The sequence below is a fragment of the Phocoena phocoena genome, chromosome 1, assembly GCF_963924675.1.
Source record: "Phocoena phocoena chromosome 1, mPhoPho1.1, whole genome shotgun sequence".
NCBI classification, from domain to species: Eukaryota; Metazoa; Chordata; class Mammalia; order Artiodactyla; family Phocoenidae; genus Phocoena; species Phocoena phocoena.
Genome location: NC_089219.1, coordinates 152258611 through 152311815, shown reverse-complemented (window position 1 = coordinate 152311815; position 53205 = coordinate 152258611). Strand labels below are relative to the sequence as shown.

The 53205-nt window shown below is 40.4% G+C and overlaps 2 protein-coding genes across 3 annotated transcripts; both read right to left on the bottom strand.

The window, feature by feature from the left end:
* Positions 1-8094: 8094 nt before the first annotated feature.
* Positions 8095-8925, bottom strand: TMEM81 (transmembrane protein 81). Its single transcript, XM_065897333.1, has one exon. The coding sequence runs from the start codon at positions 8923-8925 to the stop codon at positions 8095-8097; it is 831 nt and encodes a 276-aa protein (XP_065753405.1).
* A 2635-nt stretch (positions 8926-11560) lies between these two features.
* On the bottom strand, positions 11561-46038 carry RBBP5 (RB binding protein 5, histone lysine methyltransferase complex subunit). 2 transcript variants are annotated; one of them, XM_065880671.1, is made up of 14 exons: positions 45999-46038; positions 34453-34478; positions 33442-33614; positions 25889-26029; positions 24943-25105; positions 23642-23751; positions 22457-22576; positions 22215-22368; positions 22046-22117; positions 21291-21408; positions 19864-19933; positions 18884-19113; positions 17953-18144; positions 11561-12520 (listed from the first exon to the last, which is right to left on the bottom strand). In XM_065880671.1, the coding sequence occupies exons 1-14, from the start codon at positions 46015-46017 to the stop codon at positions 12492-12494; spliced, it is 1617 nt and encodes a 538-aa protein (XP_065736743.1). In that variant the 5' UTR covers positions 46018-46038; the 3' UTR covers positions 11561-12491. The 2 variants fall into 2 exon arrangements, with proteins under 2 accessions (XP_065736743.1, XP_065736751.1); XM_065880679.1 differs by lacking the exons at positions 25889-26029; positions 33442-33614; positions 34453-34478; positions 45999-46038 and having other exon boundaries at positions 12492-12517; positions 24943-25083.
* Between the last annotated feature and the right edge of the window lie 7167 nt (positions 46039-53205).

Here is a 53205-nt window from a genome sequence, read left to right as displayed (position 1 = left end):
GGCACCAGACAGTAACTTCCATGATGATACTGAACCCTATGCCTGGGCCCTCTAGGGTACCTGGAAGGAAGGCAGGCCTACAGGAAGAAGGGGGTTTAAACAGGCATCTGTGCATCAGCGGAGATAGCACTCTGGGACCGCAAATGGACTCTGCTCCAGAGAGCGGAGTCCTAAGCCCGGGAACACCGGACAGGAACGGGACAAAGCTTAAACAGCAGCATCTCTCAGTCTAAGGAGAGGGCCAAACCTGGGGACCGGGGACTCTCCTACTTTCTCCTCTTAAAGGACAGCACGGCTGGACCCTGACATTGTCCTGGATAATTCCCTGGAGGCCCCTGCCACCTACCTTGATGGCTGAGAACCAGTGCTCTGGTGTCTGAGGCCGGGAGCCTGAGCCCCTGCAGCTCTGGGGGGCAACGCTCCCGACTGCTGGGTGGGAGCTAAGAGGGGTTGAGAAGCTGAGACTCCTGGTGGAAAGGGGCACCAGACTTGACCCGAGGCACAGTCACAATCAAGGTGACATTGCCCTCTTAGCCAATACTGCCAACCCAACCCTGTCACCCCAGAGCGACAGAAGCCACTACAGGTGGCTGGGTGACTAAAGGGCTTGTCTTGGGCAGGTCCCCCACCGCACCAAGCCCCAGCCTGCACGGTCCCTTGCGGGTTTGAGTAGGAGGCAGGAGTGCCTCCACCGTCCTCCTCCAGCAGAATGCAGCTGTAATTCTGTGTGTCTGGAGTCAGGAGTCTTCTGAGAAGGGCAAAGGATAAATGCGGCCCTACCTGCTCGCAGGAACGCCCTGGGCCACATGGAGACCCGTCCCGCAGGCTGCCTCGGATGCTCTTTTGCATTCCCCCAGAAGATGAAGGGGTAAATAAATGGGACATCTTAGCTTGCGCTCTGGGTGTATTACCAGTCACAGCACGTCAGAGCTGGAAGAGGCTTTAGATCTCACTGGGCCCAAGCCACCACTCTACAGATGAGGTAACAGAGTTGGAAGGGGCAGGGCCTTCCTCAGGTCACACAGCCTGTCAATGATGGGGCTGGGATAGCACTCTTCTCCAACCTTCCTGTCCCAGGCTCTTTGTCTACCCAGAGGAAGGGGGCAGTGCTGAATGGCTATGACCTGGTTAAGAAGGTGGTTAAGAAGGGCACTGGGCTATGAAAATTCTGCTTCAAGAGGTGCAGGTGGGTGACGGTGGGGTGCTCGGCATGGCTGGGTCCCAACCCAAGGCGCATGCAGACCACAGGAGACCCCAGTCTTTCTTTGCCTTCTGAGCCTAGCTTCTGCTGGGACCTCAATATGCAGTGCTGGCTTGAAGCCCCCTGCTCCCCTTGCCCTTGCTCCAAGAAAAGAGGCCAAAGCAAGGGCAGGGATTCCCCAAATCCAGGCAGCAGTGGCAGCACAACCAGGAAACTCCAAAGCCTGTGTTGCGACAGGTGGCCCTTCACATATAGGAGCAGCGGGACATCTTGTAGGGCACAGGCCCCCTGAGCCTGGTTTCTGTAGTTTACAGTTAGAGCTCTATTTTGTTATGGTTTTTAAAATTTTCAAGTCCTGCTCTATTTTCCTGGGCAGGTTTATGTTGGTGTTTACCCACTACAATTTTTTTAAAATGTAAGCTCACATGCCTTCTCCCTGCCACCACTGAACCTACCAGCCTGCCCCTGGCCCAGGACTGCCTCCTTGGAGCCCTCCATTCGAAACCTCCTCACCTGCTCCCATCCTTCACCCCCATGCGAAGTGCTGGGGGCTCAGCTGAGTGACCATTCTTCCACTGCAGGGACCCAAACTTGGCCTAGCATCCATCCTGGTCCCCCATGGCTGTGATTTAGCCTGTACCCAGCTCTATCAGAAAGGGGATGCTGAAAGTAGAAAACCTTCTTCCAGGGTTCAGCCGATTCTTTCCTCACTGCCTCGGCTGTGGCAGGAGCAGCAAAGGGACAGGTGTCTAGATGCTGGGCCGAGAGGGCTGACCTGGACTGGCACAGGGACTCACCTATGCAGCTGGCGGTGCAGCCCCTAAGCTTGCTTGAGGCAAGAGAGAACAACAAAGAGTCTTAGTTCTGTGGAGGCAGACAGACCCTCTGGGAAACCCAGGAAGGGTTTTTCTAACTAGGAGAACTCAGCCTCAGGAAAACGTAAGCCCCGTGCAGGAAGAACTCGTCTGGAGGACACAGAGCTGGACTAAAATGGATGTTCCTGCAGGCCAAGACTCAGGCAGAGTGCTGATTAAGACTGAATAAGACAGCAGGTGGCTTGAGGACACGCAGGCACGTGAAGGGGAACAGCCTGTTGGTGACGTGGCTGCCGAGGAGCTGGTGTGGAGGCAGAAGAAGAGATCAGACAGCTTCTCGGAGTCCCTTCCTGCCCAAGAGGACTGACTGTCGCCTTCACTGCCCGCATGCGCTGAGGCTCGCTCCTGCTGTGGTAACGACTCGATCCTGGATCTCTCCCCTCTGACACGCCAAGCCCCAGACAGGCAACCAAGGGGAAACAGCCACAAACCAGTACTTCACCCTACAGCTCAGTGGCCAGCAAGTGCCTGAGGACTAGGGACAGGCAGCGCTTCAGGGCTCGGGAGAGTCTCCGTTCTGCGTATGTTGGGGCTCAGCCTATAGCGCCCTTTGCCCCAGCCCTGGCTGCTCAGCCCTGGTTGCTCCAACAGCCCAGATGTATACCTCACCCTTGGGGGGAGGGCAGCTCTCTTCAGGTGGAGTCTCAGGGCCCAGCGCGATTGGGTTACCTACTTTCATCCAGGGAATCAAATGATACAGGTGGTCCCAGGGAACAGGAGGGCCATGGGGTGGGGCGGCTCTTTTTGATAAAATGACAGGAGAGCCGTCAGAAAAAACATCTGCAAGGAGACCCTGGACTAATTGAGGGGCTTCTTCCTTTTGTAGGGACCTCTGAGAAATTCTGACAGCTGTTTGTCTGGGGGTCTAGGGTAGGTGAAGACTGGAGGGGACGCTGCAAGTGTCCGTCAGGGCTGGGATTCTTGGAATCAAAAGGTGCTCAGCACAGGAAGAGTCTTGGAGCTCCTGCCCGCTGGGGGCCCTGCAGCATGCAGGGGGGAGTGACTGCAGTCACAGTCATTTACGGGGCAAGGCTCACCCCAGGCATTCTTTTCCCAGCATACACTGCTGCCTCTTGGCAGTCGCAGGAGCCAGGCTAGTCTACTCTGGGCAAGAGCCCGAGCTGGCTCTAGAATGTTTCACTCCCTTCATCTCTTCTCCAGCTAGAGGTCTGTGTGCTTCCTGATCTCAGAATACAACAGCCTACTGGGCTCCTCTGTATCGGAGGGATAAGCAGTATCCTCAAACCTGGGTTTGAGGCATAGGTGTAGCTATTTCCCTGGCTCAGACCTAACCTGGGCTTCATCCTGGAGATGAGCAAGGTTGCCAGACAGGCTCCTGGAGTGGCATGAGGGATTAGATGGGCACTTTTAAGGAACTTCAAAGAGCTCCATGGAAAGAGGTGCTTGGTAGCTGTATATATGGTCATAGGCTTTGGGAAGGCAGGACAACAAAGGGAAACTGGAGAGGAAAAAAAAATGGGTCTGATAGCTTTCCCCAGAGCCCTAGGAAGCCTCATGCCCTCAGATGGGGTGCACCCTGCTTTGGCCCCCAGACTCCAACTGACCCACCCCCTCCAGGGCCTGCATAGCTTAGAAAAGCTCACAGGTGGGCAAGGGTTGGGGCTCCACTGGACCACTGACTTAACTCAGTTTTTGTTAAAATGGACCCGCTCCCACTGACCTATTGTCTGTCTCTCTTACACTTCTTATAATGGTAGTTATTTATTGACTCTGGTAGCAGGCAGTTCTTAAATAAAGACGGTTTCTCAACCTGCTGAGGCAGCTGGCACCAGCTGTGGGTGTTCTTATCCTCAGACTAAAGAGTATCTCCTTGTCCTGTTCTCTAACCCTAGGCTTTTACCCAACACCTTCAGCCTTCACACAGTCACCTCTAAGGAAGTCACAACACACGGTCCATATTGCTTCATTCAGTCCTGGGAGGGGAGAAAAATTAGGCCAAGCAAATTTAAGGCAGGCCTCAGCAGAGCAGGCATTCTCCTAGGCTGGCTGGCTTTACCTAACAGGATGGGCAGTAAACAGTGCTCATCTGATGGTACTGCTCCAAGCTTCCCTGATTTTTAAGACATCTGAGGTACAGGTTTCTCCTGCTCCTCAAAAGTAGAGTGTTCCTATGAAATCTTTCTTAAGCTGAAATGGTGTAAAGCAAAGAAGCAGTTACCTTTTTTTTTGAAACAGTGAAAACCCTTCAGATTTCTTTTCAGTTAGTGAAAACAGGTACTAACGTAGGTTTCTCGTAAAACCAAAGTGGTGGAAAGTGAACTTTCAAAAAGCGGGGGATACCTGTATTGACTCAACAGTACCAAAGGGAAGTCTTCTCCCCGCGGAGACACAGTGACCCCCACCTGGTGAGAAGGTGCCTCTAGCCTCTGTTCACAACAACCAAAAGAATTTGAATTTCTAGTCACATTTTCCAGCTGCAACACTACCATGCACTCAACATTTATCACACCTTCTATTACACCTGAGATGCGTGATACACTTACGCAGCTGTGTAAGTGTTCAATTCTTTTGGTGCAAAGCAGGTAGGGCTCCGTGCTGACTGAACCTGACAGCTTTCTTCAGGGAAGAGGGAAAGCAAGGCGAGCAGAGGCCCCACTACTCGGTGCTGAGCTGTGTGCCCAGGGCCTGTTCAAGAAGCCCAGGCTGACAACGAGCCCCTGACGGGGCCACATAGACAGTGGTAGTTACCACACAGCCTCATCGGGAGCGCTGGCCACTCTGGAGCCCAAATCTTAGTCCAGGCAGCATCTCCTTGATCCTCCAGAGGCAGACCACATGCACAGAATTCAAAGAACTAAATTGGGTTTTGGTCTGCACGAACACATCTGAGGGGGTTTTGTTCTCTTCCCTGTTCAATCCCCTCACATCCTCAGAGTCAAAATTCAAGAGCCCAATGCACAGAGGGCTGTAAACCTCGAGCTGTACAGTATTCCATCCCCTGTTGGACTACCGTCTTACAACAGTATGCTGGAGAAGTTATTTAGCTCTTCTTGGGTCTCAGTCTTTCCATTTGTAAAACGGGAAACACTGTACCCCCTCAACCCTCCTCCCTCCTCGGCAATGTAATATTAATGGTTTACAGTCCTCTCAAAGCAGAGTAGGCTCTCTCCTGACTGCTTCAGCAAAGTGTCCAAGTCTGAAGTAATGAGCTTCATTAGTGACATTTCCCAACTCATGCATGTCTGGTCCTTCACAGTTTACAGAGACGTTTTACTCACAGGATCTCACTTGATCCTCACAATCGTGTTTCAAAGACAAGGCTCAGTTAGCTTTTGCTCCATTACACAGTCAATAGCAGGAACACGACAGGTCTTCTGAGTAACATCCTATCTGAGGTAGAGAGAATGGGTGAAAGGGTGTGTGGAAATTTTAAGATCTTTTCAAAATAAGAGCAATAGTTAAAGACTCCCTATGCATGAGTCTAAGCCAGTGGTTCTCAACCTTCGCTCTATATGAGAATTACCTACAAAACTTCCGAAAAACAAAGATGCTTCTGAACTCATGATTTACATATACCTAGGACACTCAAACAGCCTAGAAGCAGGGACTCCCCAGTGGCAATGAGCACACCTAGCACCCAGACCATGGTTTCTAAATACTACTCCCCCCACTAAAAGGAACAAGAGCCCCTTGGAGAAACACAGTCCCTCGGAGAATCTCCCTTGGAGATTCAGGTTTGGAGAAAGGAAAAGTCCAAATGTGCGTCTGAGGCATCTTGCTGTAGCAAGGACATGCTCAAAGTCAAGTGGGGCCACACCAAAAGGACGAAGGAGTTGGCTTGAAGGGACTTCTGGCCAAAACTGGGAACAATCTGAACAGCAAAAATATGACAACAGTGATGGATTATATATAATTCACTGAATAAAAAAGAGAATTCATTGAAACGTCAGAAGAATAAAAAGAATAGCATTTCTGTACAGAAAAACGCAGGGTAATAAATACAAAAATGAATTTAAAGAATCCATCATTTTGCAATCCCCAGCACGTAATAATAAGGCAAAGACCATGGATGGATTCTAAAACGCTTGTGAACGTTTTTTAGAAACCAGATAATCACAAAGCATCACCCCACAGATTACAAAAGGAAAACATATACAGGTACACCACTGGAGGGATCTGGCAGTCACCACCTTAACCAAACGATCAAGCTTATCATCAACCATGGGTCACCCTGACATTGTGCCTCCCGAGGTCATGCAATAAGTACATATTATTTTCGTTGGGCTCTTGTCAAAAATGTTTAAGATTCATTCCTCAGGAATCTAATCATGAGGAAATAATTGTGGGACACTATGCAGGACAAATGGCCTCTTCAATATGAATGTCATGAAAAAAAAGAAAAGTGGGGGATCTGTTGTAAAATAAGACTTAAGAGAAATAATAATCAAATGTAATACGTGAACCTTCATTTGATCCTAGATCAAACATTAAGTTAAAAGTTCTAAGATTTTAGAAATTGGGAGAAACGAAGTATCAACTATTCGTAAGATTAGGAAACTGTTAGTGTGATGAAGTCACTGTAGTTATACAGGTGAACGTCCTTATTACGAGATGCATACATAATTTAGGGGTAAAAGGTCACAATGTCTGTGACTAGCTTTCAAGTGCTTCACAAAAAATCAGTATGTATTTAGAGAGGAAGAGAACTGGAGCAAAACGTTTGCAATCAGTGAATCCAGTTAAAGGGTCTGTGGATGTCATCAAACCTTTCTTTCAACTTTTCTATAGGTTGGACTTTTTTTTAAAATATAAAATAGAAGAAATAACAGAGATCCACTGGTCATAATTTAAATTGAATTAGCGTCCTCAGGTTAGGGCTCAGGAATCTTTTCAAAAGCTCATTCGGGTGATTCAGACACATGGCCAGAGAAGATAACCACTGGTCCAAGTCTTGTTTCTGCTACTTCCTCTGTGCTGAGAAAAAAGTGAGGGGAAGAAATGCTAATTCTCTCATATAGAATTAGCTCAGCTGGCGGCCCAAGAGCAATTTCCCTGATAGTTCCACAAGCCAAGCCAATTACCTCAGACACAGTCTGAATGGCCTCTGAAGGTCTTAAGATTGGATTTCCGGTTGAGGAAGGAAGGTACTAGTCCTCCGTTATGGGGCCTTGGCTGCTGTAAGAAACCTCCAGCAGCACAAGCTTCAGGGCACTGAAAGAGCTAGAAGGACAGGAACAGGGAGCAAGCCTAGGAACTGTTCAGGGGCAATCTACCAGCTGAAGAATCCAGTGTTTCACCGGGAATTCAACTTAGCACTGAGCACAAAGGTTTCACCTGGGAGTGTATAAGGGGTGCAAATAATTTATTAACATTTAGTGACTGTCTCTTACACACCTGAGTCAGAAGTCATTACTAACACCCTTGGCTCTGCCACAAATGGGCATATGCCCCCAACAAAGCGATATGTTCGATGTCTATTCTAAAAACGCTGGTGTAAGTTTAAGCCCAAACCAGACTGATTATGGGACAATTTAAACAACTGCAAGAAATTTTAAACTAAAGGGCAGAAAAGGTTAGGTTTCCAAACAGCTACTGGGAATCGTCTTTATTGAAGAGGAAAAAGACACTTTCACTAGAAAAGCTATTATATCCTTCTCCATGATTATACTGCTCAGAAGGGAGATCAAGGTACGGGGGCATACAAGTTGTAAAGGGTAGAAAATGAATGCAAACTCGGAAGACAGAACTCTTCCCAGGAGCAGGGAGATGCCTGCAGTCAGTAGGGAGGCATACAAGTTGTAAAGGGTAGCAAATGAATGCAAACTCGGAAGACAGAACTCTTCCCAGGAGCAGGGAGATGCCTGCAGTCAGGTTTCCTGGGTACCTAGTGGGCAGGGAAGATCTGGAAGAGACCCATCTGGGACACAGAATTAGGGAATATTGCCCACAGCTACCATGATGTTGCCCCGCATCACAACCCCCACTCACTCCTTTGGTAGTGGAAGCCCCCCTCTTAGTTAATCCACAATCAGGCAGGCAGAACACTCCCCTGAAAAGCTAGTTTGGCTTCCTGAGCAGCCAGCCCTTCGGCAGCAAGGTTTGTAAGGTCTCAAGGATGGCACTGCTGTGGATCACCCTCAGTCCACCGCACAGGGCGATGCTCACCAACACGCCACCAGTCACACCACTGGCAATTCCTATCCCCACAGCTATGGTCACCTTCTTTTTCCACGGTGGGCGCTGAGGCCTGGAATAGTTGTCCAGATTCACTTCCAGGCCCTCATCTATTAACTTCTGATCCTCAGTAAGGGACTGATGGAAATTCAGGTTCACCAAGTTAGGAGGAAGGACCCTCAGCCCGAAATAGAGCCTCTTGACAAGTCTCAAGTTTTTTAACAGCTGCACATCACACCGGTAGGTCCCAGAGTCATACTCCTGAGCGGACTGAAACTTTATAAAGTGGAAACTGGCTCGGAAGGGTTTGAAGACTTCATCATCAGTTGAGATGATACCCCGAGCAAGTCTCCAGGTGAATCGGAAAGCTTCCTGTCCAACCTCCAGGATGTCTGAACTCAGACAGCTCAGCTTAAATTCCTGCCCTATGAGAACGGTGAAATGGAGCATTCCACAGATCCAGTTGGTCAGACATTCCAAGCGCTGAGACTTACACTTCCTTCTCACTCCATCAGGGCCCACCTCACAGACGGTCTCCTCCTTATAGCCAAGGCCACAGGTGACAGTACAGGTTGTGGCATTGACAATAACTTTCCCCACAGCTTCTTGCAGTTTCTCAGGAATGGCCAGTGTTTTAGGTAAAGTCACCACCAAAGGTAGATAGAAGGCCAACACCAGGTTCCCAAGGATGAAACTAGTGGCCAAAGTCTTCATGTCTTAGTAGGCATTTCACCACCCTCAGCCAACACCCGACGTGTTCCAGCTAAATCCTCCACAACATAATTTAATTCCTTTGACATGAGAGAGCCTTCAAAGTCGAAAGATATGATGCATGCATTGTCAATAAAACAATACAACTTAATAAAAGTCCAGTCCTTATTAACAGGTGAGGCCACACGGCAGAAAAAGTGTCACAAGGTTGTTGCTTTACTATCACTACTTGTTAACAACCACCTTACCAGTCTTCATTCTTTTCCCATCCTTTCAATGCATTTAAATCCACCTCTTGGGAAACAAAGATGAAAAGACTTCAGAAGCTGAAGTGAATTTCCAAATTACCTCAATGCATAGTAAAGCTGTACCATTCCTCACCCTGTCCCCTCCCCTCCAAGTTGTAGGCTCTGAATTCAAAGGTTTCAAAATACCAGCTAAATCTGCCCAAATAAGAAATCAAATACCAAGTCTAAAAAAAAAAAGAGAGGATTAACTTGAATTAAGTTATTATTAACTTTAAATGCTCCTAAACCTTCTATAAAAAGGATTAAGAACTCTGGACTGAGAGGCAAGTGATTTACCCTTCCTGAATTTGTTTCCTCCTTTGTAAATTAAGACCTCCTTGCCTATTTCAGGAAGGTCACTTTGAGCATCAAAAGTGATAAACTGTACATGAAAACACTTTGTAAAGTGTGTAAGGAATTTTAAAAAGAAATGAAAATTCACGAAGGCAAGGGCCAAACGGGCTTTTAGAATCAATGCTTAGCAGCAAGACAGGCGATGTTAAATGCAGCTCCTCTCCCACTTCTAGGCACTCTTCCTTCCCAAGGGTACCGAAGATATATTCTGGGGGAGAGGATACATAATTCTTCCTGACTCTCAGTCCAGTCCCCCCAACCCCACAGAACGAGAAAGGAGCTCATCATTCACTTGGGTCAAAGTTGCTATGCAACAGCTATGATGTCAAAAAAGATTCTCAGTCACATAACAGGATTAATAAGTAGACACTCAGATTTGGAGATGATTAAAATCAAAGACTTAAATAGACTTTATGAAACATCTTATTCTTCAGGAGACAATAAGTATTCGATGGATTTCAAGGCTATTTAATCTAGGGAGAAAAAGTGCTAATGAAGAGGAATTTATCTGTACTTACACTTTAAGAAAGGTCCTTGGAAGGCAGGAACTTCCTGGCAAGGGTTTCTGTAAGCTCCACAATGTCTCCTAGCACTGAGGCCTCTACAGAGTAGTTATACACTTACCGAGCTAAGGAATTGGAAGAGAGGGCATTCCTACATGATCCTTTTTTCACTAACTTTTTGCTTGAATTGTTTATTTATATTCTTGTCCAAAGGCAGGTATCTGGACTACCTGGCCACTCCTTAGCCTTTCCAGCTGTTATTTCTACACGGAGAAGATCTAATATCAACAAAGTAAGCTGCATTTTCTGTTGTACAGAGTGAAGTGGCCAGTGACTTTCAGAAGTGATCAGTGTCTACAAACACACACCTACACCTGTTCTTTAATAAACATCAGATTTTATTTACAAAGCATTAAAGCTTCAGCAAGAAGTACCCAAGGCTAAGTCTCATCTCGTACAAAACTACAGAACATTAGAAAACAAAACACTGGGGGGTGGGCAGGTGACAAAAGGGAAAAAGAATATGCATATATTGTACAAATCGAGAAAATCAAACTGAAATAGACAGAAGGTTTTAGGAGCTGAAAAAAATTCCAAAAGCATAAATAATTATTAGGAGCTGCTGCCAGAGACACTCTGACGTGGCTGAAGTTGACTTTCTCAGCAGCCGGTTTAGGAGGTGGACAGAGCTGGAACATCCCAATGCTCAGGCAGAGGACACCCAGCTACTCTGCATGTGGAAATAAGGCAGAAACCTCTTGTATCACACAGTTTGCATACTACTGCACTGTACAGTACAAAGAGAAACAAAACGGAAATAATGTCTGCAAAACAAAAACATGTCTCGTGACCCACCTACCAATCTCAACCACTGGTCTAATATGAAACAGGAAATGAAATTCACAAAATGAGCATCTGAGGAAAAAGCAGTGGCATCTAAAAATATAGACATTTTGCCACTGACTCAGGGAGAGCTCTTGCTTCAACTACTGAACGTTTTGGTTCTAAAGGTGGAATGGAAGAGGCTCTTGTTGATGTGTTCTACTTTGATTTCTATGCTAAAATCCAAAAGGCAATCACCTCGTTTGGCTACCTATCGGAGCAACCACCAACTGACAGAGATTTCCCAACAAGCACAGTGTTTAACTCTCCTTTGAAAATACTGTGAAAATGATGATCCAGATTAAGCACTTCCAGTCAGCTCAAAGCTCTGCTCAAGAGAGACTGGAGAGGCCCCTCCACACCTGGTTTCTTCACTCTGGATTTTCAGAGAATTTCAAACACCTAGTGTACACATCCATCCAACCTGCTACTTTTTATACAAAGAACAGCAAAAGCAAAAATTAAAATTTTTTTTTAAAAAGCTAAGCAACCTTTCACAGAAAGGAAGTGACTGGAAACATGTAGGAAGGAAAAGGGGTGTGGATACAAGGAGGGGAAACGCGATGACTGACGGGAAGGACAGGTGTCCACGAGCAATGATAAAAAAAAAAGGTTCTTAGATTTTTTTATTTGAACTGTGTTGTCATTGCTTTGATTTTGGACGGTTTTATTTTAGTCCTTGCATAGATTCCCCCACCCCCAGTAAAAAAGAAGTCTGCTGAGAGACACCTCGGTTTGTTTCTGGCTCTGGAAGCCAGTACAGGTAAAGCAATATAAACTACTGATGATTCTTTGCTGGAGACAAATGAACTAGCTATCTTCAAAAACCATGATTAATGAGAATGAACCAATACTGGAGGGAAACATGCAATGAAAAGGATACAAAGAGAAACCTGACCCTCTTATAGCTCAACTTCTGGAGCAAAATGTTACAGTATGTGAACAAAGAGGGGGCCTTTCTTATCTTTCTTTGCTTTTGGAAAATTTGAAATCTTTCCAGCACTTTCTTTTCTGCCCATCTTTGTAATACAATATGGAAATATAGGAGGTATCTGGTGAGTGGGTAAGTTTAAAAATGGAAGAAAGAATGTGCAACAGAAGTTTTTCTAGGATACAGGCAGCAAAGTTTCAGATAAGAACAAGTCACTCAAGGACGTGCACTGTGGAGGGAAGGCAAGTAGGAGATAGGAAATGACAGGCCGAAATGATGCTGGGTACAGTAAAGACAGACAAGCAAAACAGGAATCTCTTCTCCAGCAACATAACAAGCATTGACGTTTAAATGAGTCAAAACTCCTGTTTGATGTCTTCATAAATCCTCATTCCTGAGAGCCTATTTGGACTTATGCTTGAAAGGGAAGGGGACATATATTCTTCTTCCTTAATTCAATTCTTCATTCAAACATAAAATTCACTCCTTCCACCTCCTGGGTGGAAGACAGAGGCCTTTGTTTTAAATTAAAGTCAATCTCAAATGACTGACCACAGTGTCCAGAGGCCACACGATGGCAAAGTAGGGAAGAACAAAGAACTTCAAGGGCCTTCATAACAGTTCTGAGATCGCTCCCCCTGCTAAAGAGATGAGACATAAAAAGATTTCTTTTAGCATCAACTTAGACCAGTTACTTTCAAGAACACAAATACAGATGCTGGATGATGCATTACAAGCACACATGGGCTAAGAACTTCCCCCCTTTAAGTTAAAACCAACCCCAACTCCCAATTACTCTTTACTGAAGCAACAAATAATCCAAACCCCACCCCCGCTCCCTCAGTACTTTTCTCAGCACTGCCCCAAAGGGAGAAAAAAAGGCAAAATGATCAGACTTCTACACATTTTCCAAGCTTCTAACCATTCTCCAGGGCGTTAACATACAATGCTACACATTCCAAAGAGTGCAGTAAGTAGAGGGAAGGAAATTCTAGGGTACTACTGCCTCTTTCAATCTTTCATATACTAATTCGCCACTAAATGATTAACGGTGAGCAACAAACCCTTTTCCAAACACCCTTGTTCCTTAAATGATACTCTCAGCTCCTCAGAATCCCAAATATGGGGAAATTTTAATGAAAACTACTGTCGGCATTTCTATGCGCCAACAACTGATCAATAAATAAAATCCTAAATAGTAAAATCAAATGAACACTTCCCTGATTACTCCATAGAAGCTGTTCAATCTCTGAGGGACATCCTTAAATGGGTTGCTGTGAAATATTAACTAGGAAGTGTAAAAAGAGATCAAGGTGAAGAAAGTCCTCCCAGTGTCATCTGGAATGGGGAAGAACATTCCACTTGAAGGTAAAATGGTTAAAAATAATTGCCCAAGTTGTAAAAAAAAAAAAAAGTACCCATTTATAAACCTTGCTTTTAACCTGATTTTAAATAAGTTCAAGCACAGATGAAAACTGGCAATAAAAATAAATTCCAATTTGCCTGAGAAGAGACTGAAATTATGAGATACAAACTCTCCTGGATGCTACATGTTAAAAATCAAATTTAAACTTTATATAGTTCAGTAAGATAAAAAGTATATTTAAGCATCTGTTTTTCAGATCTTTCAACATAAAATGTAATAATTAACTTCTTGAATTGATTTTTTTTTAAATCGTGAGATAAAAGAATCTACTCCACAGGACTCAGTAACAGGCCTTTAACACTTTAAGGCTAGTTTCTCTGATTGTTTCTACAGGTACTCTGACCAATCTAGTTTAACAGTTTAAAAAAAGACAACATTGACATTTTAAGCCTAACTCATGAGAGGAAAAAGTGGCTTGCATTAATAATGGGCACTCAAGATGACTAATGAGCTACATTATTATACTGATTATCTGAGGTCAGTTAATGTTTTTTCTTTATCGCTCTCTTTCCTGTGAACAGACCAAAAACAAAGCTTGTTGAGGCATCAGGCAACAAACCAATACCAGAGCAAGCAAGTCTGTGAGCAAGATAAGATACACGGCAACAGCAACAAAGCAGGAGATCTCCAGGCTACTTAAAAATCTGCCCCAAGTATTATTTAACCGCAACATGATAGAAATCTCCAGTAATATAAAACTAAGAAAAATTCAGCTCATGGTAAACAGCTGTTATTGGTACCTCCCCAAAGCAGCCAAGCCAGGGTGGCTTGAGAAAACACTTAATTTTCAAACATTACCTTAGTCAGCTAATAAGACCACACAGAATGAGAATACCCAACTAGCCATCTAAAAATATAATTTCAGCAGGAATTCATAAATTAGTCTTTGAGAGACTGATCAGTTTTCAAAAAAGGGGGGGGTGGGGGGAAGCCCCTACCAATCATTTAAAACAATCAGATTCAGCAAGTGAACAGAACATAGTTCAGAGGCCCAGGGTGGAGGGCCAGCACCAGGAGGGCAGTGGTGCAGCCAAAGGCAGGGAAATCAGCGCAGGGCCTGTCGGCCCCCAGAAGTGGCACCTCTGCTCAGTTTGGCCTCAACAGACCATTCCCTTCATGCCCACCATCCCACAAGGCCTTTAGACCACATATGTGACAGGCCACAACTTTGTCACACTTGCTACCGAGGGTGTTTACTGCCAAGGAGCCCTACTTCTAGGGCAATCTTTGAGCGGTCACAGGGCAACCGGGACACTGGTGGCTCTGCTCACATCTCAAGTTTCGATCCTGAGGACTGTCCTCTGCAGAGTATCTAATAAGGTAACCAGAGGGAATCTGATAGATGGTGCTATGTCGATCTGGACTTTCTGAAAAGTCCCCAGCTCAGGGTTACCCTTAAGCTTCACTGATGGGTCCTCCCTCATCACAGAAAGTGTGTCTTCGTGGATATGAGTAAACTGGTACTGTTCAATACTGATGAGCTGTTTCATAGGGAAGAATTTTCGACAGCCTCAGATTCCAGATGGCTAGATTACTCCTATTGGCGGTCTATGTGTCTTCCAACTGTCGCCTGAAATGCATGATCTCCTGTTGCAACATGCAACAGACTACAGCAGCTTTGTCAGGCCTATCAGGGCTTACTGAACAGTTTCTTCAGTAACTGATGAATTGCAGATATTAACAAACAGTTGGCATTTATCTAAATTGAGCAGTAGCCTACACCTACAATCTGCCTTCAAATGATTGGGCTCTAATGCAAAAGCAGGGCATTTGCGGGGAGGTCCGCAAAGCACTGAATCTATAAATACACCCATCAGACTGAACTAATCTTTGAAGATGGTTCAGCCTCAGCCACTGAGGATCAGGATTCATTTCTTAATATCTGGTGGAAAATCCACAGTGACAGCATGCTGCTTTTTATTGAAACTCTCCAAGGTGTGGAAGAACATGAGACATAAAGGGTTTTGATTACCTCAGAGGCCTGGGGGAGCTATGTGAAAATGAACAGCATGTGTCAGCCAGCCTCTGCCTGCTCTGGGCCCTCCAAGCTGAAAATCGTACTGGATGAAGCGCCACCCTGGCCCAAAGAAACCCACACAAAAGGTATGACAGGTTGTCCTGAAACTGAGACTTCTAATGGCGCGCTATATGATACTCAGTTTCGGCACTCTCCCCCAGACTCACAGCCTTCATAAAGACCCAAACCACACTGCAGCTAGTGGCTAAAAGCCCTTCTGAGGAAGGGTCAGGACTAACCACAATGCCTTTTTTGAGGTTTTTTAATGATCCTGCTCCTCAGCACACTCGGGAGTTTGATCCGGCCATTTCCATTTTGGAGACTTCCATTCAGGAAAAGGCCAAGGAACCAAGGCAAGAGAAGAAGAAAATGGGAAGAAGGAAGTAGAGGTTACACGGGGAAGTATGCAATGCAGATAATCATGAGAAGTTGGTAAAATGCTTGCAGTAATCTAGACAGTTGTTTTGTCTGTTATCAGAAAGCGTATCATCACCCTGGCCTTGTTATGTAAAAGTCTCCTCTAGTCCTTTCAAAGGGTGAAGCCGTTAAAATAGCTGCCTCCATTTAAGGCTGACCAACTCAAGTCCCTGATAACAATAATGAAGAAAATAAAAACCCAGTCTGAAGCACCCTGCTGTTTCAAGACACAAGTTCTAGCCTGTCAGCTGAGTGAGTGGGAATAAACTTCTAATAGGCCATTGATAATGATATCCAGTCTTGCTAGAAGGAGTTTTGAAATGCTGACATGTACAAACACTATGTATTTCACACATAGATCAAAATTTCAATGCAGTATTTTGAAAACTTCAGGGAATAAAAAGGCCCATTCCTTTACGGCTAAATAAACTTTCTAACATCTCATTTAGATGTTTTTGAAGCATAGCTAAAAAATACCACTGCTGTTATACTCTAAGCTGTAAAATGTAACAGTACTTCATGGTACCTTTGACAAAAACCCAATTTGAGAAATGTCAAAAATATTTACTGTTAGTGACCATATCAGCTATAATTAAAAGTGGAAATCACTGTATTATAGAGAGAAAATTTTAGTTTTTAAAAACTTCAAATGGTTTATTTGCCGTACACTTAGTATTAAAAAGCAAATGATTAATTACAGATAGATTCTGAAGATGCTGGGAAAGTATGTCTTAGAGTATTTCAATTAATTCAATATGTTTGCCTACATTTGAAATCACCCTGAAGCATTTCAGCTCTTGGGGCCAGGGAAATCTATTTGAACTTCAAATTGTTTCTTCTATAGTGGCATCCGCTTATGCAAGAAGTGGGTTATGAAAGGATGGTTTTTACTTACATTAGTCAATTACTGACATGCAATCTTTGCTGGCAATGCCCATATAACTCTTCCAGGCTATTTTTAAAAATATACAGACATGGCCCTAAGTGGACTGAATGTGGAGGTGGTAACTGATTATCAGTGGAGTACCATAAATATTGTTGCTGGGAAGAAAAATGCTAGTGCTCCAATGGTATGGTGTTGGACTTATGAAAGTCTAAATCTAGTGAACTTGAGGGGGAATACTCAAAATGATGACTAATTGAGTCTGTTTCAGCTTCTCTGCAGGAGAGAATTCACGTTCACAATGATTAACTGGCTTAAGGAACTCTGTTTTGCATATCATCACATTTGGATTAACACAATTAAAATTTTAAAGTGGGGAAAAAAAACCCCTAAACACAAACACTGATATTTTGTTAGTCCTGCCTCTGAATCTACTGACCTAGCCACAGAAAACTGAGAGTAATGTATTAACTAAAGCAGTGCCTAAATATAAAACAAAACAAAAAGTTTCCAAAACCCAACAATATCTGAGCAGAAATGAACTTGAGTTTGCTTACTATTTTCCAAACAAAAGACCATTTAGCCTAGATTCACAAGTATTTGACTGGAAATTGAAACTGTTCTCCATCCTCCAATAAAAATCCCTCAGTTACATAGAAGTGAGAAAACAGTAAGTTTCAAGAGGCTTAGGTGTTAAGAAGCTACAAAGTTTGTCTTTTTGGTAACCTCCTGTTTGAAAGAACAAAACACCTCATCTTCTTCCTTACCATGATGGTACTACGAACAACTCCATCACTGCTTCTAGACTACTGAAAGAGAGAAAAACACCACCTCTGGGATTTGAAAAATTTGAAGAGAGAGAAAAAAGATGCTACAGTTAAATAGTCAAGGGCTGTATAAAGAAGCTCATATTTCTGGTTATCTGTTTGGATCTTTCATTTGAGACGAAACAAAAAACCTAGGAGCAAACACAGATTTAAAAAATGAATTAAACAAGGGGTTCTTACCCTTTTTCAGGTCACAGATTCCTACAGGAATCCAGTGAAATGTACAGGCATCTCCCCCCCCCAAAATATTCATAAAATATTTTGCATAAGACCAAGGGAATGGAGATCCCCCTGAAACCTGGTTAAAGACCCAAGGTTAAGAGCCACTGAATTAAGCCAAATCCGGTTTAGCCTGCCCTCGGCAGTAGTTTAAAACTCAGAGAATATCTGCCACTGGGGAAAAGGAGGGAAGGAAGGAAAAAATGCTGCCGTTAAACGGAGTCAGGGGCTGTACAAAGCAAGGCCACGAAGCAAGCCAGACAGTGCTCCCAATGTGTCCTTACCTGTCAAGGGCTGGCTGAGCTCCGCCTGCACTTTACCCTTCGCTGATCCTTCCAGAGGTAAACCTCTGTCCCCTTTGTAGAGTTTCGGTTTAAATGGAGAATCTTTCTCTTTACCTTTTGATCCTTTAGGCCGGCCTGCTTGCTTCTTCTTGGATTTGCCATCCCCCTTCACACCCAGTAGTGGATGGACTTCTGTAAAAGGACAGATAGGCAAAGAAAGAAATCCACACATCACCCCAACTGAGCATGTGCCGTGCCACCTATCCATGAGCAAAGAATTCTGCTCTTGCATCTCAGGTCCACTAATACAAGAAGAAAAGTTTGTTTTGTTTATTAATTATAAACTATAGAAGAGTGGCTATTAAATGAGAAGTAGTTCCTTGGCCACATGGCCTATGTGATTCATACGAAGCCACAGCAGCTCTAAATGGAAAAGGCAGCTCAAAGACACACTGATACTCTATCACACAAGCCACAACAGGAATGCACATGTGCACACTGGCACCTGAGAGCAGAAAGGGAATGGGCTTTGGTACGTGACAGACCAGGGTAAGAATCCAGACTCAACCATGTAATTAAAAAGGCTTCTAGAGTCAGACTGTAAAAGTAGGTAGGAAGAATTAAGGTTGTCCAAGTCTGACTGGTACTTTACTACCTAATGAGAACCTTGCGGGAGAGGCAGGGTATTTAAAACAAACTGAGCCAGATGTCAGAAGACTTAAAGTATGCCATCTTAGGCAAAGTACTGAGGGCAGAATCTCCCCATTTTAAAAGAGAAGTGAAGCAGATGAAATTATTACAAAGTTGTAAAGCACTATAAAAAAGACTCATGGGAAAATCCCTTTAAGGGAAAATCACCCAAACAGGAAATTACCAGATTGTGCTGGAGAGTGGCATCTGTCAGGCAAGGGAGAGAAAATGTGGCTCTTACCATCATTTGGTACTCCTTGCAGTTCAATATTGGTTGTTTTGGGTTTCTTCTTAGGTGGCTGGGACCCATCTGTTGAAGACTGTCTCTTCTTCTCTGAACTAGCCCCTTCGTCCATCAAGGAGGTTTGGACTGCATCCGGTGGGGGGCCATAAGGATTTTCTTCTGGGTCTTCTACCTCAGGGGCAATGGGTAAATATAATAGAGCCTTTGAATCTTCCAGCTCTTCATCACTATTTGGAACAGGATCAGAAAAGGGATAGGAAAAAAGAGGAGAAAGTTGCTTAAACCATGAACCCTTCCTCTAGGGCAGAATCATCTAACCATAAGCAACAGGTATGGATCTAAAATTTCAAGAAAGCCAAGACAAATAAAAAGAAATCAGACAGGGGCTTCCCTGGTGGCACAGTGGTTAAGAATCCGCCTACCAATGCAGGGGACACAGGTTCGAGCACTGGTCCGGGAAGATCCCACATGCCGCAGAGCAACTAAGCCCGTGCGCCACAACTACTGAGCCTGCGCTCTAAAGCCCGCGAGCCACAACTACTGAAGCCCACGTGCCACAACTACTGAAGCCCACGCACCTAGAGCCCATGCTCCGCAACAAGAGAAGCCACCGCAGTGAGAAGCCCGCGCACCACAACAAAGAGTAGCCCCCGCTCGCCGCCACTAGAGAAAGCCCGTGCGCAGCAATGAAGACCCAACGCAGCCAAAAATAAAGAAAGAAATAAACTTTTTAAAAAGGAAATCAGACAACACGATTAATAAAATCAGTAGTAAAAATAAACGGCATAAACAAATTATTTCACTTTCTTAAGATTTTTCTATCAAGGGAGAAGGGAAGGGATTTCTTGCACACCAAAGGAGTTATCTCTTTGAGGTCAAAGGCAGATGGGCCTGAAGGAAGAGCCGGGGAACTGAGCAGCACAACCAGAGACTGAGGAGGAGGAGCACCCCAGGCCCAGCCTTCAGCGGCAGCTCACCTGCTACAGAAGGCGGCAATAGGGTCCACACTGGTGACATCCACTTCCTCATCCTCTGCAGCATCAGCCCCTGCAGGACAAAAACACAGCAGAGGTGTGAGAAGAAGTAGAAGACTGCTCTTTACATATAGCTTATGGTTTTCATAAACTGAAATCCGGGAGAAACAAAGGAGGAAAACCAAACAGTTTGTTTTACTTAGTCGTTCTGCAAATATTTACTGAATTTCCACCACACGCTAGGCACTGGGAATAGAGTGATGCCCCAGAAAGTTGGGAACGGTTCTTCAGTAAAAATTTTAGAAGTCTAACTGGGGAGACACATACACACAGATAATTTCAGTTCCATACAGTAAGTGCTACAGTAAAGGTATGTGCAATGTGCCAAGGAGATGGGAAGGAGAAAGAACTTCTGCAGAAGTTTGGGAAGGCTTCGTACAACACAGTCCAATAACACTAATACAATCCAGAATACACTGCAGCCCTGACGGTCTTTCTAAGGCACAGGAGGCATGTAAGTTATCTAATATCACAAAAGTGAGGACCAGCACTTTCAAGCTGGAGAGAACTAATTTCAATCCCAATTCCCCGATTCCTGACACCATCAAGTGGCCCAGCAGTCAATGACCCGTGGCATTAATTACTCAAGCTGACAGTGCCAACTGGGCACATTAAGCATTCATACACACAAACCCCTGCCAGACGCAAAGCCCTGTGCTTAGACAACGATGGGGCTATAAAGTGACATCTTTATTCTCAAGTAACTTCCTATCTAGAAGCTCAGAAGCCAAGAGATAAAAATAACAATGATCACGATCATAATCATAGTAGAAGAGAACATCTGAATGCTCATTATGGCCTAGACACTATAGTGAGCCCTTTACATGAATTATCTCATTTATTCCCCACAACCCTAAAAGGCAGGTACTATTGTTATCCTTGTTTTACAGAAAAGGAAGTTCAGGTTTAAAGAATAAGTATTCTGCCCAAGGCGGTCTGACTCCAGAGCCCATGCTCTTTACCTTCATCTTACTGACAAAGGAGTGACAATACCCAAACAGCAGCTGAGCACCCAGCGTGTGTGGGTGGCTTTGTTAGATGCCCCATGCAAATCCTCATTTAATCATCTGCAATTAGTCAGGAAATACAAAGTGAAACGTTAAGAGAGCTGCTCGTGCCCTAGTAACGCCCATGTTAAGCCCTGAGTCAATGCCTTACAAATAAATATTCTAAAAACACTGTCAAAACTGTGTAAGCTTAGGAAAAAAAATTAGACTAAGTGCTGAAATGAACTTTCAACACAAATTAAGAACGAGTACTAAAAAAATAAAAAATAAAAAAAATAAAAAATAAAAAAAAAAAAGAACGAGTACTGAGTAAAACAATCATTTTTCCTTTGGGATATACTACCTGCAACTGAGAAATATTACCTGTCTGTTCAGGCTCACTCTTATCTTCATCTTCAATATCAAACTCTGATTCCCTTTCTTCATATTCTACATTTTCATCCAATTCTTTGAAGTCTGGCGCAAATGCACTCCAATTTTCCTGTGCCACAAACAAAACATACTACTTAACTGTATGAGAAAGCAGCGGTCTGTAACCTAGACATTAATGATATAAATAAAAGGACTGACCATGAACAAGACTCAAAATTCTGAGATCAAATTTGGCAGATAATAAAAATTAGGTGTCTACAGTTTTATTACCTTAAGGCATTTCCTATCTTAAACATTCCATGGTATTAACTGTAGTTCTTTCATAAATAACTGCCTTCTTTAATCTTTATAAGATGTAATTCTGAGGTAAAATGTTAAGTTTTCTTCTGAGTACACTGATTACAAATTTAATTAAAGGTGTTCAAAATAAAATCAAGATGTAAAACAGACGCTAACTGAGCTGAAAATAAGAAAAGCACAAGAAAACTCTATCTCGGATGAGCAACAGAAAAACGTACCAGGAAGTACACTAGATTTTCTCCCTGAAAACAGAGCTGGTAAATTGACTTTGGACCAAGACCTTACCATTAAAATAAAGCAAAACTAGATGCACTGAACTATTTAATTAGAAGAATCATATGGAAAAGAAAGTATATAAGGTAATTTTGGGCTTACTATTTGTAAAGTTCTTTGATAAAAGGAAAGGGTATCTAGCTTCAAAGCAGTTAAACCAGAAAAATACTTACTACTTGATTTTGTGCCCAGATAGATACCACTCCACTAGAAATGGATGCTATGATGGGTCGAACAGGATGCCACTAAATTTTAATGAAGCAAAGAAAAATCAATTCTAAGGATGAATCCAAGATTTTCTGTATTACATAAGTAACAACAGCAACCTCTCATCCTACTCACAGCTACATCCAAGAGGAGTTCTCCTCTTGTCCCATGGAGAATCTTCACCAGGTTACCAATACTCTTCTCCCAGATGTACAGGGCATGCTGCCGGGCTGACCCTGCGACTATGTATTCCCCATCCCCAGAGAAACAACATTTCTTCCATGGGGTCCTAAAGGACAAAGAAAATACCCAAATAGAACTGGAACCTGACCCCAGGCCATGAATTAGCACATATTCTTCTAGGTTGTGATACATACCTATTCACCAAGTCCTGCAATTTCTGCATGGGTTCAGGCTCTCCATCTCTTCCACAGGTTAAGATTTCTCTACCATCATAAACTCTGATTATTCGATCTGCTGTGTTAATTAAAAAGCAACTACAGAAAGGATAAAAAAATATCAACACCAGAGGTCAGAATCTGTTCCTGTTAATATTTTCCATGGCTACCAGTTACTCAGAACAGTACCATAAGACAACTAACAAATCAGGGAGAGACTGAGTGAAAATCTAAGTAATAGACTAGACTACTGATATATCTACTTGTCACCTTCCAAGCCAAAATATAGCGTGAAATGAGAAAACGCTTTACCTCCCTTCCTGTGTAATCCCTGAACCCTAGATGCACAAACTAATCAGCAGTATTTGACTAAAATCCAAAACCTCTAAATTGAAACCAGTTTCCCGAATTCACAAGCTTACAGTTAAATATATATAAATACTTCATTCCTCTGGCCTGCTTTATATACAGTATATTCTTAATGAGTTAATAAACTAAATATATCATTCTGGATTGCCCAATTTTTTTACTGTGATAACACTGAGTGTTGGAAACCTGTCTAAAATACAAGTTATTTTACCACCTTCTTACAGACTTCACTGTCTCTTGCTTCAAGAGAATTTGAACGTGAATGTCCTCTAAGTATGTATGGTGGTTCCCATACAAAATAGGATGACTGCTACTTCTCTTACTGACAACCTATTTTCTTCTTGTTTCTGTTGATACATAAATCTACTTCTAGCTGGGTAATCAAACTTATCAGAAAAACATCTGAAATTAAAAGGGTAAATAAATAGGTTTTATGTAAGTAAAGTGCATATTCAGTTACTATGTGAATTTGTGATATCAATTCTGATTATAATATAACAGCTCACCTTTACCCAGTGCTTGCCATATGCCAGACATTTTGGTTCTATGCACAGACCACTCACACATCTTTTCTGTAAAGGAATTGCCTGTTAACCTCCCGATAAGATGTGACTGCTGGCTCAAAGCGGTAAATCTTATAAACTTAAGAACCAGATAGTGACAGTTTCTATAACTATTTTCTAAGTAAACTTAAAAAAAAATTAAGTATAATATACACAAAAACTGTGAATCTCAATGTATTTTTGCATTCTACTCACTTTTAAAACTGTCTCTAAAAAGACAGGTCTCACTTACCTGCCCTTCCGAGCAAACTCTATTGACTTAATGGCTGTGGTATTGCTTGTTCCAGTTGTTACTCTGAAGGAAGCAACAAGATCCTGAGAATCTGTTTTTAGGACCAAGATCTAAAGTTTAAAAGAGAAAAATAATAAGTATTCTGATAACTTACAGTAATTAGATTTGACTTCTGTTTCTGAAACTGGGCAAAGACTGGGTGAAAATATTAATATAAATTATCTCTATTCCCATGTATCCAACTTGATCAACTGCTATTGCCTTTTACCTCTTCAATTAAAGGACACTGTCTTAACCTATTGTTAAAAGATAATGTTTAACATTATCCAGAGTCAAAAAGTAGAAGCAACCCGAGTATCCATCAACAGATAAACAAAATGTGACACATACATACAATGGAATATTATTCAGACTTGAAAAGAAAGGAAATTCTGACACATGCTACAACATGAATGAATCTTAAGGACATTATGCTAAGTGAAGTAAGCCCATCACAAAAAAACCAAATACTGGATGAGTCCACTTATACGGGTACTAGAATAGCCAAATTCATAAAGATAGAAAGTAGAATGACAGTTTCCAAGGGGTGAAAGGGAGTAGGAAATAGCAAGTTATTATTTACTAAGTACAAGGTGAGTACAAGATGAAAAGAGCTCTGGAGATAAACGATGGTGATGATTGCACGACAATGTGAATGCACTTTACACCACTGAACTGTACACTTAAGAATGGTTAAGACGGTAAATTTCGTTAAGTGCATTTTACCACAATAAAAAAAAAAACCTGCCACGCTCTAAAGCAGCCATGAAACTGTACTAGCCCACACGTCCCAGTCAAAAAAAAAAAAAAAAAAAAATCAAAGTGCACTGGAACTCAAACTCTAATAAGCTTGAAAAGGACCCTAAAGCTCACCTAATCCAACTTCTTAGTACACAAAACTATAGATTAAGCTAGCCTAAATTATACAATATTTGCAGACCAAGATATCAGACATTTTATCAGCAGTACTCCATTGATGATATGATTTTTAAATTTTATAATTTAGTAATGGCCTTTCATTACTAGCATCCAGTAAAGGCCCCCCATCCTTCTCTAGGTCAAATAACCTCTGACTGCTCTAAATCCAAAGAACAGAAATTATTAAGGCATGAGAGAAAAATAGGCTATATTTACCACAGGCAGGAGGCATGCGTAGTCAAGGGACAAAAGAAATTTCAAAGAACGAACAAGCAAACATGAAATGAGCCAATGCACAGGATGACTGATGCGTATTTCACCAGCTTCTAAGCTTCTACGCTTACCTTGCCTTTTGCATTTCCTGTATAGATATATTCTCCTCGCCTATCAAAAGATGCAACCACGTTCAAATCGGAGTCATCGTCTACGGGCAGAACAACATGTTTGGAATCTGAAAGGGTCAACATGACAGGAGCAGATTTCATGGGACACACGAGAACCTTGTTCCTGTTTAAAAATATGAATAGTACATTGGCTGTTGCTATGATATCAGAAGGCTGACTCTCTGCTCTTTTCTGTAATTCCTATCTACTACCTCATCAACTCTCCCAGCCCAAGCATATTTAAAATAGTGAAAAAGCCTAAACTCTAAATTCCTAATAATAGGGAAATGACTGAGTAAAGTTATGAGATCTTACCTTGACAAGATAAAATGTAATTATTAAAAATAAATATGCAGATGTAGCAAACTGGTAAAATATGTATGAAATAAAGTGAAAGGCAAAATACCAATTAAAACTATGTAAAAATACATATTTGTGTGCATCTAACAGACAAATGCTTTGTGAGCTATGAAGCACTATACAATAAGCTTTATACTTAAAGAGAACTTGACTAAAAGAAAACCTAGAGAAATGAAAATAGTTATATCTCAGTAACGGAATGATGGGTAACTCTTTTTCTTAAATATAGTTTTCATAATGAACCGTTTCCCCTACTAAAGAAATTCAAATTGGAGGAAAACCCCAGGTAAAGAACAGTTATTATACTTATTTCTACCTTTGCCCATTTCTGAAGCCTTAATTAATATAGGCCAGTTTTTAACTATATACTACAACAGTCTCTTTAAAATCTATTCACTAGATCCAGATAATCTGGAAAGATTATTTTATATAGAAGAGGTTGAAGAGATGTGGGCTTTTGCATCCTAAAACCTTAAACTGAAATTGTCATGAGCCTGGAGATAGAATTAGACCCACCCCAGGAGAGAATAGCACAGATTAAACATACTGATCTCGCGGATGATACTGGACTTTTAAGATGGGTGAAGGGAATCGAAACCTCTGGTCGCAGTCGCCTGAAAGGACATCCCACTGTGACACTATGTTATCAGTGGAAGCACTCACGAGCTTATGACCATCTCGACTCCAGCTGAGAAGGAAAAAGGGTAACTTAGCACACATTCTAAGTTAAAGTATATCATATCACCCTTATAGATAAAAAAGCATGAGTCACACTTATTGCCCTAACTGCATGGGTCACCAACGTTTCTTATTCTTCATTTTTTAAACATTTACTCAAATCCACAACAAGTTTTCCTAACTAAGCAATAAAAAAGAATGTTTTCATGACATCTTCATATCTAGTAATAGAAGCTCTTGACAGTTCAAGATAATAGTACAAGTGGCTCAGTGAAAAAAGGGAGACTCAAACATTTTAGAAAAGTATAAAATCAGCTGGCCCTTAAGTGTTGATTTAACAAAAAGCAGGTTTTCTTCCCCTTGGGGGGAGGGGGAGGAGTAGTTGAGCTTTCTGAAGTTGTCCCAGAAGTAGCACTATCATAGTATAAGTGAACCAGCACAGATAGGTATCTGTTATTTAAAATAATTAAGAAAAGAATTAAGGAAGGAATTAATTCCTCCTGCTAAGTACAGTTAAACATCCTAACATTATATAGAAAACAAACATACAACGGTAAAGAGAAGACAGACTGTCTAGGGACTACAGGATATGAGGAATGACACAGCAGTGAGGTCCTTAGATTTTCTTTTTGCCTCATATATCCTGGACTGGGTGACGGAGATGCCAACAACCCATTAGCATCAATAGGCACACACAAAAAAAGTCTCCAGAAGAGCCAAAGGACTAGGAAAGGACAACCAACAGATGCTAACACACAGATGACACAGGTGTTAGTATTACCCGACAAGGATTGCAATGCAGCCATCATTAAAATGCTTCAACAAGCAATTACAAACATGCTTGAAACAAATGGAAAAAAAAAAGTCTCTGGAAAGAAATAGAAATATAGAGAAAAGAACCAAATGGGAATTTTAGAACTGAAAAATATAAAAACTGAAATAAAAAACTCGAAATATGGGTTCAGCAGCCAATGGAAAAGAGGAAGACAGAATAAAAAATTCCCAATCTGAATAGGAGAAAAAATGGAATGAAAAAAATTAACAGAGCCTCAGGGACCTATGGGACTATAACAAAATATCTAATATCTAATATCCATGGCATCAGAGTCCTGGAAGGAGAGAAGAAAGAGAGTAAGGCTTAGAAGAGGGCTTCCCTGGTGGCGCAGTGGTTGACAGTCCACCTGTCAATGCAGGGGCACGGCTTCGTGCCCCAGTCCGGGAAGATCCCACATGCCGCGGAGCAGCTGGGCCCGTGAGCCATGGCCACTGAGCCTGCGCGTCTGGAGCCTGTGCTCCGCAACGGGAGAGGCCACAACAGTGAGAGGCCCGCATACCGAAAAAAAAAAAAAAATGTATTTGAAGAAATAATGGTTGAGAGAGGATATGGGAATATATGTATACATATAGCTGATTCACTTCGTTGTACAGCAGGAACCAACACAACATTGTAAAGCAATTATACTCCAATAAACATGAAAAAAAATAATGGTTGAAAATTTCCCAAATTTGGCAAAAGATATAAAACACACATCCTCAAGAAGCTAAGCAAACTTCAAACAGGATGAGCTCAAAGAAATCCACTCCAAGACACAACCTTCTGAAAACTAAAGACAAAGAAAAAAATCTTGAAAGCAGAAAGAGGAATGACACGTTACCTACGGGAACAATAATTCACGTGACAGTAGATTTCACACCAGAAACCATGAAGGTCCAAAGAAAGTGACAGTTTTTCAAGTGCTGGAAGAAAAGAAGTCATCCCCAATTCTACATCCAGAGAGACTAACTTTCAAGAACAAAGGGGTAATCAAGGCATTTGTCACCAGCAGATCTACCCTAAAAGAACAGCTCAAGGAAGTTCTCTAAGCAGAAAGGAAACAATAAAAGAAGGAATCTTAGAAATCAGGAAGAAAGAATAATGAAAAGGGTTTTAAAAAATTAAATACTTTTTTCTAGAGTTTTGATGTTTGAAGCCAAAATTATAAGTTATATAGGTATCAATATACATAAAGGAAATGTTTAAGACAACTATACTATAAACAAGGGAGGGTAAAGGGATGTAAAGGGAAGGTTTCTATACTTCACTTAAACTAGTAAAATGTCAACACCAGTAGACTATGATAGGTTATGTATATACCACGTAATACCTAGCAACCATTAAAAAGCTATACAAAGAAATACACTAAAAAATACTACAGGGGCTTCCCTGGTGGAGCAGTGGTTGAGATCCTGCCTGCCAATGCAGGGGACGTGGGTTCGAGTCCTGGTCTGGGAAGATCCCACATGCCACGGAGCAGCTGGGCCTGTGCGCCACAACTACTGAGCCTGTGCTCTAGAGCCCGCGAGCCACAACTACTGAGCCTGCGTGCCACAACTACTGAAGCCCACATGCCTAGAGCCTGTGCTCTGTGACGAAGAGTAGCCCTCACTCGCCGCAACTCGAGAAAGCCTGCGAGCAGCAACAAAGACCCAGTGCAGCCAAAAATAAATAAATAAATAAATGAATAAAAAATACCACAGATAAATCAAAATGGAATTCTAAAAATAGTTCAAGTAACCCACAGAAAGGCAAAAAAGAGAGAAATGAAAAACAGAAGAGACAAACAGAAAAAGAAACCTAAAGTCAGTCTTTATTCAAATTTTGCAATGAAGAGGAGTTGCTGCTGAGGAACACAGAGGACGCAACACAGTTCATGGTTAAGAACAGAGGCTCCAGTCAGATTTATGCTCAAGCCTAGACATTACAACCTTCTAGCTGTGTGATCTTGGGCAAGTTATACAGCCTTTCTGAGCTTCAATTTCCTCACTTATAACATGGAAATAATAGTATCTACCTGCAGACTCTTGAGAGACTTAACATTAATACATAAAAAACTCTCAGTGCAATACAGTAAGTGCTCAAAAACCATTAATTATATTAGAGACAAGATAAATGTATTCCCAGACTTGTAACTCACAGCAGAGGAAGGCAGGAGTAAACTGAGGAAGTGAATGTGGAGGGACTAAGCTCAAGTCTGCATACAAAGGACCCATGTGCCTGTGTCTCCCACAACCTCTAGGACACTCCCAGTCAGTTAGAAGATCCTTCTGGAGAATCTAAAAAGAAGATGCCTACAGATACTGTAACTTGAGCGTTGATAACAAAAAAGCCAATGGTCCACCCAATTTCAGTAGATGATGGGAGGGTAAAAGGGTGAGATAAAGCTCACATATACTGTAATAAAGTCACAGATAAGTTCTTGAAATTAACAAACTAAGAATATGCATAAATACTTTAGAAATATGAAGACAAATATCAAGAGAAACAAACCAAAAGAATGGAAGTACACTGGGAATGGGACATTATTGGGATATTGGGAATGGGAAGAAACAAGGGACAGCTTCTGTTGCTGTTCCCCTAAGCATTTTAGCACAATCTGACTATAAAACAGAATGTTAGCTATATTTCCATTTTTCCTTTAAACCCTCTGCATTTTAATAACTTTTTCTTTCATAGCAGGCTTGTATTTCTGTTATAATAGAGGGAAATCTATTTTTAGAAATTAAATTATAATCAGAGGTGAAACTAAGAGGGGTTTTCCCATTAAAACTAACAATATATTCTTCAATTCCAAATTCCGTAAATTCAAGAATTAGGGATTCTCATACATCCTCACATCTGACAATACTGTTTCTTTCCAAAATACAGACAGGTCTTTACTAAGTCTAATATCTTAGAGTCTTAAACATCATTTCATTCTACCTATGGCCCCTATCCAGTGACTGAATATCTTCTGTAGCATCCCTATGAAGAGACGGCAAGCCGAAGCAGGGCCAGTCCCACTGGTAAGTTCTTTCCTGGGCAGTCCATCCCATCCACAGGCACCTTTGCTTGGGAGCTCATCTCTATTTTAAGGTAACATTTGTTTCCCTATAAATCCCGTTCACTACCTACCAGTCCTGCTTCTTCTCCTTAGGTCAATTTTTCTGTCTTGCACATGTCAGTTCTTTAATAGCTGAAGACAGCTATCATGCCTATCCAAAACTTCTCTTTGGTGAAATTTTCTTAGTCCCTAACATGTTCAAATACTACACAACAATTAAAATAATACACAAAGTTATATACTAAATGAGGGTGAATCAAAGAAAAATGCAAAATGCATATAACTACAGATCATAACTCTCATGTATACTTACATATACCAAAAATTAGGGAACAGTTAAATAATTATGATGCATACATACTAAGCAATACTATATATATCATATGTACACACACACACACATATATCAACACAGAAAAACATCCACTATATATTAAGTGGAAGAGCAAGCTAAAAAACAAAATGTATAGTGTGTCTCCGCTTTTTAAAAAACATACACATGTATATGTGTATGTGAATTTTTATACATGCTGAGGGAGATAGATTTATCTTACAGATGAAAGATATATTCCATATACTCTAATACTACTTACCTAAAGGAGTAGACAAAGAGCTTTCGTTTTTTACTCTATATACTCATATATTGTTTGAATGTTTTAAAGTTCTTAATAATCAAGTTTTGTGATAAAAAGTTTTAAAATGTTGGGGGGAGAGGGGGAAAATCTCTCATTGTTCAAACCCTTTGACCTAGCGGTAACATACTTTTGGAAGTCTACACTAATGAACAAACATAGATCAAACGCCTACTGGGCATCTTCACTAAGATATCCCCACCCATCCAACAAGTACCTGAATGCCTACTACGTACCAGGTATAATGCTACAGTAAAATGGCAGACAAGGTTCATGTATCACAGCACCTACCATGTTCCAGGGAAGATACTCATAAAACAACTATTTGCAATAAAATACAACAGGAGACACACAACCGTGATCTCAAATTCACCATTATCACCCTCTAATCTTACATTTAACATCTTCATCCAAGCAGGAAACCTGAGGATCACCTTAACTTCTCTACTTCACTTACACTCCTTATCTAATTAATGCCTAAGACCTCTTATTTCTACTATTTCTCACATCTGTACCATTCAGCTCCACTCCTACTGCACCTATCCTCATCAGCTCTAGCCTAGGCCACTGCAATCCTATCTTCATTCACTGTCCCCTTCAATCTCTTTCCCACACGCTGTTCTAGAGATCTTTCTAAAATAAAAAGCTCATCGTGTCACTTTCCTTCCTAAAATCTTTTAATGGCTTCACAGTACCTACAGGATAAAGCTCAGATTCATAGCGTGGCAAACAATGTGCTCCATGAGGACCTGTTTACCTTGGCTGTTGCCATGTCACATCTCTGATACCACAATCCAGCTAATCTGAACTACCTGCAGTTCCCCATTTTACCATGCTTGTTTCAAGCTGATGTGTTTTTGCCTGTACAGCATCTTCTGCTTGGAATACAACTGGCAATCACCTAGTCATCTTACAAGTCTGAGGTCAGAAATTACCTCATCTTTGAAGCCTCTTCTGACCACACTTCTTCTCCAATACAATTGATCATTTCCTCCTTTGCACTATTGCCTCCACTAAATCTCAAATATAGTTCTTATGTAGGACCTACAAAGCTTTAGTACATGTAGCTGTATGCACATGTACCTCCCCCTACCCATCAAGAATTTCTCCTTACTTGTGTCCCCAAAACCCTAACCCTAACCCTAATCGTAAATGCCTAAAGCAGTATCTGGTATATAATTCATGTTCAATGTTTGCTGAAGAAATGATTGTATGAGAGAAAAACTTTATGTGCAAAGATGCTGACTGAACATTATGTAGCAGAGAAACAAAAACGGTTAAGTAAATTATGGTTTATCTATCAGAAGACATTTAGCCATTAAAAAAAAAGTTTTTAAAGGCTACACAAGCAGGAAAATGTCTGGTCACAGTGTTAGACAGAAAAAGACCAAAATATAAAATAAAACATAGCACACTTACAAACTATGCTTTTTATTTAATTTTTAAGATTTATTTATATTTTTTACTTTTGGCTGTGTTGGGTGCTCGTTGCTGCGTGCAGGCTTTCTCTAGTTTCGCAAGTGGGGGCTACTCTTCATTGTGGTGCGCGGGCTTCTCATTGTGGTGGCTTCTCTTGTTGAGGAGTATGGGCTCTAAGTGCACGGGCTTTAGTAGTTGTGGCACATGGGCTCAGGAGTTCTGGCTCGTAGGCTCTAGAGTGCAGGCTCAGTAATTGTGGCACACGGGCTTAGCTGCTCTGTGGCATGTGGGATCTTCCCAGACCAGGGCTCGAGCCCGTGTCCCCTGCATTGGCAGGTGGATTCTTAACCACCATGCTACCAGGGAAGTCCTATGCTTTTTAAAAATTATATATAGTAACAAATCAAAATATTTACAGTAGTAATATCAGAGTGGTAAGACTATGGGAGATAGTCTTCTATCTTCTACTTTGCTGTATTTTCCATAATTTTCTAAATTATTATTATTTTATAATAAAAATACATGTATACTTTTAGTGATAGTTCTATAATTAGATTGTGATGATCGTCGCACAACTCTGAATATATAAAAAACAATGAAATGTACATTTTAATTGGATGGATTTTATAGCATGTGAATTATATGTATCTTAATAAAGCTGATAAAAATGTATGTATCTACTTAAATCTTTATTGCAAAAGCACAACAATAAAAAAATAAATAAAATGCAAAGGAACTGGAAAGAACCTAAGAAATCATACAGGCCAGTTCTCTCATTTTGCATATTAGAGAAACGTTTTGGCCAAAGCCACCAGTTCATTAGTGGCCAAAGCTAGACTGGGATTCAGGCCTCCTCCCAATCCAGTGCTTTATAATACCACTGCTGCTTATATTTCGACAAAAGGAAATATGTTAGTTTAATAAATCTAGATCTGATTAGGTGTTTTTGGTCCCAAGTTCATTTAAAAGAAGTGCTGCCCCAAAATAAAATTTTCTGAAACAGATAGTCCTTGAGAATAAGAATGAAATCAATGGGATTTATATAATACCCGATTTCAGCTCAATATATTTGATGCGAAGCCTTAATAACTACAATTCAATGAAGGAACAGGCATGTTTGTGATCACTAAAACTACTGTAATTCAAGAAGATGGACAAGGCTGGACACTGACTTCCAAGCTGCCCTCCTAACCAGGATTTTTTTATTCTAAATGAAAGGTCAATATCACAAGTATACTACAGCTGCAATCTGTAAATGTCTCATTTCAGTACTGAAATATTCTCAGACAGAGCCTGATACAGATCCATATTACAATGAATTTCTCCCCCAAAGGTGCTGAAAGCAGCATGGATTCAAGGTCTCCATAAACTATGAGAAATTATGTTACTAATGGCTGTATATTTAAAACTCTAAATATTAAAATTTATCTAATGAGACTGGCAACTACACAGTCACCGTTCATCCCCCCGATTTAACTCATATTTAATACATTAACTTTAAAATTCCTTACCATAAGGAACAGACTGGATGAATGTGCGCACTAATTATTTTAGCAATGCCTCTTGTCAAGAAATCCCAGATGACAATTCGGCCGTCATTACAGCCAACTGCAAGCAGTGTGCCCCACCTGTTAAAGGTGCAAGTCAGGGCCATGCTGATACAATCCAAAGTTCCATCAGCTTCCTAAAGATTAAAATGAACATAAGAATATAGACAATACCCAGGTATCCAAATTATTTCTTAAAGTTTCTCTAACATCTATGATAATTCTCTTGAATTTAAATTATGATGTATACCAAAATAATCTCTATGTGTGTTCTCATATCTATTAAACTAGCCCAAATGGAGAAATATTTATAAAAGCTAACAGAGAATTTTTAGAAACAGATGTGACCAATCCCTTGCATTACTATTATAACTTCGTACAAATTCTCCGGAAGGCAATTAGGCAAAATAAAACAGGACTCACTAAAAGAGTCATCTTACTGATCAAGTAATCATAGTTCTTGAAATTTATTCCAAGAAAAATAAAACAAAACCCCTGTGTAACATTAGGAAAATCAAATAAATTTATATTAATATCAAGCCATTTAAAATAATCATGACTACATTAAACACACTCTAAGAATTACAAAATATTTTTACATGTAAAGCACACTTATACCATACGTGTTGATTACTATGCAAAAACACTGATCAAAACTATAAAAGCACACAGAAAAAAAATTTACACGAAGGTGATAGTACTGTTTGTGAAAATTGCTTCAATCAAAAGTATTTTTTTAATTTAAAGGGAAATGAACTGGAAGATTTACAACATTATGTTGAAATTTCCAGCCAACATTGCCTATCTACCTCCCCCCCGCTCAAAATTAAACATTTAGTTCCCTTTTATAGCAAAAGATCATCATATTTAATGCTTCTATTGTCAAGAAAAAAAAAAAGATGAAAACGTAGTTTCCACTCAAACATAAAAGCTAGGGAGTTACCGTTTTCTAAAATCACAATACAATACTCTTACCTCTGGATAATTCTGCCCAAAGGACTCTGCAACAAAGCAAAGGAAGAAAGTTGATGGAACATGTGCAACATACCAGGAATCCTACAGCTCACAACTACCGCTCACAAACAGTGTACAGCAGTGGCTTGCAAAGTATGGATGGAGAACTGGCGCCCTTTCAGGGACTCCATGAGGTCACACCTATTTTCATTATCAACCAAGATGGTATGTGCCTTTTTACTCTCATTATTTCACAAGTTTACAGATGAGTTCTCCTGAGGCTATACAAGCTGTGATACTGAAACAGTATGAATGCAGAATCCAGCCAACTTCTATTGATATTTAGGCAAAACATTAAAGAGATTTGTAAAAATGCAAAACAATGCCACTCTTCTCACTAAGTAAGTTTTGTTTTAGAAAAGTTATTTTTCATAAAAACATTATTAATGTAAACATGTAATGAGGTGTTTTTACAGTTATTTTTATGTAACAAACTTTAAAAAATCAAAGCAGTCAACTTATCTTAAATCCCAACTACTCTCTTAAAACCTTTATTAAGAGCAGCCAACCAACAGGGTTCCCTTCCTAATAATAATACTAAGGCTGTAACATAATCTGGTAGTTGGTTAAACACACAATTTTCTGTATTAATTTCTTAAGCAAATAACATTTTGGTACCGACATCCCTGAATACTTTTCCTATATTAAATTTGGCGTTTATACATTAGTGATAAACATTTTGAGCTATAGTACGATACTGCCTGCTTGTCAGAAGTTTAATGTTTAGAAGTTTAATGCAGTAGCAACATCTTTATCAGTATTTATTTATGTTATTACCTAAACATTTTATTATCATGATATTTAAACTATACTCTGAGAACTACAGATCCAAGGAAGCTGTTATACATTTAGGACATCCAAATAAGATTTCATCTAAAAAATAAGTTTACCATTTTTAGTTTTTTACCATATGATCCAGCAATTCCACTCCTAAGTATATATTCGAAGAAAATGAAAATACTAACTCAAACAGATACATGCACCTTAACGTCCACAGCAGCATTATTTACAAGAGCCAGGATATGGAAGCAACCTAAGTGTCCATCAACAGATGAATGGGTAAAGAAGATATAGAGTATGTGTATATATATGAATATTTATATAGCTATGAATATTTATATAGATAATAAAATATTTCTCAGCCATAAAAAAAAATAAAATTTTGCCATTTGTAACAACATGGATCAATCTGGAGGGTATTATACTTAGCGAAATAAGTCAGAGAAAGACAAATATTATATGTCACCACTTACATGTGGAATCTAAAAAATAAAACAAATGAAAGAATGTAACAAAACTGAAATAGGTTCACAGATATAGAGAACTCATGGTTACCAGTGGAGAAAGGGGAGGGGGAGGGGCAATATAGGGATAGAGGATTAAGAGGTACAAACTACTATGTATAAAATAAATAAGCTATAAGGATATACTGTACAGCATGGGGAATATAGCCAATACTTTATACTAACTTTAAATGGAGTATAATCTACAAAAATATTGAATCACTATGTCATACATCTGAAACTAACATAAAAAAAGTCTGAAAACCAGTTTTATTACATTTTGTCCTTTATAAAAATTAACAGAAATCAAAACAGTGAAAACATTAAAACTAATCAGAATACAGGCCCTAAAGTTAAGAAAACGAAAAGAAAGATGAAAATAAAGATGAATAATTGCCCCCCCAAAAAAGGCAATTATTTTGGTTTCTCTAATGTGCACCAGACTTCAGTGTCTGATTGCATTCAAATACTAAAGACAAGAATGAAATGAAAAGCTGAAACCAGATTAAGACAGGTTATTCTGAAAGAACCTTTTTAAAATTACTAAAGTCATACATGTAGGTAATACAGATATGTGTAATTAAAAAATGATAGTTTCCTCCCTGCAACCCACTTACTAAGGTAAAAGCTTCCATATATTTTTATATGCTTACACAAACATTAACATATTTAAGGTTTGTTCTTTAAACAAAATACTACACATATTATATGTAATATATGTATTATAATATGTATTAACAAAATATATGTATTTCCAAAGCAATAATATAGATCTATATTCACATGATCAAGAGAAAAAAGGAGTATTCATTGAAAAATTAAAAACAAAACAAAAAGCCACAACCTAAAAATATGAAGTACTCAGGAAGGAGTAGAGTATGACTTGCTGTGTTCAGAGATGGGAAAGCCATATTAAAATTCTGAGAGGAACTCCCTGGAAGTCCAGTGGTTACGACTCCGAGCTTCCACTGAAGAGGGCACAGTTTCGATCCCTGTTCAGGGAACTGAGATCCGGCATGCTGCGCAGTGTGGCCAAAAAACCAACAACAACAAAAAGATTCTGAGAGAATCCAGAATCCTGGGACCATTTTAATGTATGATTACCCTTCAACACAGATTACCCCTGATTTTGTATTTTTGTTTTATGTTTTAGGTGTTGTGTTTTTTTTCCCCCTCTTTTGGAGGGTCATCCTAGTTAACAGGATTATAACAAGGAGTTTAAAGGAACACAAAGAAAAAGTGTGTATAAAAAAGACTAAGCTCGCCTGGGCCACTTTGGTTGAAGAACCTGAGTAAGAATGCTGTCAAGGAGGGTTATGGTAGCACAAGGCCACTGCCCCTAGATGCTCAAGGCCACTTTTATATTCTCTATCCTCCCACCATCTAACATTTAACATTTTGTTACAATTAGATTCTTAGGCTTGGTTCTAAAGACCATCAAAGGGGGTAAAAAAGATGCCCAAACGTAGCTGCCAAAGAGAAATAAACCCTGGTCGGATTTAACTTCACAGTACACTTGATAATTCAAAACATGAATGACACATTTCCAAAACTGATCACAGAAGAAAAGTCCTTGACTGGGTCAATGAGGAAAAAACACATTGAGAGGTTGTTAAAGATCTACCATTAAAATTTTTAAAAAATGTTTAATTATAAAAAAACGGACAGCAGGCCCATATGGTTTTATGAGCAATTTCTCCTAAATCTCAAGGTGCAGGTAATTACTATGTTATTCAAGCTATTTCTGAGCAGATAAAAATATGTATTTGTGTTTTATAAAGCCAACATAGCTGATACCAAAACCTGATAAGATGATACAAAAAGAAAACAAGAGTCTCTTTCACTTAAGAACATAAACAGTGGGACTTCCCTAGTGGCACAGTGGTTAAGAATCTGCCTGCCAAGGCAGGGGACATGGGTTAGATCCCTGGTCCAGGAAGATCCCACATGCTGTGGAGCAACTATGCCTGTGTGCCACAACTACTGAGCCTGTGCTCAAGAGCTCACAAGCCACAACTACTGAGCCCGCGTGCCACAACTACTGAAGCCTGCACACCTGGAGCCTGTGCTCTGCAACAAGAGAAGCCACAGCAATGAGAAGCCCATGCACTGCAACAAAGAGTAGCCCCTGCTCTCCACAACTAGAGAAAGCCCGCGTGCAGCAACCAAGACCCAATGCAACAAAAAATAAGTAAAATTAAATTGATTCTTTTTAAAAAACCCCAAAAAACAGGGCTCCCCTGGTGGCAAAGTGATTGAGAGTCCGCCTGTCAATGCCCCGGTCCGGGAAGATCCCACATGCAGCGGATTGGCTGGGCCCGTAAGCCATGGCCGCTAAGCCTGCACGTCTGGAGCCTGTGCTCCGAAACGGGAGAGGCCACAGCAGTGAGAGGCCCGCGTACCGCAAAAAAAAAAAAAAAAAAAAGAACACAAACAGTACAGGGTATTTCACCTCTAGATTCAGTGTATATAAGTATAACCGAATTCTAAACACAAAAAATCTGGAGTTTATTATTCTACCATGTAAGAAGGCATAATGGAATAGCAAGGGGAAAAAAAAAAAAACCAGGCCTACTCCAAACTCATTCCAAAGGAACAAACAATAGCACAATGCACTCTAATGTATTCAATATATCCTTGGACAAGAATGTTTAAGAGCCATACAATCCTATGAGTAGATGCTGAAAAAAAAATTTGCTAAAACTCAATAGCTCATTCTAATAACAGCCACATCTAACAGAAGACTACAATAAATGATAAAAACTATTAACCAAAAACACAATAATTATCATTCTAAAAGGTGAAATATTAAAACCATTCCAATTAGCATCAGCAACTAGAAAGGGATATATCACCATTATTAGTTAATATTCCTCTTGGAGGTTCCAGCCAATGGAATAAGAAAATGAAATAACTGGTTTAAACATTGACTATAAGAGATAAAACTATTTCTTTTGCTGATAACACTGAATACCTAGAAAACACAGAAATTCTAATTTTAAAAACCACCCAAATTAATAAGAAAATAAGGCAAGGTGGTTTGATACAAGAAAAACATTCAAACATTAACAGCTTTTCTTTAGGTTAGCAATTAATATCCAGAAATGAAAATGAAGGGGAAAATTCCACGCACAATGGCTACAAACATAAATATTTAAGGAAAAAATGTAATAAGAAAGACATGCCATGTATGAAGAAGAAAACTATAAAATCTTAGTTAAGGCCGTAAAATATGAATAAGTGAAAAGACAAACTACATTCTGGGGTGGGAAAGCTTAATGGCTTTCTCCAAAAACTAGTAAATTTTATGCAGTTCCAGATGGATTAAAGACAAATGTTAAAAAAAAAATCTACATGTACTGTAAGGTTGCTGATATATGATAAAGATAACATTTAAATTTAGTGGGAATTTATTTAATATATAGGGATGGACAACTGACTATCCATCTGAAAGAAAAAACAGCTCCAGTTCCTCTCTCATACCACATATAAAAATAAATTTCAGGTAAATTAATGATTTTTTAAAATCAAAAATCTTAGAAAACCTAGGAGATCCCATGTATAATCTAGGGTGGGGAAGACCTTAACCAAGTTAGGAAAACCGAAAGAAAAGAGAAATACATTTGATTATATAAAAACTGAAACATTTTGCATGGCACAAGTCCCCATAAACAGTCAAAAGATTTAGAAAAAATTGGCAATGCAGATGACGGACAGGAGTTGACATCTACACTATAAAGCAAGCCTATACACCAATAAGGAAAAATGATCAAAAAGAAAAGATAAAGAATGTGAATAAACAAGTCACAGAAGAACAAAATGAGATGGCCTCTAAACAAAGGAAAACATCAAATTCAGAGAAATGTAAATCAAATGAGATGCCATTTTCATCCATCAGACAGGAAAATTTAGAGAGAGAACACCTGCTGGGAGGGAAAGGGATATTGCCTATAAAAATGGGAACTGTTATAGCCGTTTGGAAAAGGAATCTGACAGCATCTATTAAAAGCAAAAATATACATAGTCCTCATCTCAGTAATCCTACAATTGGAAACCTAATCTCCATAGATATAAACACAACAATGGGACGTAAGAACAAGGGTATTTAAACTATTGTTCTTGGTGGCAAAAAAAAAAAAGAAAAAAAAAAAAAGACACCCCCCCCCCCGCCCCGCCCCGCATTGGAAACAAGGTAAATACCCATTATTAGTGTAATGGATGAAAAAATTGTGGTATTCAAATATGGATAAATTACACTAATTCTCTTCAGAATTTTTATTGGTGTTACTTAAGTGAAAAAAAGCAAGACACAAAGTGTATATCTCATTTTTTTGTTAATATTATGTATATACACACACACACATATAGGCATAGAGAAAAATATGGAAGGAGTTACACAGGATTATCAACACAGAATGGAGGAGGCAAGGGAAAAAAAGAACACGTTTTAAAAAAAAGCATTTATAGGGAATTCCCTGGCAGTCCAGCGGTTAAGACTCCATGCTTCCATGCAGAGGGCACAGGTTCAGTCCCTGATCAGAGAACTAAGATCCCACAAGCTGCACGGCACAGCCAAAAAATATAAAAAAGCATTTACAGTTAAGTTAAAATTTGATATCGTGAGTGTGTATCTACACGAACGCATTAAAAATCCTTAGTTCTATTATCTCCTAATGTGTAGGAATAGTATCTCGTAAAATTAAGTGAAGAAAGCAAGTTGCAAAAAATGTGTATAAAAAGTTCTATTTCTGTAAAAAACAAAGCCCTTACAAACTGTATTTAATTATACTCATATGAGCAAGGAAAAGGTATAAAAGGATAAATTCCAGACAGTTACCATTTGGAAAGGAGGAAAAAGGCAACTTTTTCTGTATGCATATTTGTACTGTGTCCACTGTTGCGATATGTACTGTACATGTTAATTTGAAAAGCATGAATTTAAAGAACTTTAACTTTAATGAGTTTTCTAGACTTAAACTCATGCTGGCTTATCATTTCTTTGAAGTGCTCAAGCCTGCATTTATCATTAGCAGCTACGGCTTACTGAATGCTTATGTGTCAGACTCCGTACTAAGGTCTTCTACATACTGTCTCATTTGCTCCTCTCAATTCACTATTGAGTATTATCATACTCCATTTCATAGATAAAGAAAGTTAGGATTAAAGGTTATCCCCAAACTGACAGTTAAAAAGTGGCAAAACTGGAACCTGACCAAGAAACCCTACTCTTAACTATAACTGCACTAAAAAGCCTCTATAATCTTGCCCAAATTTGACCTCAAGGTTACTAGTCTATGATTTGCAAAACACATCTGCCCTTTATTGAAAATAGTCAAAATTCTGCCCATCTTCTTTTTTTCAGCATGTCTTCTTTCCTCTCCCCAACTCTCAAAGATCACCAACATTATTTCACATGCCAAGTTCCTTCAAGGCCAAGGAATATAATTCGACCAAGAGAAGTGAGCTAAGTGACCCATCTAAAATCTCTACCTATTGAGAACTCTTCTTGGCAATAACCAATGATCACTTTATTTGTTCAAAACCAAACAAACAAACAAAAATCCTTTTCCCCAGAGAAGGCAAAAGAAAAATAAGAAGTTAAGCATTCCTCATGGAAGCAACCTAAATGCCCATCAACAGACAAATGGATAAAGAAGATGTGGTACATATATACAATGGAATATTACTCAGCCATAAAAAGGAATGAAATTGGGTCATTTGTAGAGACGTGAATGGACCTAGAGACTGTCATTCAGAGTGAAGTAAGTCAGAAAGAGAAGAACAAATATTAACGCATATATGTGGAACCTAGAAAAATGGTACAGATGAACCGGTTTGCAGGGCAGAAATAGAGACACAGATGTAGAGAACAAATGTATGGACACCAAGCGGGGAAAGCGGCGGGGATGGGGGGTGGGGGGTGGGGGCGGGGTGGTGGTGTGATCAATTGGGAGATTGGGATTGACATGTATACACTAATATGTATAAAATGGACAACTATGGGATTGACATGTATACACTAATATGTAGAAAACGGACAACTAATAAGAACCTGCTGTATAAAAAAAATTATAAAATAAAATTCAAAACAAAAGAAGTATTCCACTTCCCTTTTGCCTATAAACTATAAAAGCCCAGAGTAGGCGCATGAAAGGTATTTGTTGAGTGTTGAATGAATAACTTTGGTATTACACCATCCAGCCCAACCAAGCAGGAAACATCTTTGCTCTTAGCACTCCACATAATGCTAAAAACCCTTTCTAGTTGCCTCATTTTTACAATCTTTGCCTTCAGTCACATTAGCTTTCCTGACACTATTCTTAAAAGCTAGTGCCACCCTCATATATTCACCTTCAGCAACGTGCCCTTCTTTTGTACATGCCTCTTTGGAACCTGAGTTTAGACTGCTTTCGGCGCAAGCACACCAGTTCCCTCAGGTGCCTCCTCCTTTTTTCCCAGTTAGGACCCTTCCTCCAAACTGCCTTTTAGCTTTCTAGGTCTTGGAATAATTTGTTCCCTAAATTGCTGGACATCCACCTCCTTAAAAACTCGGTTACCATGAACTCTAAAATTTCGTGGTCCTTTTCTCCCAGTGGAAGTATTTTCCACTTGCCAACCAAGTCCTCCCTACCGTAACAGTTAGGTCCAGAGTAGCAGTTTCCATTCCACTTCCTCAATCTAACAGGTGATGACACAATCCGCAGCATTTCTTTTTAGAGAAATGCAACTTGCAGGTGGCTAAATAACTGATCTTACCACACCCCAATCTGATGCCATCGCTACCATAATTACTATATTTCCTTGGCTCCAGTCTGGCCTCCCTCATCAATCCTTAAGCTGCTACAGCCAACTTTCTAAGCCCCAAATCTCATCATGTCACTTACCTGCTCAAAAATCTCCCTTGTTAAACAATATGCTGAACTCCTAAGTATAATTTTAAAAAGCAATAATCTGGCCCCAACCAGTATTTTCCATTTTATCTTTGACTAACTCCGCATTAGCACCTGGGACAGAACCTTGCATAATCCACCCTAAGCACCAGCTGTAAACTGCTAACCATTTCCAGAATATATATCACATGTTCATGCCTCAGAACGTTCGCCCCTACTGTTCTCTGCACTGGTAATTACCTTCTCCATTTGTCCCTCTGGAAAAATCCTCCTCCATGTTTACTGTCTGCGTTAAATGGCACTTCCTCTATCAAGTCATCCCCAAATTCCACCGCCAACCCCAACAAGGCATAATTAATTGCTCTTTCAGCTGGATTCCCATAATGGGGTTCCCGCTATTTATTGTGGTTCCATTTCATAGTTATTTGTTTATGCCCCTATCCTCCTAGTTTTATGTATTTATCCAGGGCAAAAGCTGTATCTCATTTCAGTGTTTATCAAACATTAGGAGCCAATCCACCACAATGGATAAATCATTCAGTGAGCCATACCATAAAAGTTTTTTAATAGATCAGAAGATATCAGAGGACACTGAGCATAACAACAATTAGTATCATTTTCAGAAACAGTTATATGTGTATGTATATATAATGGACTGTGATAGAAAATACATTTCTTACGATGAGCTGTAGTAAAAGTAAGTTTGAAAAACTCTTATTTAACTTTTACCTCCAATGCCTACTGCCTAATACACAGCAAGGGCTCAGAAGTGGCTGCAGAGGTAAAAGCATTTGAGTGTCCACATTAAGAATACATTATCATTCCTTTCCTTTATCTGGCCAGATAAGGTTTGGTATGCTCCCACAATCACATTACTTCTGTTCCTTTCTCCTTTATATCTGTAATAATTAATTTTCTTGCTGTAAAACTCAAGTCATTCCCATAGAGATTTATATCTTTTGAATCCAGCCATTCTTCTTTTAAATTGTCTAACCTTCCAATGCTAAATATTCCTTCCTAAGTTCTACCCACATGAATCTTCTGTATCATACAAGAAAAATCTTTCCCATCTGCTCTTTCTTTCAAGGTATGAGCCTATCTATCACCTTTCCTCCATAGTTAAGTTTTTAAAAATAAACATCAACCCTTTGCCTCCAGTCCATCTCACTCATCTTCCTAAAATCATTGTAACCCAGCTTCTGTTCAAGTTGCTAAGGAGCCCCAAGTTGCCCAAGAACTAAGTAGAGTAGCCCTTTCTCAGCTCTTAGCCTCAACTGCTCTACAACTGCTTCTATGGAAGACTCCACACCAACCTGCATTCTCTTCTACCTCTACATGAATAAATATATGAAAAGCACTTGAAAATAGGTCTAGCTCATAGTTAGTACTATGTAACTGTTAGTTGATATATTATCATTTATTCCTCCTCTTATTCCCTAAATATAGATGATTGTCCAAGATTCTGTCCTCAGCAGTTTTCTTTTTTCCCCTCCCACTTTCTCCCTGGGTCTTATCATCTCCTCACAAGGTTTTGTCTAGCCCACCTGTAGGAAGGTTACAAATCTCTCTCATAAATCCAAACCCATCTCCTGAACCAGAGGCCCACACTCAACATACCCAATGCTAACTGTCTTTTCCAAATGTCCTTAAATGTTTATGAATAGCGCCATCACAGTTCCCATCATTTTTCACTTCACTCTCTTCCTCACCACCAGCACCACCACCAGTGCCACTACCACCATGATATGCAGTCAATTTTCAAACTGTCAACTCTACCTTCTCAATGTCTTTTCTTTCCATTTTCTAGTGCAGACCTTCTTTATCCCTCATCTACTCTAGCCCTCCAAATTGGCAGACTCAACTACACACTGTTGTCAGATAAATCTTTTTTTAAAAAAATCACAGCTCTGATTGAGTTACTTACCAGGTCAAAACCCTTCAATGGATCTGCCCTACTTTCCTTAAAAAGCACAGTTTTTCAGCTGGGTATTCAAAAGCCTCCAAGGAGTAGATGGTACCAATCCCATCTCTTGGCCTTCTCCTTATTCACAGTACCCACAACCTGGCCAAGCCGGAAAATACCTTTAGGACTCATCTCACTGATGTCTTAGCTCAAACGTATTCCTAATAAACACTCCTTCCAATATCTTCATACTTCAGTCTGTCAATATTTTACCAATCTTAAATATCCACTCAAAACTCCAAATCCTCCACAGGTTTGGTTTTTTGGTTGTTTGTTTTTGTTCTTTCTTGATTACCTTTCTTCCCCTGCCCCAAAGATATTCACTCCCTCTTCCAAATGTTCTTAGCCCTTAGTAAAGACTCTTTAAGGCTGGCCATATATACACTAATATGTATAAAACAGATAGCTAATAAGAACTTACTGTATAAAAAGTAAAATTTTTAAAAAAGGGTGACCTATATTCTGCGATATAGTATAGCTATTTACATAAACACCTTATTCTCCACACTTAACAAAAAGCTCCTTAAAAGCAAAGACCATTCCTTAAATAGCTTTACAGTCTTTAAGACTGCCAGTATATCTTCTGAATTTAACTTTTTTAAAGAGAAACACAACCACTGAAAATAGCAAGTCGCTTAGTTCTTGAAAACCTCAGACATCCTTAGGCTACGATGCTAAATATTACCTAATGAAAACGACAGTTTATAGACAACTTGGGTAAAGGGTAAGGAAGAAATGAACCAGAGAGGGTGACAAAAGGAAACTGCTTTGTAGTTCACCCCTCAGTGTTTTACACACCGTCCCTGATAAAGACCTTAAATAGAAAGTCAAGGTAACTGGATTCCAGTGCCACCTCTATGCCAACTATACCATTTACTTGCTTAGTGCCTTCAAGTCAGTACCCTCTGAGCCTTTTTTAATTTATTCAATGAGGGACTTGTACTAGAAGATAAACACGTTCCCCTCCTTAGGCACCCCATGTTTCTTCAAAACTCCATGCTTCACCCAAAACCCTGACAAGTGTTGAAAGCTTTACCTCAAGCCTCACTTCCTCAGATTCCTTCCCCCAGTAACTCTGGTCCTGCCTGCTCTGGGCTACTTCAGCACCTGTGATCCTTGTAACCGAAACTAAGTCACAAACTATGTCCCTAACGCTTCACAATTGAACTGCAAAGTAGCCTCGGGAAAAGCAATGCATTCCGCTCAGGCAGAAGCTAGGCTTCCTCTCCCTGCTGCTGCTCCATAGCAAGGCGCCCAAAAAGATGCATCTAGAACTGTGTCCCTAATGTGGCAGCCTGAGTCCCCTCCGCCTGGGTTCCCTCCTTTCCAGGACCAAAAGGTTCTCTAAGAAGCAGCCATAGTCCTCCTCACCCAGTAACTCGAGGTTCATCCCTGAGGACTCTGGCCTTCTGGTCTCAGCTCCAGCAACGACACCTCCTCTCCCAACCGCTTCCAAAACCTGCGTCTAACTGGGAGACGCCGCAAAGAGCCTGGCACAAGCTCCGGAGACTTTCTGGTTTAGAAGACCCCACGGCTTCCGCTTTCTTCCCTCGCCTTCCTTGTTCTTTCAAGTGGGCTGTCCATGTATATGCCTAACCAAAAAGAAGAAAAAAACTCTCTCGGAATCACTTGACTGTGATATTTTTTAATGGATAAAAATGCTATCGTCACTCAGGTTTTTTTTAAAAGTGCAAGAATTTGGGGCTGTTTTCTCTCGGATCATGTAAGTGAGCGAGAGAGTTTAGGCACATAGTTAGACTACTAATCCTTCCCGTGTTGTGCGTTCAGCGGCGTTGTCCCGGCGGGCTGCCTCAGATGCCGCCGGAAGGGTTCCGGCCGAGCGCCCGAAGTAGCACGGCAGGAACGGTTGGCCCCAGAGCTCGAGTGTGGAGCGCAGCTGTACGCGACAAGGCGGTACTCGCCCTGTATGTAGCCTAGTTATCGTGTATCTGTCTCAGTCTCGTGAGAATTATTTCACATTTGTAAAGGTATGCCATCGATCCCACAGAAACGTCCGATAGAATTTAAGGATTTACCGTGTACCCAGCATTGACCAGGACCCTGGAAGTGAATTGGAATGGGAGGTGGCTGAGTTCCCTGGAACTCAATCAGACAGAACTGTGATGAGATACCCAAAGCTACTAGAGGCCAGTTGATGTAACTAGCGAATGGGCAAATTCTGTATAAACAGGTTTTGACTATGGACGCTGTGGGCTATGACAAAAAGGAAAGATGGGCGTAGGTTGGCTGCAAAAAACATAGGACTGGAGCTAGATCCTCTTATGTAGATTATGTGGCCTCTTATGTAGCCAGTAATCCCAGCTCCTTTCTTAGTACTAACTTCACCCCTTGGGCAGTATTTTATCCTCTGTGTCTCAGTTTTCTTATATGTAAAATGGGGGTAGTGCTTACAGGGTTATTGTGAAGGTTAAATGAGTAAACACATATGAAATACTTAGAACAGCAAGTGCCCAGTAAATGTGAGCTATTACTACTTTCCCCTAAATTATCTCACTTCCAGACTTCCCTGGTGGTACAGTGGTTAACAGTCTGCCTGCCAATGCAGGGGACACGGGTTCAAGCCCTGGTCCGGGAAGATCCCACGTGCCGCAGAGCTACTGAACCTGCATGCCACAACTACTGAGCCTGCGTGCCACAACTACTGAAGCCCACACACCTAGAGCCCGTGCTCCGCAACAAGAGAAGCCACCGCAATGAGAAGCCCGTGCACCTCAAGGAAGAGTAGCCCCTGCTCGCTGCAACTAGAGAAAGCCCACGCGCAGCAACAAAGACCCAATGCAGCCAAAGATAAATAAATAAATTTATAAAAAAAAGAAAAAAATTATCTCACTTCCTTGACAACATTAGGGTAGCTACTGGCCCCATTTGACCAAGTGCAGTAATTGAGGCTCAGAGAAATTAGACATGTTAAAGAGAAAACCACAGGCCCAAAACGGCGTCACTTGTGCTAAAGCCCGTGATACCAGATCTAGATCTAACACCTGATCTAAATGCAGTTTCAAACCTTCACCAGAAATGTAGTCTTTATTGGCTAGTCTGGTATTTTCAGCACCAACGAGGTAATCTGTCTCCTGGGCCCTCTTCCACCTCTGCTTACCACCCAACACCCCCCAGAAGGGGTAATCTGCATGATAAAACCCTTGCCATTCCCTTCCTCCCAGAAAGAAGGTCTCTTGACCTAAAAATAATCCTTTCTTTTCTTTTGCTAATAACTCCCTTACCCTACCCTTCTTCCTATAAAAAGCTTCCATTTTGTACATCCCTCAGAGTGCCCTTCTGTTTACTAGATGGGATGCTGCCCATCTAGTTTAATAATGCCAATTAGATCTTCAAACTTACTTGGCTGAATTTTGGTTTTTAACAGGCAGTTTGCATTCCTTCACATATCCAAAACGTGGCCAAAATGCATCTCAAATGTTGTACTACCAACAATGGTATGTAGGAGTATTTCTGCACACCTTGGTAATCATTCATTATTATCAGTTCTCTCAAACGGTGCCAACTGGGTGGGTGAAAAAATGTCATTGTTACATTTATTTCCTAATAAGGATGATCAGCTTTTCACATGTATAAGTGTGTATTTTTCTCTTCTGTGAGGTGACCGGTTCATATCCTCTGTCTATTTTTTGGATGGAGTATTCATCTTGTTTGATTTTTTTTTTTTTTTTTTTGCGGTACGCAGGCCTCTCACTCTTGTGGCCTCTCCCATTGCGGAGCACAGGCTCTGGACGCACAGGCTCAGCGGCCATGGCTCATGGGCCCAGCCGCTCCGCAGCATGTGGGATCTTCCCGGACGGGGGCACGAACCCGTGTCCCCTGCATCGGCAGGCGGACTCGCAACCACTGCGCCACCAGGGAAGCCCCCTTGTTTGATTTTTAAGCAAGGAATAATATGATCAGATTGATGCTTAAAGAAAGAAAACAAGGACAATGTGGAGCAGGGCTTGATTAGAGGGGTGGAGATTACTACAGTAATCTTGTAGAGATGAGGAAGACCTAGGTAATGCATTCAAGAGAGGTACCAGACAGAACTGACTGAATGGGAAAGACCTTTTGCATGTGGAAAGTAGAAGGTCAGGAGGCTGGTGTGACTTCCATGTTTCTAGTTTGGTGGTTCCATTTGCCCAAGTAGAGAATGCAGGAAAAGTAATAGCTTTGGCAATGTAGATAAAGAGTACCCCACTGGGACAAGTTGAGTTTAAGGAGCCTGTGAGAAATTGAAGTGATCCTACAAGCATGGAGTCTAGGCTAAAGATCTACTGTATTTCATCAATTCTAATATGTACACTTTTCCACATTTAAAAATCTCTGAAATAGGGATATATCTTACATTTGATTATATCTCATATTTAGCAGTGGGTTTGTTAGTGCTAAGAATCACTAAGATAAGATAATCATGTGTCTTATAACTTGTGGCATCTTTGATTTGATGATAAACAGTGCTATTGGTCGACTTTTGCTTTACAAAGTCTTTTTTTTTGGCTGCGACATGCAGGATCCTAGTTCCCCATCCAGGGATCGAACCCATGCACCCTGCAGTGGAAGTGTGAAGTCCCAACCACTGGACCACCAGGGAATTCCCTACAAAGTCTTATTAATACTATCAACTACAAAGGAAGGTACCCATATTTGTGTGTTGAAGGGGAGAAAGGGAAATTTAATATTCTTCCTTCTCGCCCTGAAGCAACTTGTACCTGTCATTCAGATTCTATGTGAGAAAGAACTTTTTTTAGCTAGGCTGAACTTCTGTTTCATTAAAGACTTTTACAGATCCTCCTGAAATTAGGCCAGCAGGTATTTACCTCTTCTCCAGGTAAAAATGAGGAATTCTCTGAGTGGAGCTCCTCCTAATCAGCTAGGATACACTCCTGCAGCTGGCTCAAATCACAGGCAGTATGGTGACAGGCAGCATGGCCAGGAGATTATTGTAACATTTCAAGGATATAACCAGTGGTTCTCAACTTTAGCCATACGTTGGACTTTCTGGGGCGCTTCAAAATAATATAGGTGCCTGGGTCCCACACCTCGAGATCCTGCATTAATTGCAGAATCTACCTAGAGCATTCCTAGGCATGGTATTTTAAAAGCTAGGTGATTCTAATGTTCAGACAAGGTTGAAAACCACTACTGCAGTACAAGGCTGGGGGTGCAACCCAAATTATTGGCTGAGACAGGGAGTGAAGTCTTTCTCAGAAAGTGTACACTTGACCACAATCTGTGCTTATTGTCAGAGATTACAGACTTCAAACGTATAGCTAAGAAAGAAAACATCACAGCTCTTGGTTCCCTGGAGGAAAGAAGGATTGGAGGGGAAGAAAGATCTGTGCTATTCACTTGAATATACACCTCCAACAATGGAAAAATACACATGCACAGGTTATTCATTGCAGTACTGTTTGTAATTGCAAAATATTGGAAACAACCTAAGTGTTCATACATTTATGGTATATAATACAATGGCATACTCAGCAGCTATTTTAAAAAATGAGGAAGAACTCTGTGAAATGATATAAAGTGGTTGCCAAGACATACTGCTAAAAGAAAAATGCAAACCACAAAAGATTTATCTATACAATGCTGGCCTAAGAAAGAAAGGAATATAAGAAAACATACTGCTTTTGCCCATATGTGTAAAAGAAATACAGAAAAGATAAATCAGAAACTAAGGAGACTGGTTACCTATAGGGAACAGGTGTGAAAAGAATGGAAAAAAGGGGGGGTAAACGAGAATGGGGTAACAGGAATGAGGAGGTAGTGATACTGTATATATTTTTTAACATCTTTATTGGAGTATAATTGCTTTACAATGTTGTGTTAGTTTCAGCTGTATAACAAAGTGAATCAGCTATATGCATACGTATATCCCCATATCCCCTTCCTCTTGCGTCCCCCTCTCACCCTCCTTATCCCACCCCTCTAGGTGCTCGCAAAGCACCAAGCTGATTTCCCTATGCTATACAGCTGCTTCCCACTAGCTATCTATTTTACATTTGGTAGTGTATATATGTCCATGCCACTCTCTCACTTTGTCCCAGTTTACCCTTCCCCCCCCACGTGTCCACAAGTCCATTCTATACGTCTGTGTCTTTATTCCTGTCCTGCCCCTAGGTTCATGAGAACCTTTTTTTTTTTTTAGATTCAATAAATATGTTTAGCATACAGTATTTGTTTTTCTCTGTCTGACTTACTTCACTCTGTATGACAGACTCTAGGTCCATCCACCTCACTACAAATAACTCAGTTTCCTTTCTTTTTATGGCGGAATAATATTCCATTGTATAAATGTGCAACATCTTCTTTATCCATTCATCTGTCGATGGACACTTAGGTTGCCTCCATGTCCTGGCTACTGTAAATAGTGCTGCGTTGAACATTGTGGTACATGACTCTTTTTGAATTATGGTTTTCTCAGGGTATATGCCCAGTAATGGGATTGCTGGGTCATATGGTAGTTCTATTTGTAGTTTTTTAAGGAACCTCCATACTGTTCTCCATAGTGGCTGTATTAATTTACATTCCCACCAACAGTGCAAGAGGGTTCCCTTTTCTCCACACCCTCTCCAGCATTTATTGCTTATAGATTTTTTGATGATGGCCATTCTGACTGGTGTGAGGTGATACCTCATTGTAGTTTTGATTTGTATTTCTCTAATGATTAGTGATGTTGAGCATGTTGCCATGTGTTTGTTGGCAATCTGTATATGTTCTTTGGAGAAATGTCTATTTAGGTCTTCTGCCCATTGTTGGATTGGGTTGTTTGTTTTTTTGATGTTGAGCTGCATGAGCTGCTTGTGTATTTTGGAGATTAATCCTTTGTCAGTTGCTTCATTTGCAAATATTTTCTCCCATTCTGAGGGTTCTCTTTTTGTCTTTTTTATGGTTTCCTTTGCTATGCAAAAGCTTTGAAGTTTCATTAGATCCCATTTGTTCATTTTTTTTTTCTTTCCATTTCTCTAGGAGGTGGGTCAAAAAAGGATCTTGCTGTGATTTATGTCATAGAGTGTTCTGCCTATGTTTTCCTCTAAGAGTTTTATAGTGTCTGGCCTTACATTTAGGTCTTTAATCCATGTTGAGTTTATTTTTGTGTATGGTGGTAGGAAGTGTTCTAATTTCATTCTTTTACATGTAGCTGTCCAGTTTTCCCAGCACCACTTATTGAAGAGGCTGTCTTTTCTCCATGGTGTATTCTTGCCTCCTTTATCAAAGATAAGGTGACCATATGTGCATGGATTTATCTCTGGGCTTTCTATCCTGTTCCATTGATCTATCTTTCTGTTTTTGTGCCAGTACCATATTGTCTTGATTACTGTAGCTTTGTAGTATAGTCTGAAGTCAGGAAGCCTGATTCCTCTGGCTCCATTTTTCTTTCTCAATATTGCTTTGGCTATTCGGGTTCTTTTGTGTTTCCATACAAATTGTGAAATTTTTTGTTCTAGTTCTATGAAAAATGCCAGTGGTATTTGATAGGGTTTGCATTGAATCTGTAGATTGCTTTGGGTAGTATAGTCATTTTCACAATGTTGATTCTTCCAATCCAAGAATATGGTATATCTCTCCATCTGTTTGTATCATCTTTAATTTCTTTCATCAGTGTCTTATAGTTTTCTGCATACAGGTCTTTTGTCTCCTTAGATAGGTTTATTTCTAGGTATTTTATTCTTTTTGTTGCAGTGGTAAATGGGAGTGTTTCCTTAATTTCTCTTTCAGATTTTTCATCATTAGTGTTTAGGAATGTAAGAGATTTCTGTGCGTTAATTTTGTATCCTGCTACTCTACCAAATTCACTGATTAGCTCTAGTAGTTTTCTGGTAGCATCTTTAGGATTCTCTATGTATAGTATCATGTCATCTGCAAACTGTGGCAGTTTTACTTCTTCTTTTCGGATTTGGATTCCTTTTATTTCTTTTTCTTCTCTGATTCTTGTGGCTAAAACTTCCAAAACTACGTTGAATAATATAGTGGTGAGAGTGGACAACCTTATCTTCATCCTGATCTTAGAGGAAATGCTTTCAGTTTTTCATCATTGAGAATGATGTTGGCTGTGGGTTTGTCATGTATGGCCTTTATTATGTTGAGGTAGGTTCCCTCTATGCCTGATTTCTGGAGAGGATTTTTCATAAATGGAAGTTGAATTTTGTCAAAAGCTTTTTCTAAAAAAAAAAAAAAAAAGCTTTTTCTGCATCTACTGAGATGATCATACGGTTTTTCTCCTTCAATTTGTTAATATGGTGTATCACATTGAATGATTTGCACATATTGAAAAATCCTTGCATTCCTGGGATAAACCCCACTTGATCGTGGTGTATGATCCGTTTAAGGTGCTGTTGGTTTCTGTTTGCTCGTATTTTGTTGAGGATTTTTGCATCTATGTTCATCAGAAATGTTGGCCTGTAGTTTTCTTTTTCGGTGACATCTTTGTCTTGTTTTGGTATCAGGGTGATGGTGGCCTTGCAAAATGAGTTTGGGAGTGTTCCTTCCTCTGCTATATTTTGGAAGGATAGGTGTTAGCTCTTCTCTAAATGTTTGATAGAATTCGCCTGTGAGGACATCTGGTCCT

What these genes read in the sequence shown, in the direction of transcription:
- RBBP5 (XM_065880671.1), bottom strand. An exon ending in CAGGAAATGCAAAAGGCAAG is followed by an intron (nt 23,752 to 24,942) that starts GTAAGCGTAGAA and finishes TTTAAACTTTAG; the next exon opens with ATCTTGGTCCTAAAAACAGA. An exon ending in GCTCAGCCAGCCCTTGACAG is followed by an intron (nt 12,521 to 17,952) that starts GTAAGGACACAT and finishes TCATCTCTTTAG; the next exon opens with CAGGGGGAGCGATCTCAGAA.
- TMEM81 (XM_065897333.1), bottom strand. Translation starts at nt 8,925, where the DNA reads ATGAAGACTTTGGCCACTAGTTTCATCCTTGGGAACCTGGTGTTGGCC.